Raw genomic sequence first — 60,948 nt, forward strand, 5'->3', positions numbered from 1 at the left:
ACATCTCCATGCCTGTTTTCCCTCAAACGGTCGCGCGTGTGCTGACTGCCCTCAACGCAGCCCCGCTAGGTCCCCCACGTTTGCATGTCAAGTGTTTCTATGAGTGCTTGTCCCGCTCTGATACCATATGACACGGACTTAGCTGGTTTTGCCTAAGTCGTGCGGTACCCTTGCGTGTCCGTCCGCAAAGGTCAGCCTCCCCGTAGACTCCCATTGTCCCTTAGGACCAACAAAAGAGAGAACGGGCTAGAGAGAACGCCTTAATCGGGATCCACAAGCAAACATCTCTGAAAAACACTTCATAGACAATGCAAATTACAAACAGACTTTACAAGCTCTGAACAGTTGCACAACAAAGGGGTAAAATAGTCCATTATAGATCAAAAATCTCTCACATGTGTCCACATGACACAACCTTTATTTACAAGCCTAAAGCGGCCACCAACCAAACTGAAATGGGACTATTAAGCCTTCGGTCGTCCCTCTACATGCTGTACAAAGCATGAACATACCAAAAGACACGGACATACATAAGCATTACATCAAACATCCTGTTTAGAAGTTTGTCCGTGACAATTCGCCCTCACACACTCATCGGGGGCTGTCGATAAGACCGGTGCGGGCGTGGAAGGGCCATCGATGTTGCCCGTCAGCCGATGCATGAAATCGCATGCAACTAGGGGAGGGGATGGGGGCGGCAAAGGTGTGGCTGGTTGCGGGTGGGAGGGCCATGATCAACAAAGATAAAAAAGCACCCCTTTTGAAAAAAGGGGCGGGACAAGGGTGAGATATGGGGGGCGGCCACACAAGCGGATGACAAGAAGTCGTGCCTGTCGCCGGTCGCCGGCCGCCCACGCTGATGCGGACCTACCACCCCAAGGCATCTGAGAAATGGGGAAGGAGAAACGTTAAGCGAAGAATCCATGAAACAACGACGAGGTCGATGGAGACGAAGGAGGAGGTCGGGGAAGAAAGGGTTGGGCTGCACTCGTTGGTGAGGGTTGCCGCCGCCGCTGCATTGGCATTGTCGATTGGCATGGCTCTGTTACGACGAACCGCCGACACATCGACGGCGAAAGGGCGAAGGAGCACTGATCGTGCACCGCAGCATGTTAGTAATAAATTGTAAGCGTTAGACGGTTCCAACATCACTTTCCTTGGCTTAAAACTATGGGACATTTTTCTTGTTTTTGGCATATGGCATTCTCTATTATCTTCGTCAATTTCATTTTCTCGTAGCACCAACTTGATAGGTGAGCTTCTTGGTAGCCTTGATCTTTTAAAACTACTGAGAGATTACACCTTCAGTTTCAAGATTATTTGTAGGCAGATTATTTGAAGATTAACCTAATTGAAAGGAGCAACAGTAAGGGGAAAGAAGAGCTCAAATGTGTAATGTGTGATTTGCCAAGAAACCTTGGTACAAATTATGGCGGAATGCCAGAGAGGAGCACCTTTCCTCGTTGTTGAATCCTCGAGATTGGACTAAGGTAAGTCTTTAAGTCGAGGGAAACGTCAACTCCACAAAAGGGGAGGGACTTGCTTATAATTTTTAGCCAACAAATCAACGTTAACAAACTCCAGTGCAATAATTCTCATGAGAAGCAATCGTTAAGAATTTTTTTACTGTAGATAAATTATCTGTTTAATTTACTATAATCTGTTCATATGGATCTTGTTCTTACACATGAATGTTATCTCATAGTTTTCAACTTAACCTATTCAAATATGACAGATAAGCATATTCTTTGGATAAAGTTAAAGTTGTTTTAAGATACTTTTCTTCATGACCAAAATATATATTAAAGAAATTAGTTACCTGTCGTAAAACACTTAATTTTAAAATTTCCTATGCATGAAGGGTTGTTTCATACACTAGCACTTAGTTTGGTGTTAGACAACTTTAGAAACGGATGATATTCACATAAGCTCTTTTGGAGTATTCTCTTAAATTTTATATATCTTAGATGCATCCTTGAGTAGTGAGTCTTTTGTTTTTAGTTTTGTATTCTTGTTTATTATCCTTAGGGTGGTGATCTTTCTATATCTCTTTGTGATTTTAAACTTGGAGGTGAGCTTTTTTCGATCTTATTAAAATTTTATCGTGAGTTTATTCCTTTATTCCTTTCGTATCATCGGTTTTCTTTCGAAATTCATTTTGCATTATCCTCGGTATCATTTTAAATCGTCAATGTTGATTGGACCAAGATAAGTCTTAAATTGAGAAAAACCTTAACCCCCAGGGATTTGCTTATAATTTTTAGCCAACAAATCAACGTTAACAAACTTCAATGAATAATTCTTATCAGAAGCAACCATCGAAAGAATCCTTTTTACTATGAAAGAATCTTGAGGCACTCCCTATTGATGTTCATCATACTTTGGAATCTCAGCATGCTTATGTACACCCCGTTTTGTATCAATACAATATATATATGTATATGTATATATATATATGTATATGTATATATATACATATACATATACATACATATATATACATATACATATATATATATATACACATATATAATGTATATATATACATATGCATATGCATATATATACATATATATATATATATTCGAAAAAATATGTTGCAGCGGAATATTTTTTTTTCCTCTTTGTGTATCAAAATGAGTTCTTCATCAAAATACTAACTTGATATCAAAAACACATATTAACCAGAACAATATAAACAGCAGAACAATAAATCAATTACAAAGTGAGACTAAATTTTAACATGAAAAATCCAATGCGGGAAAAACTACAGGCCACTTCAAACTTCCACTATCACTAATAATGATAACATGTTCACAATAAGTCTTTTCTAAAATAACAAGAAGATCATAATAACATCAAGACCACATATCTTAACTTAATAATAGCATATCATCATCACATTAATGGATCTCACCGTTAGAATTGTAGAGCTTGTTGTAAGGATTCTTCATATATAATTTGGGCCAAAACTAATAATGTTTGGCCGTTGACCGTCAAGCAGAAAATCTCAAAATCCTAATTTTCTCTTTCCTCTTTCTCTATTTATTTTATCGCACACCAAACAACCTTCGCTGTCCTTAACCGAGTGTATCTTTTTCTTTTAATTTTATTTTTAATTATTGATTTGGGCTCAAAGACCTAATTGTTCGGTCAAGCCCACATATGGGCTGGACCCAACAATTCTCCCCCTCTAACTCATATAGTGAGATGTACTAAGCCTACTCTTTGTCTACATGCTTTAAGCTTTTCCTTAGGTAAAGATTTTATCAATATATCTGATCCATTCTTATTGGTATGCACCTTTTCCAATTGTAATTCTTTCATCTCAAGCACATCACGAATCCAGTGATATCTCATATCAATATGTTTGGATTTAAAATAATATATTTAATTCTTGGAGAGATGAATGACACTTTAATTGTCATAGTAAATAGTATATCATTCCTGTTTCAAGTTCAATTCTTGTAGAAACTTTTTCATCCACAAAGTTTCCTTGCAAGCTTCAGTAATTACTATATATTCTACTTCTATGGTTGATAGAGCAATATAATTCTATAACTTAGACTACCAAAAGATTGCTCTCCCTGCAAATGTCATCAAGAATCCCGAAGTGGACTTATTGGAATCAGTATCACCTGTCATGTTTGCATTTGTGTACCCTTCTAGCATAGGTTAATCACTATCAAAACATAAACATAACTTGGAAGTATCTCTTAGATATTTTAATATTAATTTCATTGCTGTCTAATGTTCCTTATTAGGATTAGAGAGAAATCGATTAACAACTCCAATTGCATAAGCTATATCTGGTATAGTACAAATCGTAGCATACATCAAACTACTTACTGCAGATGAGTAAAACACTCTGGACATTTCTTCTTTTCTTTCTCATTTGTAGGATATTATTTCGAACTAAGCTTGAAATGACCTGCAAGTGGAGAACAAACTGCTTTGGCTTTACTCATGTTGAATCTTTCAAGAATATTTTCAATGTAAGTCTCCTCAAATAGCCAAATCTTTATTTTCTTTTTATCACGAAGAATCTTCATGCCAAGTATTTATTTCACCGATCCCAAGTCTTTCATGACAAAAGACTTAGCTCTTTTTTAAGTTTTTTTAATTTTACTAGCATTATGACCAACAATCAGCATGTCATCAACAAGTAGGAGAATAATGAAATCATCATCTAAAAATTTCTTCATAAACACATAATGATCAGATGTGGTTCTATTGTATCCTTAGCTCATCATAAAGGAATCAAACTTCTTATACTAGTGTTTAGGTGCTTGTTTGAGTCTATATAAGCTTTTCTTAAGCTTGCACATTAGATTTTCTTTTTCCTTGATTTTGAAACCTTCTGGTTGCTCCATGTAATTTTTTTCTTCTAAGTCACCATGAAAAAATATTATTTTCACATCAAGTTGTTCAACTTCTAAATTCAAGCGGGCAACCAAACCAAGAATAGCTCGGATAGAGGTCATTTTCACCATAGGAGAAAATATCTCTTCAAAGTCAATACATTTCTTCTGACTGAATCCTTTCACAACTAGTCATGTATTGTATCTTTGTTGTGAGCTATTATTTTCAGTTTTGAATTTGTAAATCCATTTATTCTTGAGAACTTTCTTCTCTTTAGGTAATTTTACCAAGTCATATATGTGGTTCTCAAGCAAGGATCTCATTTCTTATTGCATGGTTTTAACCCACTCATTCTTATTCTCATGTAGAATAGTTTCTTAGTAAGTTTCCAGCTCTCTCCCCGTTAGTAAGCATAACATACTCATGTGGATGATATCTGGTAGATAGATGTCTCAATAGAATCTCAATTGGTGGTGGAGGTACTTATTCAGTTGATTCAACATCATCAACTGTAGGAGTATCATCACTAGCATTCTCACCATAATCTTTTGTTCATCTCCCCCATGATTATCATGAACTATAGGTGAAAGAACTGGACTCAAACTCCAAGGAATATAAATAGAGGTTTTTGACTTCTCAACATTATCACCATCATCAAATAACTGGTCTTCAAGAAACACAACATCTCTGTTTCTAATAATCTTCTTGTTTATTGGATCTCATTATCTGTACTCAAACTCTTCATGACCATATCCTAAGAAGATATATGCTTTTGCCTTATTATCAAGTTTGGACCTCTCATCTTTGGGAATATGAACAAATGCTTTATACTAAAAGACTCTTAAGTGATTATAAGATATATCTTTTCATTTCCATACTCTCTTTGGAATATCATCTTTCAGAGGAACTGATGAAAAAAGATTTATCAGGTCAATAATAGTTCTCATAGCCTCCCCCCAAAATGACTTAGGTAACTTGGCGTGGAAAAACATACACCTAATCATTTCTTCAATAGTTTTATTCATCCTTTCTGTCACACCGTTCTGTTGAGGAGTTTTAAGAACTATTTTCTCAAGCCTGATGTCATGGAACTTGCAATAATTCTCAAAAGAACCCTTATACTCGCCACCATTATCTGCTCGAACACACTTTAGCTTTCTTCCAGTTTCTCTTTCAACATTGACATAAAATTTTTTGAAAACATCGAGTACTTGGTCTTTAGATTTCAAAGGAAAAACCCACACTTTTCTAGAATGGTCATCAATGAAAGCAACAAAATAAAGAGTATATCCAAGAGTTCTAGTTTGCATAGTACATACATCATTATGAATCAAATTAATAACATCTGATCTTCTAGATGATGGATATGTATGAAAGACAACTCTATATGTTTTTCTAACTAAGCAATGATCACAAAATTTAAGAGAAGTACCTTGCAACTCTGGTAAGAACTGTTTTCTAGTAAAAGTTTAAAGTCTCTTCTCGCTGATATGACCAAGTCTCTTGTGCCAAAAATCTATACTTTCACCCTTCTGAATTGTATTAATCTCTCTTTTGTGTAGCTTAGCTTCCATGACATAAAAAGAGTTAAACTTCTTTCCTCTCGCCACAATTAGAGAATCTTTAGTGAGTTTCCATTTGCTTTCACCAAAATAGTGTGTAAATCTCTCATCATCAAGTTTGCTTGTAGATATCAAGTTAAGACGAATATTTGGAACATATCTGACATCTTTAAGTATCAATTTACTCCAAATACTGGTCTCCAAGCAAATATCTCCAATATCCATAATTTTAGATATACCACTATTTCTTATTCTGACATTACCACCAACAGTGTAAGATTTGAAGAAATCACCATGAGAAGTAACATGAAATGAAGCACCAGAGTCAATTACTCAGTTACTGTCCTGGGTTGCAAGACTGACACAACCGTCATCACAAACAATAATGATATCACCTTCAGTAGCAACTGTATTAGTTTCTTTCTCATTTTTCATCCTTTTATTCTATTCTCGCTTTCAAAACCTACACTATTTTTTTATGTGACCTGGCCTATTACAGTGAAAATATTTGATATCTCTTTTAGACTTGGATCTTCCTCTATAAACATGTGGATTTCTACTATGACTTCTTTCACGTCTTTCTTATTTTTCAGTAACAAATGCACAAGAAGAAGATTCTTCTTGTTATTTCCTTCTTGTATCTTCATTTAGCAAACTGTCTTTAACCATATCTATAGTTAGAGTCGCCTCTAGCGTGGAGTTACAAATTGTCACCACATTTGTTTCCCAACTTTCTGGTAAAGAGCTGAGAAGTAATAATCCTTGCATCTCATCATCTATATTCATTTTCATAGCAATCAACTTGTTTGTAAGACTCTGAAATAGACTTATGTGCTCAACAATATTACCACTATCTTTATATTTCAAATTTATAAGCCTTCTGAGGAGAGAAATTCTATTTCTCATTATCTTTTTCGTAAAGAGATTTTCTAACCTTTGCCATCAACTCTAGTTTCATCAGAAATATACTCATGCAAATTTATAGTCATTCATCTTCCAATATAAGCAATAGCTTTTCTATGTTGAATCTCTTATTCCTCATCATCCATAGTAGAAGGTTTATCTTTAACATTGATGGACTTATACAAATCTTCCATCATACGTTTCCAAGTGGAATAATTTGATGAGTTCAATTTAATCATACCATCTGATTGTTTCATTTCAATCACACAAGAAAAGCTACCATCAAGCAACATGTTGCTTTGATATCACTTGTTGGGAAAAACCTGTTATAGCAGAATAATTCTTTTTCCTTCTTTGTATATCAAAATGGATTCCTCATCAAAATGCCAATTTGATATCAAAATTACATATTAACTAGAACAACATAAACATCAGAACAATGAATCAATCACAAAGTGAGATCAAATTTTAACGTGAAAAATCTAATGTGAAAAAAATCACGAGATCGTAGTTACTTCAAACTTCTACTATCACTAATAATGATAATATATTCACAATAAGTCTTCTCTAAAATAATATAATAGAGGATCATAATAATATCAAGACCACGTATCTTGGCTCAAGAATAACATATCATCATCACATGGATAGATATATCACAAAGTGGGTATAGCAAGAAAGCACCATAGAAAGGATAAACTGCAGATCGATATGATTTAGATCGTAGAGTTTGCTGCGGCTAAAACTTCATCCTTTCCTGAGCTTGTCAGATGGATTAGCAGTATGAGAATGCATGCGACAGATCAACTGCATGCTCCAAATTCCACATTTGCCAAGGGAGCAGTACTAAACGAAGCTTCACTAATTATATATACTTGGACCCACAGAAGTTACGTTTCATGCTTGTTTGAAAGCCAAGAGTCAGCTAAATAGGTTGGTAGTGACATCAAATGGCAGAATATTTTGATTCCAATGTTGCATCTATAACTCAAGTACCTCCAAGCCATCCGTTTGCATCAAAGTCACTCTCGTCTCATTGTTAAGTCTGCTATACAACAACATCTTGAGCAATTAAGATATTAGAGGGTGGTATATGTTACAACTGATACCTTTCGTCCATTTTGATATCAAGATAAATGAGTTCATCCATTAGTACCATCCAACAGCCTAAGTACGTAAGAAACATAACAAAGAATTAACGCAGGAGGAGTCCATCTCGATTACTCTTCTTTGCTCACAAGTCGACAAGCCGAGGGCCGCCGTGGCCCTGTCCGTTTGCAGCTTTCTCCTTTTCCTAGGTTGAAGATAACCTCTGCTTGGCTTACACACCATGTTCGACTACTGTGGTGGGTGATACAACCACAAGCGATATAAATTCACTTGCATGCAAAGATTAATATAAACGTATTTGTGACAATATATCTGTCCTTTTTTCCTCTGCATATCAACCATTTACATGAGACTAAGGGATAATAACCATTGCTCCTCATTTCTATTTGCATTCTGTGTTCCCATTAAAGATGAGGTTTCCTTGTCCCAAGGGTAGCAACAGTGTGTATGATTATAATAACTTCCTAAATTATAGGAGCATGATAGAGGTGTGATTTGCCATTTTGTACAGTCTTTGTCCTATATCTTTTGTATTATTAGGTTAGTCATTGATCTATCAACTTTGTTCCACTCGCTTGATCTCCTACTTACTGTTTCTTTTTGTTTCTTATGCCTCGGTCGTTCGTACTCTTTTTATGTCGCGCTGTCTCGTTATCTTCCAATATATGAGATCCATGGAAGTTGGGAGTAAAATATTTCGGTAGAAATTTTTTTTTGGTTTTTTCAATTTTTTTATTTTCAAAAATTTGTTAGGAACAAGTTGGCACTAAGAGGGGGGAGAGGGGTTAATTAGCGTAGTGGTAAAAACATCGATTTCAAAAAACTTTCATTCAATTAAAATCGATCTCGGAAGATGTTAATTTGAAAGTGTACGAGAGCGAGAGTAAGAAATTAGTTTGTAATGTAAAGTAGATTGCAATAAAGATAAATAACAAAATAGAAATGTAAATCGATTTATAGTGGTTCGATCGTCATGACCTACATCCACTCTGATTTCTCTTTCGTCGAGACCACCGGTATCCACTAATGGTCTTCCTTCAATAGGTGAAGACTAACTACATTTTTACATCTCTCTTCTCATTTTCACATGTTTAGGAGACAACCTTTTACAAGCACTCATTCCTTTCTAAACAGTAAACAGAATTCTAAACTTAGAATTAGAGGAGGGGATCTCTTTAAGTGATTACTGTAGCATTTTGTTACTTTTAAATTCTCTGTGCTTGTGTTTGTTAACCAGGGATGAGAGAGGTATTTATAGGCTTCAAATGGATTCAAACTTGGAGCCTAAAAGTGTGTCATCCCAGGTTTCCCGGGTCCTAGCGATACCACCGCTTGTGTTGGGTGATACCATCGCATAACACATTGCCACTGGGCGGTACCACCGCGTGACACAGTCTCGGAGACTGTGCCACGATGGTTCCACCTATTGGGTTACTATTTGGGCCTTTCACTTGGCCCAACACAACCCAAACTTAGGCCCAATTGGCCCATAATTAAGTTGGCTTAATTCCAACTCTATTGTGTGCTAACTACGAAATTTAAGATATACACTAAGCTAAATAAGCCCGTAAGTCTAGGTTTCTTTCGGCGAGCTTTCGACAATCTTTTAGCGAACTTCTTTCGATCTCTCAACAATGTTCCGATGGACTCTCAGGAAGCTCTTGGACTTCACGACGATCTTTTTAGTGAGTTCCGACAAGCTTCTTTGGCAAGCTCTTGGACTTCTCGGTCAATTCCGACAGAACTTCCGACGAGCTCTCGAACTCCCAACGAAATCTCGTTTTTGACTTCAGGACTTCATTTTGCTTTATGCCTTGATAGCTATCATAGTTAATCATGCACACTTAAAACCTACTTCGATCTAGACAATTATTATAAAGCTTGAATCAAATGTTGTCCGGCATGTCATTGGTTCTTCGACGCTTCATCCGATTCTTCGGCGCATTATCCTCTCTTGCGTATTGCCCAATCGACCAGTTGACCTCCGCAACTCTGATTTCCTTGGCGTAATTTTTACTCTTCTTGGCTCGATGCCCGAATCCATAGCCTGAAGCCTTCTGTCGATACGTCGACCGATTCTCCAACTCGACGTCCAATCTTCTAACATGTTTCTATTCGACCCAACATGATTATTTCTGTTTTAATTGTCTCTCCCTAATTGAAGCTTTCTATGTCACTCAAAACGTAAATCAAATCATAAACACTATCAATTAGTTCCATCATCAAAATCCGAGATTCAATAAAATTTTCGTCAATTTTTTCATCAGTTTAACCGTTATATTATTTGAACTCGACTCAATTACTATATTTTTTAATAACATTTATAATATTTTTATTGAGTTACATTATAAATAATATTATATTTTATGTTTTTAGTTGTCATTGATAAAAAATTATTATGATATCATATTGTTAGACTTGTAATTGACATGATTAAGGTCAAGAGTCCATTTGAATCATTAGTAAGGTCAAGTATATGTTACAGTGTTTTTATTGTTGTTGCCAAAAGTACTGTAACAAACTAATTTTTATTTTTATTTAGGTGTGATGTTATTCTTGAACTATTATAAATATTTATTTTAATCATAGTATGGTAAATGGTTATTGGTGTATTGTAATTCTATTTGACTCACTTATATTGTTTTCCAACAGTGTTATGGTGTTTTTTAAAATATTAAAAATACTATAAAATTATTAAGATTAACCATAAGTGACATCATGTTGTGTTTTTTTTTTTGGTCAATGCTCAAACATCATTATAGTATCAAAATTTTAAGTCTGACATTGGTTTGATTTGTTAAGAATCAAAGAGCTTCGAAGGTGATGGACATCAAGAAATCATTAAAGTGAGTATCGGAAGAGAACAGCAAAAAAAACTTTCAAAGTTAAAAAGCTCTTAGTAAGCTTGAATACTTGAATTAGAACATAAGCTAAGAGATAAACTAAAATCTCTCCTCTTAATAAAAGTATTAAATGAATTCTTTATAAATATTTACAAAGCGATAAACTCAAAATTTTGACTTCAACTATGATAAAGACATCCATTATGATTATGACTCTAAACTAAAATCCTATCTAATTATAAAATTTAATTTATATCACTTAGTTAATGTTATGAGTCAATTTATATCATTTAAAATATTTTTAATTAAATTTTATAATATTATTATTGTGATAATCAAAGACTATATTAGATTAAAATATTATAATGGATGAAAATAATACAATCAACTTTTTGAGAGTCAATTTAAGTATATTAAAATTAAGCGATACTGAATTGAAAAAGAAAATCTCAAACTCAAAATGGAGTCTTTTGTTTTTTAAAGAAAATAGTCCTAAAATACACTTTTTAAGTGGATACACATTAAATTACCGGAATAAATGGTATTGTGACAACCATCGTAAATACGTGATAAACTAGATTGTCTACATCCATGGCAACATGACGATCGAGGTGCAAATATATAGCGTCCCCGCAACACGACGAACTAAGCACCAGACAAAAGGGATCGAGAGGGAAAAGGACCAAGTTGCATCTTCCCTAATTCCTTACTTGCGTTCTCGTTGCTATATAGAGCTGATGATGGAAGTCCCGAGGCCATTATCCAACCTCTCAAGTTTTCGACTGAACTCACAAGAATGTCAGGACATGGCATCTTGAACGACAGCCGAAACCAGCAAACCAAGTCGAGCGCCGCCGCCCGCCGCTTCGTCGGAGTTCGACAGCGGCCGTCGGGAAGATGGGTTGCTGAGATCAAGGACTCGTCCCAGCACGTGCGACTGTGGCTCGGTACCTTCGACACCCCCGAGGAGGCCGCCCGAGCTTACGACGAAGCTGCGCGTGCTCTGCGTGGAGAGAATGCACGTACAAACTTCACCATGAACCCCAACTCCCCGCCGGGCGATTCTTCCTCCGGCGATCGCGGCTTCCTGGTGAGTTCTGATGCCGCCCGCGGAGGAGGCGGTGCGTTGGCTTCATCGAGAGAGAGGTTGAGCAAGAGCCTCCAAGGTATCATGGCGAGGACGGCTGACGGCAGGTCGTCCAAGACGAGGGTGAGCGACCACTCCACCTTCGCAAGCGTCTTCCATCGCAACAGTGACAGCTTCCATGGGAGCCTTGTCGACGCGAGGAGCATCGAGAAAGCGGTGGTGCAACCGAGCTTCATCGTACCTTCGCAACCGAGCGAAGAGCCATTCACATCGGGCTCCGACCAGTTCACCGGCACCAGGCAGCTTGCGACCAACTCAAGGAAAGGAACGACTGATCCGATGGAGGAGATAACTCTGTGGAGATTTGATCACGACGAGGTTGTGAGAGAGAAGGAAAGAGAGATGAGAGGCAGCAAAAGGATCAAGGTGTCTTCTTCCATCATCGTTCCCCCCACGTTCAGTGCATCTGAGCCTTTTGGCGATGGCCAATTAAATTGTACGAGTCTCTAATGCTGTGAGCGGAGAGGCTGGCTTCCTTCCAAAGGAAGAGAAGTGCTGAGACAAAGACAACGGGATTTATCTGAGCATGTAATTACTTCGTCCTTCGTGCAGAAAAACACGTCTTCTTCTTCTTCTTCATCATCATCATCCATACTCTCCGAATAATGCCTATCACGAGTACCAGTAAACCTCAGCTTCATGCCAAAGAAAGAGAAATTCCAATGAAAATTATTAAAACAAATCAAGAAATAAAAGCCACAGATATCGAGTCACCACAGAGTTTAGAACGAGAAGAAGGATTAAACTGGATGGAGCTGTTCTAACACGAACGTTTGTCCTATATCAATGTCATGCCAGTTAATTCCTTTCATCATTATCTACGTAATTAGCTTTCGAATGTAAACAGCAATATTCTAATTTCTAAGCGAGAAATTGAGGTTTACTTTATTATTGGATTTGTACGTATATTATGCCCCTATGCATAAATAGTATTACAAATAATTAAATATGTCCTATTATTATTTGTACGTATATTATGCCCCTATGCATAAATAATATTACGAATCATTAAATATGTGGTATTATTACGCCGTCGGTCTATCAGTGCGGCATCAATGACCGGTTCCAGATCCCCGCGGTGTCATTGTGGTCTATCTACGTGGGAGTTAGCAATTGGCATACGTAAATATCTTCTGCGGTCGTCCGTCTCCTGTGTCTCTAATGCCCGCAAAGACCATATAAATGCGCATCCCACTGGCCTATAGGGAGAACAAAGGCCCGTTTCTTTTCTTCCGCCGGCGCAGCGAGATTTAGGGTTTCTCCCTCGGATCAACAAAGCGAGAAGGTTATTGATCCGATCCAATCTCTTTCCAGATCTCCAATTCGCGATGCCAAATTCTACGACGCTCTTCATTTTTGTCATTCTGTTTATCGTTTTTATATGATGGACGAAGAAATTGCCCCGTGATCTGAACTCGTATCAATTTTTTTCAATTCCAGATCTGGTTTCTTCATATCATCGTGTTCTTGTGGTAGGAATTATGATATAGGAGGGCAGATCTGGGCCAGATCTGTTATGAAGAACAGTAGAAACAACGGATTCGAACTGGTTATTATGTTTTCTTCCCTTTTCATAACCTTTTGCTCTGCTTCCGCTTAAAGCATCGATTGACAACGGATTGATGGTACCGCAGATAGTGCCTGTAACATCAAATGCGTACTTGGAAATGGTTTTTCCTTTTGGGTTCAGTAAGATGTGCCTTCCCTTGGTTAGCGTTATAAATACATAGTCGACTTCGGCAGATTACCTTTCCAAGCAAATTAGCTTTTCCGTACTTAAAGTTTGGGTCATGTGCTAAGGCAAGGTTCAATTTGTCCTCGTGGTTTATATTTGTCTGAGTTAGTGGTTCTGGGACTTAGTATTCGATGGATCGTGTATTAGTGACCGGGGAATAATTATTGAAGCATTACTATAAGGAATGATGTATTAGATGCACAACTTCGACTTTCTCTTTTGTGTGACATTAGTGTAAATTATAACTTATATAACAGTGTTTTCTTCCAAAGCATTTGAGGAGACTTGATTTGATGCATCTAATTCATTCTTAAGTCTTGACATGTCCCCTTTTTCTAGTGAAATTATGACAATACGTTGTCTGTTAGTCCAGTTATTTGCATGTCCTCACAGGAAACATCTCTTGTTTTTTCCTTTAGCTCTACTTGTGTCAACTGCATGAACTGCGAACACTGCTTGTCTTTTATCCAATTGTGCAAGCAGTAGTGCATATTGTATTATTCGTTTTTAATTTTTGTTGAGTGTTTTCGCTGTGGTATTGTGTGATAGTGCAACTGTGGGGACTCCTCACTTGTTAGCTATTGTTAGTTCTCCTACATTTCAACATTATTCTGTCGTCTCATGCCTGTTATCTTTCGGAAGTCTGTTCCAAATGATTTAATGATGTCTTGCTTGCAGATACGTGTGGATTTAGCTTTTACTTGTTCATACAAAATGAGGCCCATTTTCTGTGGGAACTTCGAATATGATGCTCGCCAATCTGAATTGGAACGGCTTTTCAGCAGATATGGGAAGGTTGACAGGGTAGATATGAAATCAGGCAAGTCCATCTATCGCTAAGTGGTGCTGCTACCCCCATTGTCGAGTAATTCTCTATACCTTGCTAGTGGTATAGGTCCTTGTTTTATTTGGATGATTTGACTTTGGAAGTTGGAAACAGTTTTTCATGAAGTTGTGCATAAACACCTTGGGGTTTACATTGATATGTAGTTGCATAAGCAAGTTTGTTCTCCTATGGTATCATCTTTCAGTATTGCTTTTATATTGACATGCAGCTGCCTACTTGCTGGTTCTCTTGATGCTGTTTGGACCCAGATAGTAAAGGACAATAACTTGTTTCATTCTTTGTTATTTGTCGCTTGGTGTTTGTCCCCTTTTCTAAGCACTGGAACATCAAGTTCTTTATATAAAATTACTTATACAAGTGATGTCACATCCCCACAAACTAATTCAAGGTAGCGGATGAGTTCTAATATCAACCTATCGTTCACTTGTGCTAATGTTCATGCGATAATTTAGTATCATTATTAGTTTGGTGGCTACATAAATGCCTTACGATAGATGATGAGTTAAGTGCACCAAATTATGTCAGAGTTATAAAAATGTGAGCATATGTGGCTCATTCCTTTGTCGATGCCACTTCTCAAGCGGAAGAGTCCTCTCGTTTTCAAGGTGACATGTTTAAACTGCATCAGCTCATTTATTCATGTGTTGTGCAAAAGTTTCCAGACGGTACAACATCACCATGGATGTTCTTTGGTTGAGTTCTATGAAGAATTGGAAATCAGGATAAGTTTAGCAAATGAGAATATTTTACTCTTAAGGTAAGCCCCCATACTCAACAATTTCTTTGGCGCAGGAATATTCTGGAGCACCCATTTTCTTCCTTGCTGATGGGGTGCCATCACCTCTCCTGCCTGAGTCCGTGCCTCATCTCTTTGTGTAGCTCCAGGAGCTGATATGATCCACCATACTCTGTGGCACTGTCCACCTGACATTTCCCCACGAGACCATTGCCTTTCACTTTCCATGAACCTTGCCCATCCTCCCAATCTGCTCATGTTCTCCATGCCGTTCTCACTGCCAGGCTGGAGAATAGATGGCGAAGGTGGCACTCAATTGGCCAATCACAAGAGACCCACTTTTGCCTTATTCTACCATGACATCGATTAGTCCCTACTTCTGCACATGAGGTCTGTTCTTGATTTTTTGCATCTGTCAATAAATTTGTAGCTTTGACAGAAACGGGATGTTCTACTTATTTCCGAGTAGCTTGTGGAGTTTAACTGGACCAACCAGACTCGTAGCTGTCGTCAAGGAGCTTGTGAAACTAAGCTTTATTTTTTAGACAGTTCTTTATGCAAGCTTACTATTGTTCGTTTTACAATTAATTATGTGCAGGATTTGCTTTCATTTACATGGATGATGAAAGAGATGCAGAGGATGCAATTCGGGCCCTTGACAGAACTGAGTTTGGCAGACAGGGGCGACGGCTTCGTGTTGAGTGGACAAAGGTACATAACTTCATAAGTTTTTTATTTATGGCTTATTATTTTAGTTTAATATTATTTTAAGCTTAATGACAGCAAGAGCGTGGTGGTAGATCTGCCAGTTCAAGAAGGTCTCCTTCTAACATGAGGCCCACAAAGACTTTGTTTGTCATAAACTTTGATCCAATCAATACCAGAATGAGAGACTTGGAGAGGCACTTTGAACCGTATGGAAAAATCTCAAATGTTAGGATCAGAAGAAACTTTGCATTTATTCACTTTGAGTTGCAGGAGGATGCCACTAAAGCATTGGAGGCAACAAATATGAGGTGCTTTCTTTCTTTTCCAAGTTCAGCTTTTTGGTGTAGCATGAATTGTCAGCAATATACAAAGTCATTTCCTGCAATAAGGTTGGCTGTTTCTGCGAATCAACTTTATCATGATGGACATGACTTTGTTGTTTGTCCAGCAGTTTTCTTTTCATAAGACCAGAGATTCAATGATCCACACGAGTATCTCTTGTGGCATTTGATGGTTTTGATTATCCTTCACTATATCTTGATTAGTTTTCACATCATTGCCAATGAAGCAACGATGTTGATGAAATTTTGTAGCGTATTTTTTGCTGGCCCCAGATCACCTGCTCTGGTATTTCTAAGTTGAAGTATGAAATAACTTCTTTATTGTTTCTTTCAATGATAAGGTTGAAACAGAATGTTTCTCCTATGCGATTTAGGTGTTTTGGGTTGAAGTCACAGAAATATCCTCTCTCTCTCTCTCTATATATATATATATACATACGTAAGGTTGCCTACAGTAATCTTTCCACACACCCACATTGGTAGGAGTGTTCTGCACTGAGTTCTTGCTTTTTATTTTTTCTTTCTTTCAACGCTTGCACTATTAGTTGCATGGGAATAGTTATCAAGAGTTCTGGAATTTTTTGGTATTGACATTTTCCAGTAGTTAGTTTTCAGGCCATACATTAAATAAATGTTTACATTTGCTAAGGGCACTGAGTAGTTGAGAGAGGCTTGTGGTCCTTGCAAATTTTTTAGTTTTTTTCTTAGAGATGATGATCTCTGTCAATTATCTGTCAATAGTTTTAGCGCATAGCTTATGAGGTGCTTTACAAGAAAGTCTAGGTTGGAGTTCTTTAGATTGGCATACAATATGTAAAATTTGCATATGTATATTTTTTCAAACAGATTTCTCTGACAATAAGGATACCGGGAAACTTGTGTCACTTGTCTTCATGTTTAGGTTACAGCAACGTAACCTTAATGTATTCATGTGGTTATTTTCATGCAACACAACGAAACGGATAACTCAAAATGTGCCTTGCTCTGTATTCATCTTGTCTTTCTCTTGAGTTTGTAGCAAATTAATGGATCGGGTCATTTCGGTGGAGTATGCACTTCGTGACGATGATGACAAAAGAAATGGGTACAGCCCTGACAGGAGAGGCAGGGAGAGATCCCTGGAAAGGAGAGGCCGTGACACACGGCGTTCTCCAAGCCCTTATGGCAGAGGCAGGGAGAGGGACAGTCCTGATTATGGGCGTGGTCCGAGTCCATATAACAAACCCGAGCAAAGGGGTAGTCCTAATTACGGAAGAGATGGAAGTCCAGGGTATGAGAGGTACCCCAGGTTTGTATCATTCAGAGATTGCCATCATGTATTGCTTGGACCCTCATCTGTTATGTTGTGCTAATTAGTTGTTCATCTGTTATGCAGTCAATCTCCAAGGCAGGAAGAACAATGAGGACTATTCTTTGTTCTGAGCAAGTTTGCCGCACAATTTGTGCTTATTGAACAATTGCTGTAATATCACATTTAGAAAAATAGTGTGTGCCAAGTACTATTGGACTACTGCAATGTCCTCTCTAGAGATACTATTGGTATGCAATGATAGTATCAGTGGTCTGAGGTTGACTTGTGTTCTTTTTGAGATCAGACTCTGAGGTGCCCATCATGGCCATTAGTTTTTTTAATGCAGCATTTGTGATATCTCTTAGACATAACTTTTTAGCAGTCTCTACTTTGTTTAATTTACATTTTCATCGATTTTTTGGTGAATTCTAGATAGTAAACTATAGATCGTCATCAAGAAGTTCAAATCTGCATTCCTCCAAGTAAGTAGTTGAATTACATAACAGTGTGATGTTAATATTAGGTGTGGATCGTAATATTTCGTTTCTTCAAACCCAATCATCTCCTAATTTTCTCCGCTTTTGTTAATTCTTTTTCGATGATTTCTCTAAAAACAATTGTTTCCCTCGACGCCTCGAACTCATTTAACATTCAAAGACTGCAGGGGTAAGGTTGATGGTACAAATCGCATGTGGGTGGCGATGTACGTCCCACCAATCCAAGCAAGCATCACATGTCCCGAGCTGTTCGAGTTTGGATTCCTTCGACACGAGGAATTCGCTGAACAGAATATATTCGGCCATATCAATGGCTTCAACATGAAGGAGAGAGTAGTAGCAGAACACGATCAACAGTCCTAAACCAAGCCATCTACATCCACCATGGACATCTGCAAAAGCGTTCCAGCTTAAAGACGTCCTTTGATGGAGCAAGTCGCCTAAAGAAAGGAAAAGGAAAAGCTAGATGCTCTGCTCGCATGGCTCTACAAACATGAACTGTTTTTGACGTAGCCTCGAATCCATGAAGCAAACAAGGTTCGCCCAATTTCTTTCTCTCTCTCTCTCTCTTTTTATTTTCCAAAATAAAGGTAATTTATTAAATTAAGGTCCTAATACAATCAGTGCTTATAGCATCAACACTCCAAAAAGACGACAGCAGATCCATCCACGGAAAAATAGATATGGTTGAATAAGTATACCTTGTCAACCAGCAACGATTTTTCTCGCCAAAAGTATGAGAAATAAAAAAAAAATCAGAAAATGTGGTAAGCAGATCAAAAATACATCTAGTTATATTATTAATAACATCCAATGGAGGCTCCTTGGTTTTTAGGAGAGTATCAATAATGATTTCATCATCCATATGGACCTTTGTAATGTCGGAAATACGCAAAGCTTGTCAAAGCCCATGTTTGATCGCCTTAGCTGAAAAAGATGGATATTCTATCCTTGCAAGCAATCTGTCTACACATAAATAAGCACCAGTACCAGTCCATTTCAGAAAATCGATTCTTCCAAATTCCTCATTCTAATGGTAAGAACCATCAGTGTCCAACTTCTCACAAGCCCTCAGTTATAACACATATATTACTTACCGGTGCAATATATATACATATATATGTATATATATGTATATATATATACATATATATATATGTATATATATGTATATATATATACATATATATATATACATATATACATATACATATACATATACATATAGGACAAGACAAGTAAACCTCCTCATAAGGATGAACATGAATAACACCTACTACAAAATAAAATACCAGAGAATGTGTAGCTGGGCAGCATTGTAGATTCTGCAAAAGCCAAGGGAGATGGTGGGATGGTCCTTTGTTTGTCCTCACTAATGTTGTCATAAGCCATTGGGACAAGATGGAGGGTCAAAACATTTAAGAATGATAGCACATGCAAACTAATACAAGTGCTCATCAACTAGCAGAGAAGGGAAGTGGAAGGATACTGGCCTTCAACTTACAAATGAAGGATCATGTGAAGTTCATTGATTAGTCAGCCTCAAGGCACATGCTGCAAAACCAAACAAGTTCATCAGTAAGTTCTTGAGTGCGTTCTGGTTCCTACATAGTTAAATGAGATCAATTCAACAGCTCAACTAAGCACCGGTGTCATGACAAAGAGATGAAGATCCACTTGGCATACACAATAAAAGAAACCATAAAGATGGTGTTTGATTACAAGTAGGTAGTAGGTCAAGACCTTATTTCCATCAATTCACTAGTACTAAACGAAGTGGGTCAAAATGAAATAGTCTGCCTGGCTCAGAAAATATATCTTCAACAATTATGATGATACTTGGGTTTTGTTGTCGCAAATTTCTTTAGGCCAGCAAATTATTGCAGCCAGCCATCCTATTAAATTTTGTCTCAACAAAAAAAAGTCAGGCATCCCAAATGACACAAAAAAGTTATGGTAAAGAGACATTGTAGTGTGTTTTTTAAGATCAGATAACAATTGAAATTTGCCTAATTCTGACACTCGTTAGTTTTATGCTACTCTCTGCCAAAAGATGAATGGAACTTGAAGAGCGAAGCATACCTATGTCAAAAATAAATCAGAAGATCACATATATAAATTTCCAGAAATGAAAGAGGAAGAGTTACTGTGCTGCACAAGGAGAAGACCTATTGAGAATCACATAACCCAAGAGGGACCAGTTTCAGGAACATGCTGCACAATGAACTAGCATATGAATGAATAAATGCATGACAGGACCATCATTGTTACCCCCATGGATATGATTAATCTTTAGAAGACATTAGAGAATACTGACTATTTTAACCCGTTGAAAATGATAGAAGATGTACCTGATGTAAATGAGTGGGCAAGCCAAGATTCCCTCAATATACATAATCATTGAGGTACTGGCAGGCAACACGGAGACTTGTTACTTTTACCAAATTATATCTTCTGTTTCCCTACAATAGCAGCCCATCGCCGCGACATGGATAGCCTAAAAGTTAAATCCTTCACAACAAAAAGGAACAAACATGTAATGGATGAACTAGAAGTCCTTTCTTACCTCAATTTATCACTACAGAAAAATAAATTTGAAGGAGTAGAGTTCACATATAACATGCAGATCCAGTGGTCAGTTTGATTACAAACCTGTCAATTAGACAGAGAAAACAGAGAAGGATATATGTTCTATTGGAGCAGCCAAACCAGGTAAACAGATTAGGAGAACAATTTCAACTCACAAAACAACAATGCAGGATAATTAGAAACCGAAGAGAAATATGAGCTTCTTGAACATTTACAAGAAATAGCTGAGTCTGGATTGCAGTTTATATAGTTCTGAAAAGGCCAGAGTTAGATTAGAGTATACATCCTCCTTTCTCACTGGTTTATGTTTCAAGGAGTCAGCGAGACATGGAGCTCGTAAGTTCAAAAGCAGGGAGAACTTCAATCTATTTCCTGCTGAACAAGTTCCGCAACCTCCGTTGTTCCAATCGCTCAAGCAACTTCTTCGAACCGGGAACATTCATATCTGACAGCTTCTTGAGATAACCAATTGCACCATATGAAATCATCATTTTCTTGCATTTTTTGCTCGACGACAAAATTAGAAGGCAAGACACAGCATACTTCTTCGCTGTATTCTGAGGGCTGGGATCGAGCAACTGAACCAGATTTGGCACGCTCTTCCCATCCTTCTTAACTTCGCTACCGTTATGTGGATGGGTCATCAAGCTAGCAATCGCCTGTGCGGCAGCCTCCCTTCCACTGCTACTCTTGGCCTCGAGCATCCTTACCAGCAAGGGTATGCAACCAAACTCTCCAACAATTCTCTTGGACTCCGCCGAGCTGGAAATCTTACAAATGGCAGCTGCAGCAGCCTGCTGCGCGCCCAAAGATCCATCTTTCAACACATGCACCAGGCGAGGAAGCAGACCAAGCGAGAGGAGACTATCCATAGAAACAGTTCCTACCAGATTTTTCAATGCACAAACTGCAGATTCCTGTTGTAATGGTCCATCAAGGTATGCCAGAAGGCTCCGAATTCCTCCCTCCGACACGACCAATGCCCTTAGGCTCTCGTTGCTGGAAGTCAAGTGCTGCAAACACTCAGCAGCATACTCCTTCGATCCCAACACGATTCCACGATCAAGCAGATTGATCATGACACGAACGATTCCCTCATCCACGAGACTCTGCCTGGATTCGGGCACTGCAGAGAGGTTGTTCAGCGCACCGGCAGCGGCTGACTGAGAAATGGAGTCCCCGATCAGACAGACTTCGATTAGAGGGCGAATTCCACCATGGCGAGCGATCAAACGGGCGGTGTTGGCGGACATGGACAGCCTCTGAAGCGAGATCACCGCTTTTTCTCGGGCTACCAAGCTCCCAGATTCCAGAAGCCGGATCAGCGACGGCAGCACTCCCTCGGAGACCAGCAAACTCTCGCAATTTCCCGACTCAGTGAGCAAGCACACCGCAGTTGCGGCCTTCTCCCTGACCATGGGCGAGGTGGTCGTCAATAGTAGTATCAGGGCGGAGACATTGCTTCGGCCCAAGGCCGCCACCACGCTCTTCTCGTCCTCCCTCATGGCCTCCAACAACCCATCCAAGGCCCGCAGCTTCGCCTCGGAGTGACCGAACTGAAGGCGGGCGAGCAGCTCGCCGAGATTCGAGCTGGCGAGCTCCGCCTCGCCGGGCCGTGCGGCGCCGGCCGGAGGGAGCGCCGCCTCACCTAGGACGCCAGTCTTGACCAGAAGCCCGCAGTCACGGAGATTAAGGTCGAGCTTGCCTGACAGGGCATCGAGGTCGCTCTGCATCCGGAGCTTGCCGAGGGAGCGCCCGTCCCCATCGCAGCCGCATCGGTCGGCCAATTCGACGGCTTCGGAGAGGGTGGTGACGACGGACTGGAGCAGCTCGCGGCAGAGGGCGTGGCGGGCGAAGCAGGGGTGGCTGGAGAGGTCGGAGAGGCAGGGGGGCAGGCTCTGGAGCTTGTCGGCGATAGATTTCCACCGCCCAGCGAAGCCCTTGGCGGACTTGGCCTTCTCAATGGCGATGGGGACCAGCAGGAGGGTGCGGGAGAGCCAGTGCTCCGCGGATCCGTCGGTACCACTGTCACCGGAGTCAGCGACTGGCTCGGCCTCTTCCACCATGGCTAGGAAACGCTGTCGATCCCACTGATCCAAGCGAAGAGCAGAGAGAGACAGAGAAAGAGAGAGAGAGAGAGAGAGAGAGAGAGAGAGAGAGAGAGACTATGCCTCTTCTTTTGTTCCCAAATGGAGGAAGGAAGACGAAGATATCGGCGATCGTTAAAAACAGGGGAGAAAGTGGGATTTGGTGATGGGGATCAGCTAACAACAGGAGGTAGCAACAGAGGCAGCTCCTACTACCACTACAAGTGGACAAGGAATGAATCACCGGACCGGGTTTCCGGCCGGGCCGAGTCGGTCCACTCACTGCCGTCGACAGTGACACCGAAATCGGTAATTCCTCGCCGTAGCAGTTGTCTCCAACGCACGTGCGCCGGCGTGGCGTCGTTCTTGCTTTTGAGGTAAGTGAGAGGGGCAATGTGGTCTTTTCGACCCGGTGGGCCTGGACGACGTCGACATCAGGGAAAGCGACGATTCGAATATAGAATGACGATAATGCCCCGATAAAGCCGGAAAAGTTCCCAAACTGCTCCGCTAAATCGAGGGTGATGTCGACTTTAGAGCGCTACCATCACGGGCGCGAACCGTAATGACTTGTCCGGCGGCAGACTAACCCGACCGGAATCATCGATGGCAGACGTCTGCCTTAGAGGTGGACGGCGAGAGAGAGCAAGAGGAACAGGGGGATGTCACCTCGTATGGGTTGGGACCTCCGGACCTCGACGGGGTAAGGAAGAAACGGGGAGGTTTAATCCGCCTCGTTACCCCTCCCCCCCATCTGACGGGGGTGGTACGGTGCGATCGGTGGATGTGTCGACATCTGGAGATGTGTAGACGTAGGCGAGGTTTCTGCCGACGGTGCGCTGTAGCAGCAGCTGTTGGTGCATCGCACACCTGAAAAAGACGACGATCGCTAGAAAACGAACTCCGAAGCTTTGGTTGGCCGAGGGAGGATGTGTCGTCGTCGTCGTCGTGTACTGCGTGGATATGCGCGTGCTGAAGCATTGGCTGTGTCGTCGAAGAGACAGATGGAGTTCAAATCCCCGTACGGCGATTTAAGATCAAATTTACATTTTACCTTAAAAAAAAGATATTTTCGTTATCTTAAGATAAAAATTAATTAGGAGATATCATTAGATAAAAGTCTAATAATAAAAAAAATTAGATAAAATACTCCTAAAATTTTATTAGCTCTAGTGGATCAATTTTTTGTTTTTGTTTTCAATATATAAATCTGATTTATTTTTTTAATGTTTAAATTTATTTCGTCTCTTAAATAGGATCGATACAAATTCAATAATCCTCTGTATATGACTAGAGGTGATAGGTAAATAAATACTAGAGAAACACATAATATCATTATAACATTAACAAAATCATAAGCTCTAATTATCATGAGTAGATTATATAGAAATTTTTACCACCATAGATCGTAAAAAAAAAAGTATACGTTTAGTTAAATTTAAAATATTAAAAAAAATTATTTATAGTTTTTACAAAATCTACCATTCAATTGGCACAAGAATTCAAAATACCACATCAATTAATGGTCCTGCTGATTTGCTTCAGATGTTGCTGCTCTCCAACTAAAGATGAGGTCTCCCACCCCAGTTTATTTAGGTGACTTAATTAGGTGGTAGAATTAGGTCAACCGATAGTGTCATCGTAATACATTCATTCACCTCACCACCAGCTGACGCTGCCGACCACCATTTCCATGACCTGAAGAAGGGTATTAGGTAGGCCATAAATACAGGTAGGTAGGTAGGTAGGTATTTGACCTATCTTCTTAAGCACAATCCACCTCGGAGTGAATGAACCTAAAAGGACAACCGGACAACAATACCACCACAACAAATAGAATTCTGCAGACCATTAATTCTGTCATCCGATTCAAGACAGCAGCATTTCAAGCATACCAAATTCCTTCCGGCGATGGTCTAATTTGAAGCATTCGACGACATATTACCTGCTCTCGCTCCGCACGGCACTCTCGGTATGACCCAACACATGTCCTTCGCAATCAATCCAGCCGTGGAGATTGGTGGTCGAACCATTCACGCATTATGTCAAGCTACTACACGCCGACAAGTCCCAACGAATGTGGGCACGGCGAGGCCCCCATCGGAGTCCAGCACACGGCAGCCACCACGAACACAGCGAAGCCTGCGTGTGGTTCATCAAAGTTAGCAGCAACTGTGTTTGATCGCACTGTCTCGCTGGCCTCGACTTGTGATTGGAGGCACAAGAAACAAAAAGAATCGTAAGCTCCCACTGAGATCCACTAACATCGAAGCAGAATTGGTCCTCAACCTCGCCAAGTCCCACTGCCCATGATTGGTCTTTGTTGCCAAACTCATTCCCCTAAAAAGGCGCACACACTCTGATGGTTGAAGAAAGGGATCTCGATCGCACTTGACATCATTTACCATCTCAATCTTGTTTCTTTGGAACTGGGCTCGTGATGAGTCCCATTTATTTCTCATGGAGCTGAATTAGATAGACCCCCTTGCAAGAGTAGATAGACAGTGGCTGGATATACACACAAAAAGAATAGTAATAGAGCACGAGAAAAGTGGTCTTCAGGAGGGATCTCATCAGAGCTGGAAACGGCAACTGGACACTATCACACATACTCCTGGCCGCAAGGCAATTCGTCGAACACTCAAAATGGCTCCCAGTCGAACCTTGCATGTGGCGCGGACGAGGCGGCCGCGGTGGACGTGGAGGTGGATGGCACGAACAGGAGGGAATCGAATGTTTCCCACTTCGTCGTCACCACCACCTGTGGCTGCTCAAGGTTCTGTTGTTGATAGGGCCTCCGTGTTGGCTGCGAATCCCTCTTTTGCTGCTGAATTGGATGTCGCTGTTGATTCTGAGGCTGAGTCGGATGTTGCTGCGGCTGCTCTTTGCTAGGTTGGACCTTCGCTCTTGGCATCGCGTTCTTGATCTTGACCGCGTCCAAGGTTTCGACATACTTCTGCACTCTCTTGATCTGTTCTCAGCACAGAATCAATCAGCAACCAATCAAAATGAGCAAACAAACAAAGAGAACGATGGATTTGACCTGCATTCTCCTCTGCAGCTTCACATCCCCGTCGGCAACGACGGCGTCCAACTTGATCAGCTCGTTCATCAAAGACTCGATGAGATTGGTCACATCATGCTCCACCACCCTCCCACCTCTGTTCACGATGGCCTCCAGCGCCGACACCTGATCCAGCCAATGCCCGCCCGGAGCAGCGATCATGTAGAGATTGCTCTTGAGACCAGGACGAGGGAAGGCTGGCCAATTGTGGTGGTGGGTGGGAGATTACCTTGGAGGCGAGGCGATCGACCTCGAGGCTGATGGCGGAGATGGACTTGGTGGCCTTCTCCATCTTGTCGGTCTTGCGCATCTCGAGCAGGCGTTTCGCCTGCGCCGTGGGGTCTTCCTCCAACACCACCTTGGACTTGTCCTTCACGCCGGCGGTGTCGAGGAACGCCGTCGACTCCCTCTCCTTGTCCTTGTACAGCAGCTTCATGTCCAAGGGGTGCAGCCCCGTCTTGGCAGACAACGCCTTCTTCAGCTCCCCTATGAGCCACCGCCGCCGCACAACCACTCGATCAATTCGCCGACCATCTTGGTGTGGAACAAATGAAAACGACGCCCAAGGATCAGTCGGAGTTCTTACCGAAGGTGGCCTGCGAGCTGACGTAGATCTCGTGGTACACGGAGCCGTGCTTGACCTTGACGCGGATGGTGGGCACGGGAGCGGCCGTGGCGTCGGCGTCGGCGCCGCGCTTCTGGACGAGCATCCCGCACGGCCTGACCTCCCACCCCGCTGCCTTCTCCGCAGCCGCCGGCGACTCCTTTATGGGGCTGAACGCCACCGTCCTGCCGCCTGTCTTCGACCGCATTTTCCTCCTTAGATCTTCGGAATCCAGAGGATCTACAAGAGAAGCAAGCAAAGCCACGCCACTGGATTTCACCCCCCAAGCTAGATTTCTTCCAAGACCCGCAAAGGGAAGAAGTCAATCGAGAACATGCCCCGTCGAAGTCAATTAAGCGTGAGCTTAACTCTAGAGGAAGAGACGAAAGGTTTCTTGCTTGCTTGGGTAAGGAGAGGGGATAGTTGAGGAAGGAAGGGAACAACCGAGACAGAACCGAATCTATATATACCCACATACATGGTAAAGAAGTCAAGAAGTAAGTAAACAATAAGCGGCTCCTCTTTTAGCTTCTCACCTTCCTTCCCCCACAACATTTACCAAAAGCATCACAGTGATCGAGAGAGAGAGAGGCTGGTGGTGGTGGTGGCAAAGGGAAAAAGTAGGCAAGGCAATAAGAATAAGAATCAAAAAGAAATGCTGCTGCGGCAGCTGTAGGCTTCCCCCACAAGTGAAGCCGCTGCGGCCGCCAGCCCGACCGCTGCGTAACCACTACTGTTCCACGTCGCCAACCCCTCCCACAAACAGAAACGCTCTGCTCCTTCCGTCTCCCTCCTTCCTGTGAAACGCCAGCGGCGATCGCGACGACCACGAGGGGCCCGCGCGGCCGGCCGCCCTCTCACCCGGCGTGGGACCCCCGTGTCGGTGAAAACGCTCCGTGAAAATTTAGGGTGACGTCGGGAGGTAGGGTCGGGACGTGGCCCGCGGCCACCGACAGTCAGCGAACCCGACGGCCGCCACGCGGTCCCGGGAAAGCGACGGCGCACCCTACGGCGTCGTGTCACACCACTCCGCGGGGCCCGCCGGGCGTGGTGTGAGGGGTCGACGCATCGCTAGTACGTAAAGGAGTGCCGTAATTTATCTCCCGTGGGTCCAGCCGAGTCATATACGAGTTTAAAGAAGGGGTGGTATCCGTCGGATGAGCAGCGATCCGCGATGAGATTCGCGCCAACGTTGCTGATTCCTTTGAGGAAACATGGAAACTTGGCCCATCGGTAACGTAGGATAATAATTCCATGACAAAACAGGGTTAAATGTGATTCTTTTAAGCTTGCTTTAGTACATGAGTTGAGAAAAACAAAGTAATGTTGGCTTCACGGGCGGATTTCCGGAAGGAATCTTGGTACTTGAGCGATCCAATGACAAGAATAAAAAGGTTGTGTGGCGTGGCTCACGGGTAAGTTGTGATTCTCCCATTTCAATAATATATATATATATATGATGATGATGATGATGATGATGATGATGATGATGATGCTGTATGTACGGTATAGCTAGGGATTATTTGACCTCAAGAAATTTCTTAGTTCATTAACATGTCTTTATGGTATTGATCATGTTTTTACAACTTAAAAAGATTGATGGTCTACATTGGAAGTGCAATCCGTGAAGGGAACTACGGGTCCATCACAGTACGGAGCCACCAATATACATAGTATGATAGGTAATACAGCAAGCATGTTCCTTTATAATATTTTATCATACTACTTATTTGATACATGCATGAATGAATGGATAATGTGAATGAATAATCATAGTTGAATATGTATCCCTACCGAGCAGTTACGGTGATTCCCTTTGGGGATTAACAGGCCGTCAGACATGATAGTTAGACGATTCCTTCATCCATTGTTGGGAGGAACGTATCCTCATTTTGACGGGTGAGGAATACCACTCCATCTGTTGTTTGGAGTATGATATGGATTCTCTCCTTCCGTTATTAAGAGAGTGCACCATCGAATGTGATGTACATCTTTGTTATATGATTGTTATGTATGTCATCGAGATGTGTTGCATATGATTAATGCATGATTTTGTTTACTATAAGAATTATCATTGTTTTTCAAATATATGAGTTTCATAATGAATTGATATGTTATCATTTCATATTAAATTATTGATATTTGTATATGTTTCATGAATATTGAAGATTTTTTTTATGATTTTTCGGAGGTTCCTACCATATGGTTGCTGATATATTGTTATTATAGATTTATTTTCAGAGTAACCTATTACGTTATAATTTTTATTTTCTACAAAAGATAGCCTCTAAAAATATAATTCTACTTTTATTTTTAGTCACATGTATATTTTATATTTTTATTAAAAAAATAAATGATAAAAATGGGTATTGACCGTAGGATCTTACGATGATGACGATATTTAAAAAAAAAAGTATTTTGCACTTGAAATCACTCAACGAAGTAAAAAAAACAAAAATCATTGACCAATCTTTTAAAAATAATTTAACATTCGATTTATACTTGAAACAAATTTTGAAGAAATTTGGGGTTTCAAAACCTCTCTAACAAAGGAAGGTTTGGTCGTAAGATCGGACTAACCATTGGGGGTAACACTCGAGCAAATACATCACACAAGACATCTCATCACATAAAACTGTTTTGATCATTTTTTGCAGGCTACAGTAAGCAAGATTTTTTCGTAAATCATGCTTGATTTATGAAGGAAGCATTCTTAAATCTGTCATAGGACTCAACCACATGACCATGCTACAATGATGCTTAATTAATCGTTTTATGTCTTCGTATGGATCAAACCTCAATGGTGTTTGTTTATGGTCTGTACATACACGGACAAAATGAATGAATGAATGAATGAATGATAGCAAGAGACGAGCATATCTTCTTCATACATAAATTAGTTCATATATCTCAATCCTCGGCCATCACTTCCTGCGTGCCACCAACTCCTGGCAGTGTTTGGGAACCAAATCTCAAGTCCTCTAAAACAGGTACTCAGCTGCTACTATTAACTCGGGTGATTTTGCCAGCTAAAATCAATGGGAAGACATTTTGCAGTTAATTAGAAGCTAAAAACTTCTTCTCATGTTCCAAGGAAAGATAAAAAAAAGAAGAGACCCAACCAACGAAGGAATGGATCAGACTCACTGATTCTTTTTTATTAGGCTATGATCAATATTTTATTCAAGAGCCTCACGGAATCAGGCACCCAAGGCTGGCTCATCGAGAGCAGATGACACTGGTGGCTAAAGTTGGATCATTTGAAATCTCAGCTAAGTTGGTGAGAGGTCCTGCATATATATATATATATATATATATATATATATATATATATATATATATATATATATCTCCGGATCCCGATGCTGTCTCATTGATGTCAACCCACCAACTGAAACACAGTGAGGTGTAATGTTTGCTGGCATCGACTTGATGACTTGTGGCATACGAAGACTTCCATCAGGAACTCAACAAACGACGAGTCAAGCGTTGACATCAACCGTGGTTAAGTCACCATTAGAAAAGACCGCTTATCGACAACATTAAGCAAGCACATGGGGGTGGGTATGAGTTTAGAAGGCTTAAGTATTCCTAATTGACAGCGCGGTGGTAGCAAAGCATGAGAAGGATACAAGTAGTAGTATAGATTGACAGGGGATGATGGCGAAGAAGATAAAACAAATAATATGGCTAAGCCAGTGCAAGTTAATGGTTGCTTTAAGATATGCAAAATCTGGATGCGAAAGCTTTAGGTTTTTGATAGGCAAAAGTCATTGTCCAATCAGAAAGCCAAGTGTGATCATCATCATTCCAGTGGCAGAGAATCTTACATCCAATTATATGGCGCAGACAAGTTCCTACTACTTTGATGGAGTCAGACCTACCACGGACAAATATAGTAACGCACCCACCCCACTGTCAGCAGAGGTACTTCATGGTAGGTGGTCTGGGGACTTCAGCCATCTTTTTTCTTGGTCTATTATAATGAAGTAAATAATAAAAGCACACACCACACTGTCAACTGAGGCACTTCATTGGAATGGAATAGACCAAGAACAAGATTGACTGGGAACCATGTATGTAGGTTGGCTTTTTCCTTGACGAGACCCCTTCAAAAGAGCTGCCCCTCTAAAGTCCACCTAATGAAATAAATGGTAAACAATGGTTTCATCTTCTTCTCACATCCAAAGTGAACTCCTAGTCAATGTTGACTTTTGAGTTCCTCTCACATTACGGGGACAAAATGTAAGAAGGGTTGGCAAATTGGCCAGTAGATAAATACCATCAGAAGGTCAACTTCGCCTACATCAATGATTAGCCATAAATCCGACTATCAGACCACATACAGGCAGGGTCTTCAAAATGCTCATCTGGTTGAACTCTTTACCAAAACACTCGAAAACCTTTAATTACACTGACCATGAAATGAATTGGGAATTGTTTAAAGTAGCAGAAACCAACAAGGAGAATTTTTTAGCAACAAAAAGATTATTGAGTCGTATTACATGGAAGAACATATAGACAACAAAGGGTCATGCATGTAAATGACAAGCAACAATTGACATGGCTGATGATTAGTAAACAAGCATTGGCATCTGCATAAAGAACTTACTCCATCTACCCAAGTTTCTCTACACATGTATATCCAGTAGCTATCTTCTAATTAGATGATGTAAGATACGATGCAGAAAAAATGGCAGAAAACACTAGCTGTGAGTTCTTTCGGTCTATTCTCCAAATGCAAAGTTTAGGAAGGTCAATGATATGGAATCTTATCTCTATATTAAATATAGAGAGATCATTTTCATAACTCAAAACTCCGGTGGTCGCTTTTATCTACTCTGATATATCTAAAGAAATAATATCCAGAAGCTTTGATCTTTTCATCTATAATACCACAGGATCAAACATGAAATGCAATGGGTTGACTGCTAAACCTAAATTACAGAAGAGAAACAGACAAATGCGCTTTTCTGCTCAATCAACCACAGGGGATAGCATTTCAGCTCTATAATGATGTCTTTACTCCCGATCGCTTTGCATAAAAATGTTGAACATACCATCAATACAAATTAGCAAATCAAATAATAGGACCCAAGCCAAGAGTGTATAGTTTACATAACACCCAGAAACTAGAAATAAAGAAAGCTAGGAACAAACAAATGGCTTTTACTGGCTTCAAATACAGGAAAAACCCCCAGGAACCAGAAGCTTGAATATTCATTCACCTCTTCTCCCATCACAATAAAATGGACAAGTTTTCTCTTAGTGGGTTTTCTGAGTTTTAGACCTCACAGGCCTAGCCGGTTTAATGATGTAACCGAGCAGGATAACTATGACTGGAACAACAGTGCCAACAAAGTATACACTCTGGTAAGCTGCAAGGGTCTCTTTCATGCTCAGGACCTTCAAAAAAAGGAAATAATTAAATAAATGCCTCTTCTGCAGATGAAAAGAAACCCTATTTCACACAACTATTTTTTCATTTAGGAGTCTGATATCATGTTTCCTGATGCAATTTTACACCTGCACCATACTAAACGAGCAAATGTAAAGCCTACTTCACAAACTACTTTCTGTCAAAAAATGTGGAAAAATGGCCCAAGTAACCATTATAAGTAACAGATGGAAAAGGACACTAAGAACTGCCCAAATTAAAAAAAAGATGAGCCTCCAACAATATGTAGAGTGCTGTTTGCAAACCCAAAGCATATCTATATGCACAAAATAGGAAAAGTCTCCTTCAATATCTAACCATGAAGCCAATGCAGGAGTAGTTGAGGACAAGCAGAGTGTAGGCGAAGTTTGTAAACGTCAGCATCTTTCTGAACAAAAAATTCTTCACGTTAACAGCTTGCTGCCATCTGTAGATTACTGTTCAATGGAAAGGAAGGACATAAACAAACGGAAAAGAGAGTTCAAGCAGTTTCATAAATTCATGAATAAATGCAATGCAAGACACAGCTTAGCCTAGACAAAATTTTGGTAGAAACTTACCTCGTGAACCTGCAATCATCAATGCTGATTGAACAAAGAATATAATATATCCAGGATACAATCCCTGTTTAGACATGGAGAGAAATTAATGTTACTGAGAAATTCTGTAAGCAATAAACATTTTCTGCTGCAGGTAGTCCCTTACGAATAGAAGTTAATCTAGATCATCTGTTTTCCTAGTTATCTTAAAAGTGTATCTAGTAATGAAAACGTTTATTATGACATCCAAAACGAGCTTTTCAATGATATCTAAAGCAAAACCTTCATGGATCTATAATGCAGAAACACAAATCTCCATCTTCCTGGACTTCCATGGAATTTTTAGATTATATTGAGACAACATTGTGGGAGTAAAGTTCAAGATAAGTTGAAAGATACTCGAAATCATCTCAAAGATTAGATATTAGCCCCAGAAAGAAATACCATGTGAACCATAGAGAACTATATTAATCCTTATTAAGCTAATACTTGCACGCAAACTTGCATAAAAACCAAATATATATTAACAGTCCAAAACTGGAAAAATGAAGTTTACTTTTCCCAGTATATAACACCTCATTATTGCATTCATAATTTTACCAGCAAAAGCTCATGCATAACTCACATGCCAAACGGCGCTAATTGTCTGTGTAGCCAGCAACTGAAAGAATCCAGGTTTCTTCCCTTTCTGAATGAGTCTCTCGTATACATCTGAAACAACATGGCCTCTCAGATTACTTGCTCTACTTAACAAAACATTTCACAGCAGATTGATCGGTACATACTACTGAAATAGAAGAAGCATGGCAAAACCAAGTAGCATTTAGCTAAAGTTTAGAAACTTTAGCATCATGTAATAGTAAAAGAATTGGCATATCATAGATTACTAGTAAACTAGTAATCACCATGACCACCTAATTAAAGTGAAAAAACAAGCATAACCTCAGCCAAATAATTGAGCTCCTTTTACCATTCTTCTCAAAGTTGATAGTTGCATTCGAATTGTTCTACACTTCTATGTGTCCTTAGGAGCTCATCTACTTCATTAATTGTTGTTCAAACTAGGGATTTGAATACCAGTCCGTATCGGCGTACTGAACTCTGCTCGATACGGTACGTACTGGTATATACCATCGGTATGCTAGGTTAAAATACCTTCACCTACCACACCAGGGCGTACTGATCGGTGTGCCTTGGTAACGGTTGAAATCCGAGGCAGTACATCTTGGTACCGATCAAAACACTGGTACTATCCGGTAGAGGATGGTCCATGTACTGGTATCCTCTCGGATCGGTACGTATCGCCTGTACCGAGCGGTACACATCAAAATCGAGAACCCTAGTTCAAACTAAGATTTTTAATTTTGTACCGTACCAATGTACCGAGCTTTACTTGGTATGGTACGATACAGCATACCAAGTGATATATCCTAGCATACCGCTAAGTATATGTATTTTTATATACATATGTATATAAAAATATGTTTATAAAAATATAAACATATGTTTATATATATAAACATATATATAAACATATATATATATATAAACATATATAAACATATATATAAACATATATATATATATATATATATATATATATATATATATATATATATATATAAACATATATATGTTTATATACATTTGTTTATAAAAATATCCCCTTTCCATCTCAAGAGATGGAAACGGGGTGATGGTGGAACGGGCGAGAATGCAACTCGTCGTCCACATCCCCAGCTCGAACTCATCCCCCGCGAGGCACTCCGCAATGCTTTCATGACAGCCGGATCCGGTGGGGATCCAGCCCAAGGCGAGCTCATCTCACGCTCCCCCGCCGCTGTCGCCCTCAACGACTGTGAGGAAGAAGACCAAGATGACGGCGAGAGCGAGAAGAGGAAGCAACAGTCCTACCCGGGCTAGGATCCCTTCCTTCGCTGTTGATCGCAACCTCCCCGACCACAGCGGTCACAATCCCTCCGCCCCCACTGCATTTCACCCAACGAAGCGAGGACCCACCCCCTACCACGTTTTGCCCGACAGAGTGCTTCTTCATGTCCCACCACATCCAACTCTCTTCTCCGTCATGCCTTCTCCGTCTAAAGAGCACCACAGCCTCGTCTTCCTCACCGTCGTACTCCTCGTTCTGTCCGCCAATTGATACCGCCTGGTAGCAGGCGGTTCGCGTACCAGTCAACTGGTGGACTGGTACATACTACTTGGTACGGGTAATACAATTCGAACGGTGAACAAGTTCAACATGTGATGAATGGAGGTCATAAGGACTAATGTCAAAGCTTCCCTATCACAACTAGGTTGTGTTGTAACATCCACTTCTAGCAAAGCATGCGCACAAGAAAGCAAATATATATGTGCACACATTAATAAACACCAACGGGCTAAAGTGGTCCATATGCAAATTTCATGTCAACCTATATCCAAGAGGCTCTCAGGCAGGAGCAGCAAAGTGCCGCACAATCCACATAAGCAACCACTCTAATAAAGAAATTGGCCAACAAGATATATGCCTATAGAGAAGCACATGCTAACCTTTCTGCTTCTGAATCTAACAATTGAAGACACAATACAAAAACCAAATCCCTCTAAAACCTAAGTTAGGAAACTCACAGTGGCGTAACCAAGTGCTGACTTGGATGTTCCATACAAGAGGCAACTGAACTGCACTAGTTGCAAACTCCACACCAAGAATATCAACATTTTTTGCACGGTCCCATTGTGGCTTGGGAGGAGAGGAATCTGACCAGCCACTGAAACCAAACCCAGATATGATAATCGAAGCTTCTGAGATTGACCAGATAAAGTAGTACTTCCAACGGGCTGTAAATCCAGACATGTACTGGTAGAACAGCCTGTGCCAGAAACCCCATTCATAGTATATGGGTTCGTTGAACCGATAAAGTGGGAAATGTGGTACTAATTGCAAGTACAAGCCCATACATATAGCAGCTTGAAGTAGAGCTCGCAATGTTGCACCAAGAGGTGATGGTAATGGACTGTTAGTGGAAGAAGCCCAAATCTGAACAAAGTCAAAAAATTGTTAGCCAGAGAACATAACCTGGAGGAAAGGCAAACAGTTAATCTGCTTTACAAATGCAAAGGAAAATGACATATGCTGCACATACTCCATTGTGTTCTGTCCATTCAAGATAATCCTTCATCTCATATACAGGACCCGCAAAGTGACTTCCACAGCAGAGGCAGTAACCAATATATTCAACTAAAGAGGGGCAACGAACTAATCGATTCTTTTTCTGAGCCTCACGTAAGCTTTCTTCCTTCAGTAACCCATCACTGTAATTTATTGCACATGATATAACCTTGAGAGTCAGCACCATTAAAGCTCCTACAATGGGAGAAGGGAATTATCTGAGTCACCATTAAAGCAAGTTACACATATTGAATGATGCTACTTCCATGTCTCCAAAACATACACTAATGTTCGATTGTCTGCTACCAAAAAAGTCCTTATGAGTAGGCATTTAAGAGTTGAACTTCCAAAGGTTGCTGACTCGATGAGTACAAAATGTAAAACTTCACAGTTGGATACTTCTAAACCAGAATTCCCAGATGGTAGTAATTAAACTAATAAAGAGTCATCCTAATGCAGTGCGGCGTAGTGCATGTTCCGCAAAGAAATGATATCTTGTTCTAGCAGATGCAATCACCAGGAGTTCATATCTCTGATCTTTGACATAGGTTCATGTTACTAGAAGCCCAAGCAGTGTTAATATGGAAAAACAAGCTTTGCCCTTGCTTATCAGTAAAGCAGAAACACAAATCAAATTCAGGAGGTGAACTATATCTCATGGCTACTAGATACTATCAATGTGACAATAGTGCAACTCTTGTGCTGCCAAGGAAAGATATATGTGGGTTCCTGTGGAACTTCCATGTCCAAGCATCATGACTTGACTGAAAAGGCCATGACTGTCAACAAAAGCTTTCTCTAGGATACTCATGATTACATAACTAATTCCTTAATGTTAGGTGAGGCTCGGTCAAGTTTCTCTTAGATTAACTTAATATCTTCCTGAGGTCGTAACAGTATTCAGCAAAAACTAAAAAACACAGGATGAGTCACTTAATGCATGGATACTACAAATCTTAGTTTGTTGCTGCACGTGAAAGGGAATGCCACGTGGCAAGTGCCATATCAACAAGACCCATAGAAGAGTAACAATGCCCCCTACCATTTGTATATGCTGTAAGCTTTCTGTTTTGGCCCAAGATTTCTCAAAAGCATACGTTATGAATCAAAAAGCTCTTTGCTCCACCGTTGAGCATTTTCAAGGGGACATAAGGTTTCAGAAAGATCGAGCTCTACCTTTGAGTTCAGATTTGTTGAACGTTTATCATAGCTAAACATTTTTCCTTTCCTAAAACATAAAAACAGATATTTTGATACATCTGCTTTCAGATTGTTTCTTGACAATAGCTAGATATGCTAAGATGTATCCGTATGCTCTCTTCATCAACATGCAAGAAACAAGGTGTAAGAATGGGGAAATATTCAGAAAATTCATGTTTCACATTTTTCCTTTATTTTATAAAAAAAATCTGAGATAAAAAAGATAGTCGGTTCAAAAAAGTATTTGCAACAAGCTTGTTTAGTGTGACAGAAAGGACCAAATCTAATTGATGAAAAGTTTCAGAGGAATCAGTTCACTTTGCCTCATATTTTTCTAAAACTAATCTATGAACCCATCATCATAAACCATAAAACTAATTTAGGAAAATTAACAATTAGTACAAGAATCTTTGATCACTAACTGATATTGATGTATGCCAGTTGTTTAGGGTTCATATTTGTTAATTATGATGCATGTTTCATGCTAATTTTAACAGTAAACATCTGAAAAATTAGTTACTTCCCCAAAAGTCAAAAGTTAGAGACTCAAGATAAGCTGTTCCTTTCAGGTCTAAGAAATACGCCCAAGCAAATTATTTGCATTTTGTCTGCACAATCTCCTACTTCATGTGAACAAGAAGATGAGATGAGTTCTATTCAGCAGATTTCCCTTAAGCACAAATTAGGAAATCAAATGAAGTCCACTAATATTGACCTGAAAATAGATTTACACAATGCATCTCTTTGGGTCAAAGCTTATAATTAAGAGGCAAGAAAAGAAAACATATAAAACTAAATTTTATTAATGAAATGCTTGATTAACACAAGCCAAACCTCATTACCTGTTGCATCAATCCCTCCTTCCTTCCATGCATCCCCACTCATATAATATACATGGCTACATAGAAATAAGGAAATTAGAAAAGGTTGCCAAGAAGAGAACATGGTTAGCAACTTCAAAAGCTAATAGTAAGAACTAAATCAAAAGAGTGTTATCATGAATCATCAAAGCAAACAAGCGCACATACGCCAGCATGATGTAGCTACAAGACATGCCTGATCCTACAAATAGAGTGGTAATGCAGAAATTCTTGCTTCGGATCAATGTATTCATAATGCTAGTAGGACATACACACTAATCGTGCAGGGAACAGAGAAAGAGATTTAATTATTAAGAAGGTTCTTCAAAGTCGAAGAAGAATCTCGAAGGCAGTTGCAGTTGCAGGTCTATGAAGGTTCCTTAGGACCTAAATTATAAACAGGCTCCCCAATAACGTTGAAAATTCATCCAAGAGTAGCTCCACCGAGTGGAATGCTTAGAGGAGCTCCCATGTTATCACTTCCTTTCCTCTCATCGGCCCATCTGTAGCACTTATAGTTACAACCCTAACTCGATTATTTTCTAATAATTGTTATACAACACAAATCACATTAAAATCCATAGAACTGTAAGAACAAGAGGTTTTGACAAGTATGTTAAGTTCTAGTGCGAGAAATGAGTGTCACCATAACTATTGCTTTGACTCACAAGTGATTATAAAGACATTCAAATATTATGATGGTCTACCAAAAGCAGAATAGAATTCTGTTACAGTGTTTTCCACTTTTTATTGAAATAAAAATAAATTTTCTAGTTTCTGTTGTCTTTACAAAACCTCCACTCAAAATTCTCTTGACTGAATCAAGTCAAAATTTAAGTGCTGATGAGTCAAAATTCCGAAATAGTGCATCTAATTCTGAACACGACTTCAATGGCATAATTAACAACCCTTCTTTGACTAAGTTCTTAAGCTAATTTACTGCCAACCATCCCATAAATTCTTTCAGCATCAGCAAATAATTCTTTTGATACTCTTTTAATGACCATCCACCCTCGTTGACTACTTCTTGGCCCCATTTGTTCTTTGGCAGTCTTGCTTTGGATGATTTGGATGGTAAGTTATTGTTCAACCTATATTTTGCATGAACCTAATTTTGTTATACAAGCAATCTCCAAATCTATACCTCTTCATAACTTGAATATGTACAGCGTTAATTATCTTGGTTGTCATATTAGCTCTGAAATAACAATGGATGGAAATTATAGGCTCAAATTTATTATCCTATTCCCGTCTTTAAACGCTATAATGCTGATACTCAGCATTAAATAAAGCAAGAACTGAATTTGGAAGAAATGAGCGTCTTTGTTAGACCCAGCATGGCACTTGGTTTGCTCACACCAAAAGTAGAAAGATACTACTGCACATCACGAATTTTTTCACACCACAACCGAGACCAAATAAAGGAATTATCTCTCGCGAAATCAAAACACCCTAATCTTCCCAGCCATTAGGATTTCTACAAGAACCTAAATAAACCACCAGATCCAATGTGATATAACAAAATTAAGCTCGAATTGAGCATCAATCGGAGCAGGATCGTACCATCCGATGAGATAACCGAAGCCAGCGAAGAAGGTAATAGCGCCGGCGTAGCGGCGGATGAAGAGCATGGAGGCATAGCTCACGGACATGGGGATCAGGAAGTGGAGGTTGGAGGAGGCGCCGAAAGAGAGGTAGGAGAGGACCGCCCCCGAGAGGGCGGCGTAGAGGTGTCGCGGTAGCGTCCCGGGGACCAGCCGCCACGCGAGGCTCACGGGAATCGTGGCCACGAAGCAGAAGAGGAAGCGGAGGACGGGGACGGAGACCCCGATCGCCGCCGCCATCGACGCCATCTCCATCGCCATGGGAGCGAGCGATCGAGCGCAAGAAAGGAGGAGAAGAAGGGTTTCGCCTCTTGACCGCACGACGGAGATATCAAATCCTATTTATATTAACTTGCACCGATGGGAACGATCAGAGATTAGCCTGATTCGATTCAACTGGGCGGGGCCCACATGGGTTGTATCGGAGTTCGCTCCTCGTAAGTTCCCCTCCTCGCAGTCCGTTAGTGGCTGGTTTTAATGGGTTCGCGTGGGGGTCGGACGCAAGAGGGGTGAGTAAAAGCTCGAGATCGACGGGTTTTACGGACGGGAGCTCGGACGCTCTGACACATCCTGCGTCGACTCGACGTGACTATCCCTGCGAACCTACCCACCAATGGCGAGTCGCCGAAAGTTAACTCTGACAAGTCTCTGCACGACGTACACCGGGCCTGCAATTGGGTCCTCCTGTGGGTATGTGACCAGAGACAGGACGCCATTTGAGGCGCTCTCAGAACTCGTGGGGGAGGGGTGGGGGGGGGGGTGCCACGAGACACGTGAGGGTCCGATATCAACCGCTCGATAATGTTGCCTCGAGTATATCGTCATAGCGGTACGTTTAAAATGAGTGGTAATAAATGGCTCCCAAATGGAATCGACGGCTCTTAAATGGTTTGCCGGTTCTGCATCCAGGTTGGTGGACAACGGGTCCCACGAATGATAGGACTCACTTAAATTGATATTAAAATATTAATATTTAAATTGGGATGATTTGAATACTTTTTTGTTAGTCATTAATTTGATTGGAATTAAAATACAATAAAATTCACATGTGTTCTATTTGTGGCTTGTGTTATTAGCTGAGATAGAGAAAACGAGAAGCAATGATCTCTATTACACCAAAATACATTCCCAATGGATATTTTATTTTTTCTATGTTCATTTTATAGACAAAAAAGGAAGAAGAAATACATTAGAAGGGGGAAAAGAAAAAAAACCTCACCCTTGGCATTACATGAGGAATAAATAATATGTACATCCACAAGGCTGTGACAGCAAAATACTACCTTATAACTCGCTCATCAGTATAAGCTAAAAGAGATGATAGGATGCAATTGCTGGCCTAAAGCCTTTGGGCCAAATGGAAACAGAGTCAACGCAGAGGCCCCCTTTTGTGTGTGTGCAGTCGATCTGTATCATTGAGAACTTAATTTTGATTGGTGCGCTGGAGCTCCTGATAGCAAAATCTCCTACGTGGTAATGGAGCCAACTTCCTGGTTCGTCTAGATAACACTTGGATTGAGCAAGTTGACCATCCGACGTTGATAGTTGAAATCTTACTGGCTTCTTGTCCCATCCATGTATGTGCTCAGGGCTACAGACGCGGCGGCCAAGTCGTCTAATGGCTCTACCTAAATGAAGTCGAAAAAATAGGCTGTATATACCTTCTGGAAAGCAGAATTCTACTTCCCCACGTACCTCAAGCCACCATATTTGATGAAGGTATGCAACCATGTGAAACCTACAAGGTAACGAGCTTCATGTCAGTTTACTTTGTACAAATCACAAAATTCTTTTAGGATGAATGAGAATCAAAACTACAGAACAGTGCACGGTTGCAGCTGCCGTTGTTCATCATTCTATAATGACAAATAGCATGGGCTGAATTGTCGACGAATAATTCTGGATTTCTGGTCTATAGTACCTTTGCTCAGTATTCCAGTTAAGTGTTTCAATTGGTAAAGCAAGGTATTAATTAGATTGCACCCAGCATAATAATGCGATCCAATATTCTGAGAGACAATGATGACTGGAAATCCTTCCGAGTATCATCGGTCAGTCTCCCAAAATGTTAAATCGTCTTGAAATAGGTACACTTCAGTAAAGAAAATGCTAATAATGCATACGGGAATCACCAAAGGAAAGAAATATCACTACATAACAATCTACGAACCCAGCAGTCACAGTATATATCTGTTGTTCATTCTACCGAAGGATGTCCTGACATAAAATCAAAATTTTATGAAAGCAAAGATACACTTAAAAAGCCTTAAGGTGGGATACGATGTTGAAGAGCTAAGAAATAATAATGTTTACATCATGATATGGTGCGGGATGGAGATGCACCACACACTGGTTATGTGCATCCGCCAACTAGAGTTAATTGGTTTGTCCTTCTATGTAACAGTAGATGTTGAACCACTTAACGAAGCTGTCTTTTACGTCAAGTAAGATACTTTGGAATTACTAGTCATTCATTACGACATAAAGATGCCAGAGAGGAAGTTTAAACAACATGATCTACAAATTCAATGGAATAAATTTGCAGTATAGAAGCAAAACTAAAGCTGGGAACATGAGAATGTTCACATCATGATATGGTGCAGGAAGGAGATGCACCACACATTGGTTATGTGTACCTGGCAGCTAGCATTAATTGGTTTGTTCTTTTATGTAACAGTAGATGTTGAACCAATTAACTAGGCTGTCTTTTACGTCAAGTAAGATACTTTGGTATTACAAGCCATTCATTCCAACATAAAGATGCCAGAGAGGAAGTTCAAATAACATGATCCACAAATTCAATGGAATAAATATGCAGTACTGAAGCAAAACTAAAGCTGGAAACATGAGAAGTGAGTAGTGTGGAATGGGAGAAGATACAGTAACCGAGTGGTCAAGCTGTCACCACAGTAACATACTTGATAGTTCTGTATAGATGTTGTATAAGCTGATAATGACATTATGCAGCAACAACCTATTCAGCCAATCCAAGTAGACAAGCAATCCAACCCTACCGCAAAATTTATAATCGAGTGGTCAGGCTTTGTACCAACCCTTACAGTCAAACAATCCAACCACAAGTTTTCATATAATTCAACCCTACCGCAAAATTATGACATAGATACAAGCATATTAAAAGAGAACATTAACGATACAACTTAACTCAAGGTAGCACATGTACTTAAGCTCACAATGTAAGATCGACAAGCACGAGCTAGATCGTACTTCAAAGTAAGTAAAATCACATATTTCTCAGACGTATGTTAACAAATATTAACTTTCTGAAGTAAAACAGAGCCTTAAATATTCTGATTAATGGTTATGGTAATCAAAGCAGAAACTTAACCAGAGACGATAACAACATGAAATATTTAAGCATAGAAAACTAGGGAAGGCATTTACCTAGATTCAGCAGTAGGTATAAAGTTCCAGTATCTCCTATCGTCAATCCCCGTGATTGACATTGCCTTTGAAGAAATCGACATACAAATCAAACATCGGCTTTTCTCCAGGCAAAATTCCTACACGATTCACCCAAAATAAAGAAGTTCCATCTATATAAGAAAAACAGCCACCAAATCAGAAAACTGATAATTGAGTTATAAAATTTATCATCAAATCAGGTAACTTTCATTTACTTCTGAAATGAGCACCTTTGCATACGACAAGCGAATAGAAGCCAAATACCCCAAATCCAAAAGATATGGGATGTCGTAATTAGCTTATTTCAACAACAAAAAATCCCCTCTATTTTTGTTTCCCTTACTCTTTTACTTCGTTGAACTACAAGATGCGGATGAATTAAGTCGAATGATGAAAAGGAGAGAAGATTCTGCACCCATACCATGTATGCCCCATTAAAGGGATTGCGACGACAAAGCAGTGCAAAGATCTGCTTCTTGCTAAGCTTTTGCCCGTCGGAATTATCCTCGCCCAACGCCTTCCCCAACAAATACATATAATTCCCGGGCAACTTCGCCTCCCAGACGACGTCAGAAGACGCCGCAGCCCGGAAGGTGTGACAAAGCCGAGCCAGCCGGCAGATTTCCGGCGGGTCAAGCCGTAGCAGGATCCCCGCCACGCAGCTCTCCGGCAGGTCCCCGAGCCCCGTCCGGCCGCTTGGCCTCTCCAGCCCCGCGGCGCTCGAGTTCCCGTTCCCCATGGAAGACGCCAACCCCAGCCGCCAATCCAAATCCCCACCGGAGACGTCCGCTCGAAAAGGAGCGATCTTGATCTTGACGGGGGCCTAATTGGGGCGGCACCGGTAGAGGGTGAGGGATTTGGAGGAGAGGAGGAGGGCGACGCCGGATCGCTTCGCGGAAGGCGGCAGATTCAGGAGGAGGAGGAGACGAAGCCCACCATCCATTCCAATTCGCGCGAGCTCGCCGGCTTCGCCGTTTGGCTTCTGGACGCAGCAGCTCGTTCTTGTGGATGCTTCTGTTGCGACCCTCTCTACGGTCTATTTATTGGACACTGAAAATAAATAAAATAAGTCATTTTTCACATAATTACGAAAAAACGTTGCAACATAACGTAACATTCTCGTGAGCTAATAATAATTGCAATGCATTGGAACGTCTCCTCCACATATCCAAAATATTCATCAACATATCATGTTGCTGATTAGATCATGCCTAAGATGTCCGTCAATATGCTACCTAACTTAAGTGAATTATTAGGATTCATGTTGATTACTAGGTTGGAGACAATAATACCTTATACACTCACTCAATTACACACAATTTATTGTATATAGCTAAGCAAACTAATATTAATCTCTAAAAAATATTGATCAAATGATAACTTTTGTGTCATTTCATAGACACAAAAAAGAAAAACATAAATATTCCTTCGTTTGGGGGCTCGCACAAAATAGTGTGGTCCTCGTGGGGCTCACAGCTGACGACCAATGGGAGACCTCCCTACCTCCCTTTTGCCCGCTTTGGACAAGAGACAACAATTCCAAAGGTTGCCCACTCATGTGAATCAAAAGAAGCAACTTTAGAGTTCAGGGAGACAGCTTACCAAGCGCATCCTGTGCCAAGCGATAAGAATTCCAGGGGGCTTAGGTTGACACTAAGAATGCATGCTTAAAACACTGGGATCATTTGGGTAACCTTTCACATCCACATCATTTGTATCGACTAAGAAGCATCATGAACAGCAATGGAATCTGCCTCGTCGAGTGATTGGATGTGGATGAGAAGAGACCGGGCTGCTCGACGAGTAGCCATCAATATGTTTCTTTCCAAGTCAAAGCCCTGATTGATTGAAGCTTCTTCACGGACGTGTTTCGCAAGCCATGCTTGGTGAGGTTTTGAGCACATAACGGAAGGGTGATTGATGGGGAGAGGCGGCAACTTGCAGGTACATGTTGGAGGCTGCATTTGGTGAGCTGGCCTTCCGTTCTTCTTGTGCTTCGTGCTGGTGACTTATCCCTCCGAGGCACAAGATTTATATCAGTATTATTATTTTCGTGCATGTAGATATTGTAGCTATTTTATGGTGTCCATCCATCATCCGGTTCTCTTTCAGAAGAAGCTGGAGATGAGGGTTTAACGATGCCGCCGTTTCTATGATGTCATAATGCTCACGGTGACAGTGCCACTCGAAGAAGAAGAAGCCTTCTATATTCCTGGTGTTGACGAGCTTAACATCGATTACCATAAAACTTTCTCTCAAGTTGGATTCTTACGACATAACAAGAAAATATAGAGATGAGATCAAACCTCTCCTTCTCCCTGATATCATCTCAATACTTTCTCCCCTCGAAAAACAAAAGGCTGTTTGGTTACTCACATGCAATAATCGATCTTAGAGAGAGAGAGAGAGAGAGAAAGAGAATATATATATATACACACACATATATTTTGCAATCTTGCAGATTGATTGAAAGGTGTTTGTATCAAAAATCCAAAGTTTTGGTTCTTCTCGGCTAGTTTGTTGCCACAAAGCAGCAGGTTGGTTGATGCATCACAGACGCATCATGTGGATGGAGCTGGCAACACATTGGAACTTTCTTAGGTTTCTTTCCTTTTTCTTGGGCATCTCTCCCTCATCTTTCCTGCACACGTCCATCTGCAGGCCTCACCAGCTATCATATCATTTGATCTAAAAGAGCACCTCTAGATACCTGGAAAGGGGACGCCCACAAGAACATGTAAGCAAAGAATCCAGACCCCGAGTGCGTGGATCTGAGTCATCAAAGACGCAGATCCTGCCTACCCATCTGTTCTTGCGGCCAGTGATGAACAAAGCAACAAAAGAGACGAAAAAAAGGGGCGGAAAACTAAGGCAATTTGGCCGTCTCAACGCTGTGATTGGTTGAGAGAGCAAACACGCCAAGAATCGTATGCATTATTAAGCATACTACTGACCAGTTGACCAAGCCTTGGATCCTGCAACTACAACAGTAGGTGATGAGAAATGGACGGCAGGAAGTTGGCGCTAAAAGCGAAAACTCATCACTAGAAGCTTTCAGGTAATGTAATGATAACATGTTTTGGATCAATGAACTTCTATTTCACCATCAAAGCATTTGATGAAGAATGTGCTTCATATCTCTCTTCTCGCTAATTCCATGGAAAAACTTCTTGTACAATCAGTTTTTACCTCCTCCAATCACTAGATCAAGATGCTAATTTGTTTTGTGGTTTATAACATCTGGACTCCCATTCTTCTGCTTCCTTGTTATTTAGATTTCTTTTTTATCTTTCAAATTTTTAAAAAATTATAATAATTAATGATAAAGAGTATACTATCAATTAATTATTATTCGACATATTATCGCCATGTATAGTCCTCGGTGGGAGAAAAAAAAATCAAGACTATCTTTCTTTTATAACAAAGTATAAAAATATATCCTCAACACAACTAAAGAGAGACAATCTTTTTTTGACCACTCGGATTCATAGTTATGCATATCGAGTTTCTAACTTGGGCGCTAGAAGAACTAGGTCGAGAACATTTTTCTAACCACCCAAATCCATATTTATACATCTTGGGTTTATAATTTAGATGTCGGAGAGATTAGATAAAAAAAACCTCTCTTAACCTTAGTATTCATGCCGATGACACCTTGGGAGCTTAGTGTTATCATCTCGAAAACATCTCTAATAACCATACGTATACAGGTCAGGACCATGTCGGATTGATCAAGACATCAATAACTTATTTTTAATAATTAATTAATAATACAATTAATAATTAACTATTAATATAAACTAAATTACAATGGTCTGCTCAAGAATCTTGATCCACCTTTCATAGCTTCGATTAGTCTATGAATGCAATAAGAAAACCTGAAGATCTGAAGATCTGAACTTTTTGGACATGGTGCAGCTGGTCAATCCGATTGGATTATCGATCGTCATCGTAAAATAGAAAATCTTCCGATCAAACACAAATTCGTAGGTTGTTTAGCGTTCACGCGGGTCCATCTTCTTGTGCCAAGCCAAGCTAGAGAATTCCATGTCAATTCCAAGTATCTTTTGGTTACATGATTCCAGACTCTTGATTGTCTTCAAGAACTGGCCCATTATCTTCTGGCAAACAGCAATCTGTACTCGACAATTTTGAGATGGAAACACTTATCGTATCACCTAAATCAAAAGTAGAGACATGAAAATCTAATTCCATTAGAATAATATGGTGAACGCCAACGAAAAAGCCAATTAGTGTCAATCAGAGACCCCACGGATAAGATGAAACTTGGGTTTGCAAATGGTACAAGCAGCCTGAAACACTTTGACGTGTATGATAACACAAGTAAAAGACACCGAGATCTCACGAAGAAGCTTCTGCTGACACTCTTGTCCTTGGACCTTTAACATCTGTCCAAAGTGGACGGCACTTTTCCGAGAGCTTCATTGTATCCAACTAGCTCTCTACCTCTGGATTTTCTCATGATTGCTTACGAGGCGGCATCTACACAAAGGAGCTGCAATTCCGAGTAGAAGTCTTTTCCAGTTAGGCTACTTATTACACGCCTGACATTAAGTGCATGCAGACGTGTCTAGAATCTGCAAGAGTTCAGCTTGTACAATAAAGCTATCTAATCATGTACGGTGGCCATTATCTGCAAATGCCATGATATGTTTGGCCTTACATCACACTTGAATTTGTATTCTCTCTTTAGAAATATGTGGATCGTAGGGAAGAGATTGGTGAAAAATTCTACCATCTTTTCTGGACTAAGCAGAATCGATCGATCTAAGGAGAAGTACAATTCTACCATCTTTTCTGGCCTTACATAGATAACAGAGATTTCCTATGGTAATAGAGAGATTTCCTCAACTGTATAGTAAATGAGATTTTCTCAACTGCATAAGCTAATCTCTCTGCTTAGTTAAAGAAATCTTATCTTTGTATAAATAGACTTCATATGATACTAATTGAAATATATTTTTCTTCATTATCTTATTTCTTCATCACCGATATATGAGACATGTCTACAAATTATAAAAAATCATTTATGGACTCCGTCAAGCTCCGAAAGCTTGGTATACTGAACTTGGATCGTTTCTGATATCAATTGGCTTCATCAACTCCAAGTCTGATACATCTTTATCCCTACAACAACAACATGAAAATACAATATATCTTCTAGTATATATAGATGATATAATTGTTACAGGCAATGATCCCTTAAAGATTCGGATATTTTTAAAGCAATTGGCTGATCGATTCTCCCTTAAAGATTTAGAACCCTTGAGCTACTTTATAGAAATAGAAGAATAAAAACTGTATTAATGAAGGAAATCAGATCTTGTGCGTAGAGTTGCACTGTATTATCAATGATAGATGCATAGAAACTGGTTATTCTTGTTGCGTGTTAGGAAAGAACCATCAAACGAGATCAATAGTGATAGAATCCTTTCGCTTTGTCAATGATGTCCTCACTTGAGATCGAAATAAATTGAAGAAACACATGCAAAAGCATACAGGCGAGAAGTAAGGAAATCGCCGGGGTTTGCGTCTTCAACTAGGTTGTGAAGGAAAACGTGATCTCTCCTATAGGAAGAGGCACAATCACAGCAGTTGTACTGTTTAATGGACGCATATGCATGTCCGGTCCAGGCACCTATACCGGCAAGAATGAACATGGGGATCCATTCTAAGAGGGCTCCTCTGCCTGAAGGGAGGAGACGCTGCTTATGTTCAGAACGTGCTCAAGGAATGTAGCAAAACAAAAGCATGAATCTGAAGAACTTCGGGCAACTCAGCTACGCAATTGATCCGGTACAATTTGACAGCATACCATAGCCACAACAGCACCAATGTGGCAAATCATGTAAACAGATCAGACAATGCGACCATCCCCCCCTAGCCTATGTAGGACCGTATAAGAGATGTCGTCAGGTACGAAGCTATCCCGAAAGGTTCGAAATAGTACCATCTAGCACAAAGCTATCCCGAAATGATCGGGATGGCGTCGCTTGGGGACGATCCGCACATGTTGACCGGAATGGCACCATCGAGTATAGAGCCGCCCCGGAATGATCGAAACGGTGCCACTCGGGGATGATCCACATATGTTGATCGGAACGACATAGTCAAGCATAAAGGCATGGGTCAGCCGCTTAAGGGGTCGATGATCATTAACATATGAGGTACGACCGATTCCCGTGTGCAGGTATAAAAGTTCGTCACTTGATCAGTGTCAAGGGGACTTTGAACACTCAACTCTTTCTAATTTCATCAAAAGCTAACTTAAGCTTCAGATGGATCGAGTCGGGAAATCCCTCTCCTGACCTCGACCTGTGTGCAGGGACTGACGACAAAGAAGCAGACGATAAGAACCATAGCTCAACCCGACCTGCCACGCACTTCCGCTCCCCTAGTCGTAAAGGTTCACTCAACAGCAATCTAAAAGCAAAATAGTTAAAAGGATTAACAGCTAACCTATTCTAATTAAAAAGGATTTCAGTGACATACATATATGTTCATTTTATACGTTCTGGAAAAACCTGTAGATTAAATGCAAACAGCAACATATCTTACGTCGACTGCTGGGATAGAGAGAGGGGGATTCTGCTTATTACTAACATATTACTTTAGCATCAGTTTTGATATGGGAATTACAACCTGTACGCCACCTCTGGTCAACACGTGGCTGACATATGGATGACATGTGGTCGACACGCATCATAAGAGTGGCATATGGCCAACACATAGGCAACACGTGGCTGATTGCATGACAAACCAACTACCATCACCTCTGGGATTCAACCCGTCATGAGACCATAACCATAATTAAGCCTAAGATTAGTGTATAGCTACTCCCATTATAAAAAGAGCTCACTAAGTACACTTTCCATAGATTAAAATTATTTTCATGAGTTCATCTGAACTATTTAAACCTTAAGCTAACTAAAACATCGGAGAGACATTAGTCAGAAATATTCCTGACTTAGTTTTATATAGTCGACATCTTCAAAGTTGGATGGATTAAACCTCAGTTGATTTCGAAATAACTCTTAGTTTAGACAAATATGTGAGTTCATCTAAAGCAAATAATCTTTTGTGCGCGTGCTAATGATGACTTATCAAGCTTCATAATTATTTACTTACTAATCATGGGTGCTATTCATGCTACTGTAATATTGCTACAGTGCCAAAAGAAAATAGAGGCACCTTCGGATTCGTCAATCCAACTTTACATAAGGAAATGTCGGCTTGGATTTAGGAGATAGTGCATCCAAGCGAAGGCTGCATCGGCCTCGTGCAACATTCTCATATGCACATTCTCCGATCCAACAAACACACTTTAGCACTGTAGACTGCAATAGAAGAAATGCTCGCTGATCAACAAAATCTAAATTTTGAATGCCTTCCAGAATTCCGTAAGGGAAAAAAGTGATGCAAATGATGATTTTAAGTATGATATGGACAAACACAATAAGAACAAGCAAAGCCACAGCAATAAAAAGAGAAAAAGGTTAGCATATTTTACAAGCATAATCAATTGTTAGATAATTGTCATGAAGTATTAGATGCCTCATCGTTGCTCGGCCTCGATGAGTATAAGAAATCTAGAAAAAAAAAATTATTACTAAAGGGCGTACTTAGTATATATATATGAGGTTTTCGTCAATACGGAGTCGATGGAGCGTCGATGTGCATAATCTTATTTTTAAATATTAAAAAAATATCTTCATAACTCAAACTCCTGATCTTTCAAATCGTAAAAAAAAATAACCTTGTCGTTACACCAAGACCTACCCTGAAAGGAGTGAGGATTACTCCTAAACTCAATTTCAATAGGATTGTGGATCATGACCGTGTTTACGACATTGACGGACTTGATGAAATCGACATGATCGACTCCAATTATCATAATTTTGATGAATTGGGTGAGTAACCCCGTCATATCGTATAAGAAAATTAAAAAAGCTTAGATTCATACAGACACACCCTACCGGCACACGAAGGGTTATCAGGAATGGTAAGCTAGTTGACTCTCATCGAATTTTAGCACTATGAAGTACATTAGCATCATCTACAACCACAACGGTAAATAATAACAAAAAGTTTCCATCTATTCAGGAAATTTCCTTTTGTGTTGTAAGATGACTGAAAGGCATAGTGATCTTCCGTTGCTTGGACACAGAATTACTCCAATGTTTTTGTTCCGCACGTCAACTCATAAATTTTAGTTACCGAAAGAAGAAAGCGTACTCATCAGGAAGTTTGGTTCTCATTTCTTGATAGGAGAAGAAGGAGGGGGAAATGGTTGTTTCCTGACCTGCTGGGGATGGTGACGAGGAGAATGATATTCTTCTCGCAAATGAGATCATCGGTGTCAGACGCTAATTGATAAGTGTATCATTCATAGTTATATCATTTAATATAATAAAATATTTTAATGTTTGAGTCGCAACAAGATAAACCATCGATCATCCTATTATATGAATTCTTTTTAAAGGAAGTGTACTTTATACACTCACAAACGAGAGCTAATTATATATTATTTACCTTTGCAGTATTTTGATCGATAAATTTAAAAAATTTATATTAGAATCCTCATAAAATATATAAATTTATTTATTCTAATATCATCAGTTTTATCGATATAAATATAAAAATAATGAACAAAAAAGTAATTTCAACATTCCAGTTAGTGGTGACAGATGACGTTAGTGGTGGCGACAGCACCACTGGAGGCCGTGGATAAGGAGAGTGATGACGATGATAATAAAGTGAACTACATAGTAGATGAGATCTCGGTCGAGAAAAGAGCCCGGCTTCGCCCCAACTTCCGACCAACGACTGACCACCATCGCTACAGCCACATTCCCAAATGAAGCTCCGCGGCCAGCAACCACGTCTTTCTCACCGCAACTGTCTGAAGACTGATCTGTCGCTAGTCGATAGACTTTATATTTAGCTACAGTCGCTCACAGTTACTACAGAAAAGAATGCGGAGGATGAACGGAGAAAGGCGAATCTTGATGCTTTGCATGATCCCATTACTCTTCTTTCGCCTTTTTTGCCCTGTACTGGTGGCAACACCTCCCAATTTCCTCCCACCTTCCACCGCTGCCAGCACCCTGTCACCGAATCCTATGCTTCTGAATCATCAGCAACCTCTCTCTTCGAATCCGGAATCATTCTATCAGACCCGTTGAAGATCGATCAGCCCTTCTCTTCAACCTCGCGAGGACCAACTCCTCCTCCTTGGAGAGGTGCTCCAACCTGTTCTGGAAGTCGTCGTCGTCCCCAAAGATCCCTCTCCACAGCCGGGCGACGACCCCTCGGCGCCGCTTCTTCCTCAGCGCCGCCGCCACCTCGCTGCATCTGTTGGACAACTTTGCAGGATCATCAACGTCAGCCGGAGCGCCTCTTGGCAAGGCAGCTCACCTGGTGGACAGCACCCTGTTACACCTCCTGGGAACGAGGTGTACTCCGGTTCAACCTGCAAGCAAGGCGATTTGAGGCCGTCGTCATTGCCACTGGCGTGCACACCTTCTTGGCAAGGCAGCTCACCTGGTGGACAGCACCAACCAGGTCGGCCACTTCCTTGCTTGCTGCGCCCTTGGGCTCTTGCCAGTGCGCCTGCCGCTGTTCGTTCCCCGACGGCTTTCTCGGCGTCAACCACCTCGGCCGCGCCATCGGGCGGCTCTCTTTGCGAGTGAGGTTGCCAGAGTCCTCACCTCTGGAGAGGACCTTGTCTGGGTGCAGGACTACCATCTCTTCCCTCCCCGGACCTCTTCCTTCTCGCTGGGTGTCGGACTGCTTCGTTAATCTGCTCGGAGCGATCAGATTCCTATCAGTACATCCTGCTCTACCTTCTTCGACTCGACGAGCGGCATCCGGAACCACTTCCACATCACTGCATCCTGCTCATCGTTGCTACACAAAGTGCTGCTCTAAATTACTGTTCCCGCAGGGACCCATAGTACCCACATCTATGGAAGCACGCACTTCACTGCCCAGATTCCCAAGTGCAGCACTCCTGATTTCTTACTGCAGAACTGCTACACAGAAATCTGCAGCTTTACACAATTTACACAGAGTTAAACTTCTCACGAAGATCACATTTACCAACAATCCACCTCAGGTGACATTAATATGCACCTACACTTTTTTCTCCCTGTTCATTGTCATCGCTACAGACTTTTAGTTGCTCCCACATATTAGTATATATTTTCTATATGTCCTCATCATCTACCTCTTATGCTCTAAATTACTATTCCTGCATGGAACCATAGTACCCACATTTACCTCTGATGCTCTAACTACTGTTCCCGCCCGCAAGGAACTATAGTACCTTCCCCTTCAAATTATCCAAAGATGGCAACTATACATCCTGGCGTGCTTAATTCTTTAATCTACTATTTGACTATGATCTTCTAAGCTATGTCGATGACTCTCTTCGTTGTCCATCAGTGATGCTCAACATTCCAGGAGCACTCTGTCTAGTACCAAATCCGAACCACAAACTATGGTTACGCCAGGATCATCTCATCTTTCAAGCAATTCAAGCCTCGGTCGCTGAATCCCTCGCCCCACTCATTTCTCCATGTGACACTACTGCCGAAGCTTGGTGCAAGTTGCAAATTCCTTGGCCAATCGTTCTCGCACTCACATACTTAGTCTCTTATCCAGTCTCATGAAGACAAAACAAGAGGGAAGTACCGTTGTTAATTATCTACACAACATAAATATCATCATTGATAACTTGGCCTTGATAGGTCATTCCCTTATTGATGAAGAAGTTATTGTCCATATCCTAAATGACTTAGGAGACGAGTACAAGAGATTGGTAGTAGCAATACGAGCACGTGATTCACCAATGGCATTTAAAAAAGTCTACGACAAGCTGACTGAATTTGAGATATATCTAAAGCGTGAGGACAAACTGCCAGGACCATTCATCATAGCTCAAGTCAATCAAAAATCTACGAGGAGGGGTAATTCGTATAACAAGACTATCAACAAAGGTTTGACCAAGACGCCTTCTGAACCTATGAGCTCCAAATAAATCATCCCTCCTCCATATCATCAACATTCCAATCACAACAACCAAGATGACTACTTCAATCATCAGCAGTCCTGGTGCCCTTAACATACAAACCAATAATGAGTTGTTTACTAACTATGTGATAAAGTCGGTCACTCTGTAAAGGTCTGTTGATCTCGACCCAGACTTCATGCTCAATCACATTGGCCTCAAGCAAATCTCACGACTACTCCAAACACTAGTGATCATTATTGGATCGTGGACCCTGGCTCATCCCACCACATCACTTTTGATCTCCAAAACTTATCAATCCACAACAACTATAGTGAAAATGATGACATCATTATCGGTGACGGTAAAGAAATTCCTATTACTCATACTGGTTTCGCACTAGTTAATTCACCTACCATAACTTTTACACTCGATGATGTTTTGTGTGCACCTCACATTAAACAAAATCTCATTTTTCGTTTCTCAATTTTATAAACAAAATAATACATTCATTGAATTATTTCCTAATTCTTTTTTTGTCAAGGATTTGAGCATGGGGGCATCATTGGTCCAAGGCCAGAGTAAAGACAATATTTATGAATGATCGTCAGTTTCACGAATAAAATAGCCTACTGTTTACTCTTCAATTGCAGCTCCAATTGATGTGTGGCATCGTTGTCTTGATCAACCCTCACTCTCTATCCAAAATAAATTACTTTCTCATTATTCTCTTCCTACTCTTACAAATAATAGCATTCTCACTTATTGTGATGCTTATCTTAGTAATAAAAGTCATAGACTCCCTTTTGGCACTTCCTTCATGTTATGTTCTAAACCATTTGAAATTATTTATATTGATGTTTGGGGCCCTGCTCCCGTCACTTCTTTTGATAAGTTTAGATTTTATGTTATTTTTGTAGACTATTTTACTAAGTATACATGGATATAACCTCTTCATCATAAATTAGAAGTTTCAACAATCTTCACCAACTTTAAAAATCTGGTTAAAAACTTCTTTCAGTCTATAGTTAAAATAGTATACTCTGATAGTGGTGGTGAATATCAAGCTCTCACATCCTACCTCTCAACCTGTGGCATCCAACAGCTCCTTACCTAGCTGGTTCTGCTGAATGCAAACATCAACATATCGTAGAAACTGGTCTCACACTTCTACATCAAGCCTCCATGCCAGCAACCTTTTGGTCTGTAGGCTTTCAAACTACCGTCTACTTTATTAATCGTCTGCTCACTCCAATTCTCCAATATCAGTCACTATTGGAAAAACTATTTTCCAAATCCCCAAACCTTCAAAAACTCAGAATATTTGGTTGTTCATATTATCCATGGCTACGTCCCTATGCCCCACATAAGATAACACCAAGATCTAAGCCTTGCATTTTCATAGAATATTCTTTTGAACATAATACCTTTCGGTGCTACGAACTCAAAGTGCAAAAAGTCTTTATTTCACGTCATGTTATTTTTGTGGAGTCTGCCTTTCCATTTCAAAACCATGAGTCTCCTACCATACAGGTCACTTCACCAAATATACATCACTGGAGTATACCATTGATCTCCTTAAACGAACCTCTTACCATACCATTCAGTCCTTCTCTTAAAGATCCATACTCTTCTGTTCTCCCGGTTCAATAGCTCCTCATTTCTTCCATTACTTCTCATCTTCCTTCTTCACAAGCCTTACTTACTACTGAAGCAATATCCTCGGAAATACAACAACCTTCTTTACCTAGTCCCCCCTGATGTATCTCAGCCTACTCAGACCCATGTTAATGTCTATCTACCACTCATACCAATACCACAACCTACAGCTCCTAGACATCCAATGACAACATGCTCAAAAAGTGATATCTTTAAACCATGTCAGGTTCTCGACCTACATGCTATCACCAAATCCTCTCCTGAGACCAATGAACCTACCACAATTACTCAAGCCCAAAAATCTCTACACTGGCGTAAAGCTATGTGTGAAAAATATGATCCTCTACTCCATAACTCTACATAGACTCTTGTACCTTTTCATCCTACACAAAATATCATCGGGTGTAAATAGGTCTTCCGAATTAATCGAAACCCAAACGGGTTCGTTGCTTGATATAAGACACGTTTAGTAGCCAAAGGGTTTCATCAACGACCTGGCGTTGACTTCACAGAGACCTTCAGTCTTGTAGTTAAGCCCACAACAATTCAGATTGTTCTAAGTTTGGCCATCTTCAAAGGCTGACACTTACGATAACTGGACGTTAATAATGCCTTTTTACGGGGGACTCTAACTGAAGATGTCTTTATGCAGCAACCCCATGGCTTTGTTCATCACCAGTATCCGGAACATATCTACAAACTACAAAAAATCATTTATGGACTCTGTCGATCTCCAAGAGCTTGCTACACTGAACTTGGATCGTTTCTGATATCAACTGGCTTCATCAACTCTAAGTATGATACCTCTTTATTCCTATGACACAAAAATGAAAATATAATATATCTTCTAGTGTATGTAGATGATATTATTGTCATATGCAATTCCTTGGAGTTTCAGACATTTCTAGAGCAATTGGCTGATCGATTCTCCCTCAAAGATTTAGGACCCTTGAGCTACTCTTTGGGAGTGGAAGTCACGTTTACATCCTCAGGTCTCCTCATATCACAAAGGAAGTATATTCAAGACTTATTATCAAAAACAAATATACAGAATGTCAAAGAGGTTGCAACTCCTCTCTCTACTAGTGACTCACTCAAATTATGTGATGGCAACCCTACCACGGACTCAACTCAATACCGACAAGTGCTTGGCTCCCTACAATACTTGGCTCTCACCCATCCAGATATCTCATTTGCAGTCAATAAATTATTTTAATACATGCACCAGCCTTCTGCTATGCATTGGTCTACGGTTAAATGAATTTTGCGGTATCTTAAAGGGACCCTCAATTATGGCCTCTTTCTTCGTAAACACACTCCACTTCATCTCCATGCCTTTGCTGATGCTGATTGGGCGGGGAACTTTGATGACAGAACCTCCACGTCAGTGTATGTCGTATTTCTTGGGTCTAATCCAATCAGTTGGAGTTCTAAGACACAAAAGACAATCGCCCGATCTACAATTGAAGTTGAATATCGTGTCATCGCTACCACTGCTGCTGAACTCAATTGGATTACAAATCTCCTCCAAGAACTAAAAGTCAGCTCTACCCTTACTCCTACAATATATTGTGACAATGTTGGAGCTACCTACTTATATGTCAATTCGATGTTCCACTCATGCATGAAACACATTGTCATCGACTTTCACTTCGTACGAGATCAAGTTATCAGACATCAACTTTGTGTCTCTCATGTACATACGATTGATCAACTAGCAGACTCACTCATGAAGCCTCTAGCTCGCAAACTATTTTTGTTGCATCGGTCCAAGATCGGTATCCTTGACAGGAGCTCGTGTTAGGATCAAGAGTCGGCACTAAGAGGGGAGATGAATTAGTGCAGTGGTAAAATAATGTCGGTTTAAAAACTTTTATATGATAAAAACTGATTTCGATAAAAATCGATTTCGGAAGCTTAATAACTTGGAAGCGTATGGAAGCGTAGTAACTAAGTAAAGTAGTTTGCAGTATGTAAATGGTAAGAATAAAATGTAAACCAGAGAACACAGCCGTTTTAGAGTGGTTCAGTCAACGTGACCTACATCCACTTTCGGCTTTCTCCTCCGACGAGGTCACCGGCGTCCACTAGAGGCCTTCCTTCAATAGGCGAAGGCCAATCACCTTTTATACCCCTCTTCTCCTTTTACCAGGTTTAGGAGACAACCCTTACAAGCACTCACTTACTCCTCTCTCGAACTAGTCTAACACTTAGAAGAGGGAGAGGAGATCACATAAGATTTTAACAGCGTTTCTTTCTTTTTAAAACATTTATGCTTATGTGCTTTAACCAGGGATAAGAGAGGTATTTATAGGCTTCAGGTTGATTCAAACTTAGAGCCTAAAACTTTCTCATCCCGGGTTATCCGGCCACGGGCGGTACCACCGCCTGCGCTAGGCGTTACCACCGCCTAGTGTCAGTCTGACGCTGACATTGCCCTAGGCGGTACCACCACCCAGGTCTGGCAGTACCACTGCCTAGGGGGCAGTGCTGGGTAGTACCATCGCCTGGCACCCTGCCAGGGGCGATACAACCGCCCAAACTGGCGGTACCACCGCCTGACATAGTCTCGAAGATTGTGCCACGATAGTGAGACTCCTTGGGGCACTATTTGGGCCTTTTATTGGGCCCAACACAGTCCTTACATAGGCTTAGCTAGCCCCTAATTGGGTTGGTCCAAATCCAAGCCCAATTACGTGCTATCTACGAAATCATAAGACATTTGCTAAGCTAAACAAGTCCCTATGTCATTCTTCCGGCGAGCTTCCGGTGATCTTTCGGTAAACTTCCGACGATCTCTTGGCAATGTTCTGGTAGACTCCCGGCAAGCTCTTGGACTTCACAACGATCTTCTTGGCGAGTTCCGATGAGCTTCTCTGGAAAGCTTCGCGACTTCTCGGCTAGTTCTGCCAGAACTTTCGACGAACGTTTGGACTTCCGACGAACTCTCGAACTCCCAACGTGATCGTGTCCTTGACTTCGGGACTTCATTTTGCTTCATGTCTTGCTATCGTAGTTAATCCTGTATATGTAAAAATATACTTCAATCCAGACAATTAATACTAAGCATTAATCAAGTTGTTCGACATGTCATTGGTCTCTCAACGCTTCCTCCGATTCTTCGGCGTATCGTCCTCTCTTGCGGCCTATTGCCCAATCGGCCAGTTGACTCTGCAACTCCGATATCCTTAGCGTAATATCCGCTCTTCTTGGCCCGATGCCCGAATCCATAGCCCGAAGCCTTCTGTCGATACGTCGACCGTTCCATCGGCCTGACGTCCAATCTTCTGACATGTTTTCCCCCGGCACAACATGATTCTTCTTGCTTTAATTGTCTCATCTTGATCGAAGCATCCTGCATCACTCAAAATGCATATTAAAACATAAAGACATATCAATTGATTTCATCATCAAAATACGAGATTCAACAGCTCGATCTTACGGGGGCATGATAATAGAGAGATTTCCTCGACTGCATAGCAGATGAAATATCCTTAACTATACGAGGAAATCTTACTGCTCGGTTGAGAAAATCCTCTCTTTCACTATGTATAAATAGATACCATATGATACTAATTGATGTGTGCTTTTTACCTTCATATCTTTCTCTTCGTTTCATTCTACCAGGCGAGAGATAAATGTCGCTCTATATCTATGTCGATGCCGATACAAATGTCGAGCAGCCCTTTCATCACTTAGCAACTGTGTCAACATCAACATATATACAGAGCGATGAAAGGGACGCTCACTATGTCAACGTCGATTCAAATATAAAGTGGCACCACTCTATATATGTGTCGGCGCCAACATACATACAAAATAGTGTTGTTCTATATTTGTGTCCGCATCGATGTAGATGCCGAGCAGCTCTTTCGTCGCTTGGCAGCTGCATTTATGTTGACATAGTGAGCGGCCCTTTCATCGCTCTACATCTACGTCGACGTCGATGGTCACTCGACAGCAACTATATCAGAATCAACGCAAATATTGAGTAGTCCTTATCTCTTGCTAACGCTCATCTCATCTACAACAACCACCCATGGCCATCAGTGGCGTCATCGTTTGTCATCATCGACACCATCCGTCATCACCAACTGTAACATTAAAATTATTTTTTTGTCTATGATTTTTGTGTCTTCGTCAATAAAACTAACGATTAGGGTAAATAGATCAAGATATTTTATTTTTATAACTATAGGGATTCCAATATAAATTTTCAAAATCTAGGATCATGACGTTGAGGGGGTCTAATTACAAGGAATAATCTATAATTAACCCCACAAACGATGACCATGCAACATAGATTTGTGATAATTTATAACATGGCTCTGATTGTTTCATGGGATTTTAGGAGCACTGGACGTTTAGGGAATTGGCTTGTCACTCAGTGCATACGTTTCAAAAAATGAAGACTGCATCGGTCGATTATGATGTATTTATGAAGGATAAACTCCGAGAGCGGCATCAACTAATAATGCATGTACAATCTTATGGGAAGGCTTTTGCAGTGTCAGCCTAATTAGAGGTGGTGGTATGTTTGATGATGGCTAGGCTTTATCCAGTTGACAGGGACCTAAGGTTGCTGTAGGACAGAATCAACGGAAGATACCGACGCTTCCTTGGAAGGCAAAAACGACCTGCTTCGACACGGAAGAGCAAAGGGGAATTGCATGGGAAGAAAGCTTCGGTGATTTCATTAATTATAAATTATTCTTCGTATTTGGATCCTATTAGTATCGTGATATTTATATTTAAAAATTATATTATTTTTTTATAATTTAAAAAAAAATAAAAAAAATAATCTTATTTATCCTAATATCGTTACTTATATTGATAGAAAATATAATACGTTATATCGATACAAAAGTAATAAACAAAAAAATAATTTTAATATTTCTTCTATTTTTAATGATAAAAGGATAATTTTAATATCTTATATATTAAAATTATATTTTTGTCCACCATTTTCGTATTGATCCATCGGTATGTGATATCACGTGTTATGTTTTTCCTTAATGATGACGTTAAGATAAATAAGATTATTTATTTTATTTTTAAAATTATAAAAATTTTAATATAATTTTTTTAAATAAAAAGTTACGATAGGATGACGGCATCATAACTCTTGTGGCTATTTGGTATTGGCACCGTCGATGCGTAAGGCTATAATAACGTTGAAGTTTATGTCATTATGACCGGTCTTTTTCGTTGCTTTGTCTCCGTCAATATGACTGGTCTTATTCTGTGCATGGAGGAGTGGTCGAAGGACAGCTTTTGGAGGCAGCTCAGATCCTTGATGAGATTTTGACAGAAACTGTCTCTCAAACGAAGCTTTCTTGCAATCGACGTCGCTTACCACAAGTGAAGTGAAGGGAGGAAGAAGAAGGTTATATTTTAGTAATATTTTATGTATATATATTTTAATCCTATTTGAAGGGTGAAAGGCAATCTAATCAGTATCAAATAAGAATATGAAATATCTAATCAAAGGATATGAGAACCTTTTACCTAGTAATTTTGATTGGCATGATCCTACAAACTTAAAATAGTTTAGTAGAAGCTAAGGAGCTAAATCTTCGTGATGATAATAGCTTCGTAT

At 40.4% G+C, this 60,948-nt stretch overlaps 6 protein-coding genes across 7 annotated transcripts; 2 read left to right on the forward strand and 4 right to left on the reverse strand.

The window, feature by feature from the left end:
• Nucleotides 1–11,576: 11,576 nt before the first annotated feature.
• LOC135636131 (ethylene-responsive transcription factor ERN1-like) lies at nucleotides 11,577–12,377 on the forward strand. Its single transcript, XM_065147723.1, has one exon. It carries the CDS (start codon nucleotides 11,577–11,579, stop codon nucleotides 12,375–12,377), a length of 801 nt encoding a protein of 266 aa, XP_065003795.1.
• A 697-nt stretch (nucleotides 12,378–13,074) lies between these two features.
• On the forward strand, nucleotides 13,075–17,867 carry LOC135621811 (serine/arginine-rich splicing factor RS41-like). 2 transcript variants are annotated; one of them, XM_065123460.1, is made up of 7 exons: nucleotides 13,121–13,212; nucleotides 13,368–13,476; nucleotides 14,341–14,482; nucleotides 15,844–15,956; nucleotides 16,029–16,261; nucleotides 17,313–17,582; nucleotides 17,670–17,867. In XM_065123460.1, the coding sequence occupies exons 2-7, from the start codon at nucleotides 13,444–13,446 to the stop codon at nucleotides 17,695–17,697; spliced, it is 819 nt and encodes a 272-aa protein (XP_064979532.1). In that variant the 5' UTR covers nucleotides 13,121–13,212; nucleotides 13,368–13,443; the 3' UTR covers nucleotides 17,698–17,867. The 2 variants fall into 2 exon arrangements, with proteins under 2 accessions (XP_064979533.1, XP_064979532.1); XM_065123461.1 differs by lacking the exon at nucleotides 13,368–13,476 and having other exon boundaries at nucleotides 13,075–13,212.
• Nucleotides 17,868–20,815: 2,948 nt separating this feature from the next.
• LOC135621765 (U-box domain-containing protein 15-like) lies at nucleotides 20,816–23,330 on the reverse strand. The gene has a single exon (XM_065123457.1). It carries the CDS (start codon nucleotides 22,735–22,737, stop codon nucleotides 21,037–21,039), a length of 1,701 nt encoding a protein of 566 aa, XP_064979529.1. The 5' UTR covers nucleotides 22,738–23,330; the 3' UTR covers nucleotides 20,816–21,036.
• Nucleotides 23,331–25,173: 1,843 nt separating this feature from the next.
• Nucleotides 25,174–26,929, reverse strand: LOC135621797 (BAG family molecular chaperone regulator 1-like). Its single transcript, XM_065123459.1, has 4 exons — nucleotides 26,409–26,929; nucleotides 26,052–26,308; nucleotides 25,802–25,948; nucleotides 25,174–25,729 (listed from the first exon to the last, which is right to left on the reverse strand). Exons 1-4 carry the CDS (start codon nucleotides 26,632–26,634, stop codon nucleotides 25,400–25,402), a joined length of 960 nt encoding a protein of 319 aa, XP_064979531.1. The 5' UTR covers nucleotides 26,635–26,929; the 3' UTR covers nucleotides 25,174–25,399.
• A 4,497-nt stretch (nucleotides 26,930–31,426) lies between these two features.
• On the reverse strand, nucleotides 31,427–39,571 carry LOC135621781 (lysophospholipid acyltransferase 1-like). The gene is made up of 8 exons (XM_065123458.1): nucleotides 39,195–39,571; nucleotides 37,614–37,669; nucleotides 35,546–35,766; nucleotides 35,031–35,439; nucleotides 33,028–33,113; nucleotides 32,424–32,487; nucleotides 32,182–32,300; nucleotides 31,427–31,832 (listed from the first exon to the last, which is right to left on the reverse strand). The coding sequence occupies exons 1-8, from the start codon at nucleotides 39,494–39,496 to the stop codon at nucleotides 31,692–31,694; spliced, it is 1,398 nt and encodes a 465-aa protein (XP_064979530.1). The 5' UTR covers nucleotides 39,497–39,571; the 3' UTR covers nucleotides 31,427–31,691.
• Nucleotides 39,572–40,358: 787 nt separating this feature from the next.
• LOC135621834 (F-box protein PP2-A13-like) lies at nucleotides 40,359–43,726 on the reverse strand. Its single transcript, XM_065123463.1, has 3 exons — nucleotides 43,080–43,726; nucleotides 42,638–42,756; nucleotides 40,359–40,973 (listed from the first exon to the last, which is right to left on the reverse strand). The coding sequence occupies exons 1-3, from the start codon at nucleotides 43,395–43,397 to the stop codon at nucleotides 40,544–40,546; spliced, it is 867 nt and encodes a 288-aa protein (XP_064979535.1). The 5' UTR covers nucleotides 43,398–43,726; the 3' UTR covers nucleotides 40,359–40,543.
• Between the last annotated feature and the right edge of the window lie 17,222 nt (nucleotides 43,727–60,948).

The sequence above is a fragment of the Musa acuminata genome, chromosome BXJ1-3, assembly GCF_036884655.1.
Source record: "Musa acuminata AAA Group cultivar baxijiao chromosome BXJ1-3, Cavendish_Baxijiao_AAA, whole genome shotgun sequence".
Lineage (NCBI taxonomy): Eukaryota > Viridiplantae > Streptophyta > Magnoliopsida > Zingiberales > Musaceae > Musa > Musa acuminata.

Bases quoted from the DNA above. Each gene is read 5' to 3' on its own strand.
- LOC135636131 (XM_065147723.1), top strand. From the start codon at position 11,577: ATGTCAGGACATGGCATCTTGAACGACAGCCGAAACCAGCAAACCAAG.
- LOC135621811 (XM_065123460.1), top strand. From the start codon at position 13,444: ATGAAGAACAGTAGAAACAACGGATTCGAACTG. The intron at 14,483-15,843 runs GCAAGTCCATCT...AATTATGTGCAG, and splicing joins CAGGGTAGATATGAAATCAG to GATTTGCTTTCATTTACATG. The intron at 17,583-17,669 runs GTTTGTATCATT...TCTGTTATGCAG, and splicing joins GGGTATGAGAGGTACCCCAG to TCAATCTCCAAGGCAGGAAG.
- LOC135621765 (XM_065123457.1), bottom strand. From the start codon at position 22,737: ATGGTGGAAGAGGCCGAGCCAGTCGCTGACTCCGGTGACAGTGGTACC.
- LOC135621797 (XM_065123459.1), bottom strand. From the start codon at position 26,634: ATGCGGTCGAAGACAGGCGGCAGGACGGTGGCGTTCAGCCCCATAAAG. The intron at 25,949-26,051 runs GTAATCTCCCAC...TGGCTGGATCAG, and splicing joins TCGATCGCCTCGCCTCCAAG to GTGTCGGCGCTGGAGGCCAT. The intron at 25,730-25,801 runs GTCAAATCCATC...TGCTGAGAACAG, and splicing joins AGCTGCAGAGGAGAATGCAG to ATCAAGAGAGTGCAGAAGTA.
- LOC135621781 (XM_065123458.1), bottom strand. From the start codon at position 39,496: ATGGCGATGGAGATGGCGTCGATGGCGGCGGCGATCGGGGTCTCCGTC. The intron at 37,670-39,194 runs GTACGATCCTGC...ATTTCTATGTAG, and splicing joins TTCGGTTATCTCATCGGATG to CCATGTATATTATATGAGTG. The intron at 35,767-37,613 runs GTAATGAGGTTT...CTCCCATTGTAG, and splicing joins AGGAGGGATTGATGCAACAG to GAGCTTTAATGGTGCTGACT.
- LOC135621834 (XM_065123463.1), bottom strand. From the start codon at position 43,397: ATGGGGAACGGGAACTCGAGCGCCGCGGGGCTGGAGAGGCCAAGCGGC. The intron at 42,757-43,079 runs GTATGGGTGCAG...TGAATCGTGTAG, and splicing joins CCTTTAATGGGGCATACATG to GAATTTTGCCTGGAGAAAAG. The intron at 40,974-42,637 runs GTAAATGCCTTC...GTTACCTTGTAG, and splicing joins ATACCTACTGCTGAATCTAG to GTTTCACATGGTTGCATACC.